Source organism: Hipposideros armiger, unplaced genomic scaffold (genome assembly GCF_001890085.2).
Source record: "Hipposideros armiger isolate ML-2016 unplaced genomic scaffold, ASM189008v1 scaffold_26, whole genome shotgun sequence".
In the NCBI taxonomy this organism is placed as follows: Eukaryota; Metazoa; Chordata; class Mammalia; order Chiroptera; family Hipposideridae; genus Hipposideros; species Hipposideros armiger.
This window is the reverse complement of record NW_017731376.1, coordinates 5,164,206-5,235,625: the sequence shown is the minus strand read 5'-3', so window position 1 is coordinate 5,235,625 and position 71,420 is coordinate 5,164,206. Positions and strand designations below refer to the sequence as shown.

General features: G+C 38.2%; 2 protein-coding genes across 4 annotated transcripts in view; one reads left to right on the top strand and one right to left on the bottom strand.

Annotated features, from left to right (window-relative positions):
* Positions 1–10,907: 10,907 nt before the first annotated feature.
* TMEM156 (transmembrane protein 156) lies at positions 10,908–42,014 on the bottom strand. The gene is made up of 7 exons (XM_019635989.1): positions 41,880–42,014; positions 32,355–32,624; positions 30,511–30,771; positions 27,461–27,580; positions 25,437–25,520; positions 16,280–16,382; positions 10,908–14,235 (listed from the first exon to the last, which is right to left on the bottom strand). Exons 1-7 carry the CDS (start codon positions 41,965–41,967, stop codon positions 14,223–14,225), a joined length of 939 nt encoding a protein of 312 aa, XP_019491534.1. The 5' UTR covers positions 41,968–42,014; the 3' UTR covers positions 10,908–14,222.
* A 14,515-nt stretch (positions 42,015–56,529) lies between these two features.
* Positions 56,530–71,420, top strand: part of KLHL5 (kelch like family member 5) — a 71,318-nt gene continuing 56,427 nt past the window's right edge. Inside the window, exon 1 of one of the 3 annotated variants that reach the window (XM_019636009.1) lies at positions 56,530–56,814. The gene's annotated coding sequence lies outside the window, so the exon portion shown is untranslated. The remainder of the gene's footprint in view (positions 56,815–71,420) is intronic. The other 2 variants (XM_019636008.1, XM_019636010.1) reach the window with 2 other exon arrangements.

The following is a 71,420-nucleotide window of genomic DNA, read 5'->3' as shown; positions in this document are numbered from 1 at the left end:
GTTCTAAACCACCAGCAGCAACGCTAGGTGGAAAAGGCAACATGTCCATGATCCTGGAGTTGATGGGCTTTTTTAGTACATCAAGTAGGGGGAAGAAAGAATATAAGTTGTTTTGACAGATTTTACATTGACTATAGATAAAGGGTGGCAGGATAAAGGATAAAGCAAGAACAGCTCTGGGATAGATGCAGCGTCCATAAGGAAGAAGTGGTTGCTCCTTCGGATTGGCTGTGGTCAAGTCTGGAAAGTTCATATCTAAGCAAGAAGCAGAGGCTCCTGGGGTACAGTGGCGCCTGGCTATTCTCTTAGAAAATCGTGGATGGCCACCCAGAGTTTAATTCAAAGTTCCAACATACGTTCAGGAATATGAGCAGTCTTTTGTCAGACCGCGTTGCAGTTAAATGATTAACCTTTTTTTGGCTCTTCCTCTGATCCTCTTGCCTGCTGTAATTTAATTTAGGACATCTCAGAATTTTCTCCCTGTTGTTATTATGTTCCACATACTTCACCTCCATGATCTCATTTAATCCCCATGTCAGCCTTATGAGAAAACTATTATCATAACCGTTTTACAGATGAAAAATAGAGCTCAGAGAGATTAAATAATCTGTCTAAGGTTATCTAATTAATAATTGGAAGAACTAGGATTTACAAGCAGGCAGTATGTAAAATGCTAGACAGAGCCCACTGACAAGCAGCTACCTGATCATAAAAAGGAAAAGTGGCTCATTTTCCCTTGAGTTGAGTTCCTTTCTTCCAGCTAAATACCTGGGCTCTCCTCTCTCTATCCTGTGGTCTCAGGCAGAGACAAATTGCTCCACAAATCTCCCTGTCAGAGGGTTAACCACATTTTTCCTGCTCCCAAGAGAAAGTGGATAACCTGTATGTCCCATTCTCCCTTATGTTATAAACCTCATGTCAAGTGATCTATTTCTCAGTAAAAACTGTGATTGCCTTTTGACACTTCTGCAACAAAGCTCTGGTCCGCTGTCTTTAGACAAATTTCCATGGCTAGGAAATATGATAAAGGCTAAGAAACCAAATGATGGACTGCAGGGCAGAAAGACTGTGGCTGTTTGTCAGAAAGAGTTATTTGGTCCTAGAAGGCATCTTAGTCAGGGATACGTGGGATACTTTTCTTCCAGACAGACTCACAGCTCCCTCCACCCCTCGTTTCTTTCACATCTTATTCAAAAGCCACTTTCTCAATGAGATCTCAAATTGCAACCTACCCAATATTTTATATTCCTTTCACCTGCTTTGTTTTTTTCTCCCTAGGATGTATTACTATCTAACATTCTTTGTATCTTATTTATTTGTTTATTATCTGACTTACACTAGGATGTAAGTGCAGGGATAAAACATAAGACAGGGATTTTTTTTTGTCTGTTACCATATTCCCAGCACTGAAACTGCTTGGCACATAGTAGGTGCTCAGTAATTATTCATTGAATTAGCAAATGCAACTGGACAAGCTGTAAATACTGAATGAGAGAATGTAAATAGCTGTTTTATAAGGTAATTAATTATGGAAAATGTCTGGTTGAGTTATATTATGAAACGTTAACTGTAGAAGTAATTCATCCTTTTTAAAGGTATTTGGTGTTATAGCATAAATAGATATGATTTGGGGGCTTAGAAATCCATAAGCTTTTTTCCATTAAAGTAAATGGAATTTACATTTTTTTTTACTTAGAAAAATTCACTCTATGAGGGATTTTTCAAGACTTCCATCAGGCCAGGGTAGATTATAGAGAAAAAGTAGAACCTCAGTAAGTAATGGTGATATGCCAATACTGTGGAATAGTATGCAACAGTTAAAAAGAATAAAAAATATATCTTGTCAGTTTGGGTTACTATAACAAATATACTATAAACTAGGTGGCTTAAATAGTTAATATTTATTTCTCCAGTTCCCAAGGCAGGGAAGTCCATGATCAAGGTGCCAGCAGATCCAGTGTCAGGTGAGAGCTCATTTCCTGATGTGCAGATGGCTGTCTTCTTACTGCATCCTCACATGGCAGAGACCAGAGAGAGACGGAGCAAGCTCTCTGGTGTCTCTTCCTATCAGGGCACTAATGCCATTCATGAGGGCTCCACCCTCATGGCCTAATCACCTCCCAAAGGTACTTCTTCTGAATATCCGCAATGGGGGTTAGTCTTCAACATTTGAATTTTGGGGGGACATAAACTTTCAGTCCATAGCAAGATGGAATAGATCTCTGTACTATCAGAGCCCAAAATGTATCACTGATTGTAAATAAAAAGCTACAGTATGGTACATGTATAGTTATCTAAAATAACTCATGCACACACACACAAATGGACTACACACATGTGTGCACACACAGACATACACACCCATTGAAGCAGATCTGGAAAGATATATACAAAACCATTAACATTGCTTGTGAACAGGGGTAGAAAGGGTTGTTATTGGTTGGGGGAGAATGTGAGGATTTGACAGAGTAACCAAAGGGGACTCAAGTGTAATTTATAACTTTAGAATATTTTTATAATGAAAATGTATTAATGGATTTATGTAATGACATTTGAAAAAATCAAAACAAGAAGCAAAAGAAAAGTGCTTCTGATCAGGGAGATAAGAGGATAGGACCCTGCCAGAGACTTGAAGGGTAAAATACACAGGTTATTTTTCAATAGAAGAGCAAGAGAGTGAGTGAGAACAGCTAAATTATTTGGATTTCCTTGTTATCAATGTTCCTATAAGGTTCTAAGACAATTTTGATGACTACAAATCTCTCCTTGCTTTCCTCAGAAAAGCCCCAAACAAGTATTTCAAATGCATAGTTTGTGAAGACGGGTGTAATGATGTACACAGTAAAATTTGTCATTTCCTTCTCACTGGAAGAGGACTCCAACTTCCATAGCCAGATAGTCTCTAATCTTCCTACTGAACCTGAACAGCTCTGGAATACATGATAACTACAGAAGCAATTTCAGAAACTTCTGGAGGGAAACACCATGCAAATGACTAAGCCTGTGGTTCAGTTATTAACTTGATGCATATCATATTTGCAAGAGGCAGTTTACAATCTGCTCATCTTGACAAATGTAGCACAGGGGGATTTTAGTCCCTGCATTTGCAATTTCTGTCTCTCCCTCTCCAAATTTATGGTGAAATTGTAGACACGAATAAGTGTCAGTTGAATGAACTGAGGTCTCTGCTCTGCTCCTACAGCTCCATTTCACTCAAAGGAGAGTAATAAATGGAAAGTAAAAAAAAAAAAGTCTCAGCAGATAATGAATTTGAGTCCTAATGACCTTCCTGAACTACAAAATGGATTTGTAATTTACTTGGCATTGTCTAAATCATTTGGTGCTTGTAGTGAAGTGTGAAAAAAATTTTGGCTATTTCGGGCCACAACTGTGCATTTTAAGCATTTCCTCAATGATTCGTGAAGGGTCAGAACTACCTTTCCCTGGAAAGGTAAATATCATCCATCAATGGTAATGGAAAAGTTGTTTGCAATCTGCCTTGTATATTGCTTTGATGGTGGTATGATTGATTATTAAAGAGGTTTGGTATATTCTGCAGCCCCTGGGACCATAGTATCGCCATCTATGTCAGATAGGGGTTTTACAAGCCAGTGCCTGGTAAGTCTCCCACACCTCTCTATATTTTAAAACTGTGGAATGTAGAGCGAAGACTTACATTTACTCAAGAAAAATCATGTGCAAAATAACATGTTTGCTTGCTGAACAGTACCCACTCTGTCACTTGGCTGGTCATCTCCAGCTAGATTTGCTACAAAGGCAGAAGTTGTTCAGTCACTGCTAGGGCATCATTACCTAATGAGAATAATATACATCAAATGGTCTGAAATTAGTTGGCTTAAAAAAATGAATGACTCATTGATTTTTAAAGCCAGGAATAAAGTCCTCCATGTATTGCCTCCAGATGTCATATATTTTTTTTCTTTCCAGAGCGAAAACAGAAATAAATCATAAGATACAGTAAAAGAGGAGAACATCTATTGACCTCCTTGAACCTATACTTTTCATTCCTTCAATCATCCATCCATCCAGTCGGTCCACAAACATTTATTGCAACTCTTGTGCACTCTTATCAAATAAAGTAGAGTTCCATTTGAAAATTCACTTTGTGTGTCTCTCATCCAAAATTGTATAAACCAGTTGGACCAAAGAAATCCACTGAGTGTATCCATGGTTTCTCAACTACCCACTTATATGCTGATGACACCCAAATTTCTACCTGGAGCCCTGACATCACTGTTGAATTCCAGCCATAGAATCAACTTACTACCAGACACCTACCTGTCCATCAGTATTTGGGTGCCCCACTAAACTTAATCTGAACATACTCAAATCAAATTTATCATCTTGCCCCCTCTTCCTACATTCTCTGCCTTAGATGGCTACAGTAATACGTCTTCCAGAAGCCTCACTGTCAACCTAGGCTGTAGCTTTTCTTCACCCTCAAAGCCCAGTTTCCAAGTGCTATCAATTACTTCTTTATCTTCCTCCATCCTATTGCCTCATTCTCGTTTCATTTTCTTCTCTTCCTTCCCTACAATTAGTGAAATAGATACTGAAGGGTAGCAGACTATGCTACTCCAATACTATAGGAGTTCAGGACATGCCACCCCAAAATATGCTGCTTTGGTATGTTGATTATATTGAGCTGCAGGCACTAGAAAAACCGCAGATACAGAGAGAGGCTTTCTCTGAACTCCCCTTCTCGGCCTAAAGACAGATCCCCTAATAGGAACTCAATTGTTCTAAATCCCCTCCCCTGAAGTTTCATCAACCAGGAGAGATTGACTCTCATCACAGGAGAGGAGACTAAAATTGACGCCACACCCAGACAGACTTTGTCACAAACTATCCTACCTTCCATCTGGTCTCCTAAGGTCCCATTTATCTTTCCTACAAATCATTTACTCTCCCCTAAGGCCTACACCCCCACTCCCCTCTCCCTGTTAAAATAGTATTTAAGCCTGAATTCTGAGCCACCTCTTTCAGTTACTTGTTTTCCCCTGGGTGTCTCCATGAGGCTACATATTAATAAACTATTTTATTTTCTCTTGCTAATCTTTTATTACAGGGTTCTCAGCTAAGAACTCAGAAGGGAAGATTATTAATGATTTTTCCTCCCCTACAATACCAACATGGCATCAGCACAGCTCTCAGGCCCCTTCTAATGACCCATGACGGCAGTGTCAACACAAACCCTCTAAGAGTACAAATCTAGTTATTCCTCTGATTAAAACCTTCATTGGCTAACCCCGGCACTCAATCAAGCAAGATCTTTTACAGTCTGATCCCAGCCTCCCTTTTCAGGCACCTTCATCCATTTCTCCCATCAATTCAGGCACCTTCATCAATTCCTCATCAACTCAAGGGTAAAACCCACAGAGATCCCTGTGGGTTGTCCCCTGCACTGTGCTCCCAGTCACCTCTACAGAGTGGCAATTTAACTTATGTAGCTGCTACCATGCACTGATTGGCACCCATGCAGGACCAGTATAGTCGAAGGATACAACAGTATTGATGTCATAGACCAGTGCATTCCTAAATTCAGTAGAGCAGGTCCTCGAATAACATTTCGTTCAATGTCATTTCATTATAATGTTGCTGAGATGCCGCAAAATTTAAGTCTTGTTATTATCAATTAGCCTATGTTAATACTGGTTTCATTATGCCTCGTTTTGGCTTAAAGTCGCAGAACCTATCGACCATGTTAACTGAGGACTTGCTGTATAGCATCATTAGCAGAAGCGAAATTGTGCTTCAATGGAATTTTTATTTGACTGTTTTGTTTTTAAAAATCTGGCTATAGTATAATTCCAAAAGAGGGATAAAATTCCATAAACCCCCCAGTGTCTCAATTTTCTGATGCAATTATTTAAAAACTGGTATTTAGGGGATAACTGGGAAGGGGGCGGGGAGGATTTTCCTGGTAAGTCTGTTTAACCATTAATAAACTTATTTTTGTTTTTTGTTTGTTTGTTTGCTTTAACTAAAGGAACTTCTTAAACTTTTTAGTTTGTAACTGTGCATTGGAACTCTCCAAAAGGGAGATTTAAGGTGCTGCTTCTCTCCAGGTTGAACAGGGAAGCCGGGCTCTGAAGCACCAATGAACAGTTACAGTGGTAGTCCTCTGAAAGCAATCTGGCTTTCCTCTATTCCAATAACCTTTTGTGTAATAAATCATTCTTTCATTTGTGCAGTACCCTTTAAAGCCTGTCTGCTTAATCTTTAATTGGTTAATCAGTTACAAACTCAAATTATATACTATGAAAAATATCACAGTAGATCACAGTGTTGTCACCTTTCCCCTGTAGACCTCTGACATTCTCAAGCTTTACAAAGATCATCTCTCACATTAATTACTGCAGTGTCCTTGAAATAGAGAATAGCATAGTTATTACTATTTGCAAAGAGAGCATACTTCTGTCTCCTGCATGTCAGGAGCCCACCTGTGTGTGTGTGTGTGTGTGTGTGTGTGTGTGTGTGTGTGTGTGTGTGTGTGTGTGTTGGAGGATCTTGAATTAGGATCCCCTTTTCTGTATATGTGTTCCTTCCGCTCTTGACTACTTATCCTTTAAGATTAAAATTGTGTCCCCACCTCCAGGAAGTCTTCCCTCACTTCTGTCTTCCTCCTTCATTCAGGTGCCGCTTGTCTAGGCTCTTCTGTCTTCCTCCTTCATTCAGGTGCCGCTTGTCTAGGCTCCCAGAGCACCACATTTACTAAGTCTACAAACGCTTGTTGGGTAATTTCTATATAAAGCACCTGGCTTGATACTGGGAATTCAAAGATGGGTGAAACCAGTTTCTCAGGAGTTAAGACCCAGCCCAGCCCCTCCCAGACTGCATTGTAATTGTTTGTGTAACCTGTCCCTGCTATAGGACAGTGCCTGGCATAAGGTAGGTGTTCCATTAACAACCGGATGAATAAATAAAAGACCTCCACTTCAGCAATATGTTAATCATCAAAAGGAAGCTCATTCAAGGCTTTGATATGTCGTGAACTTCAATTAAATTTCACTGAAAAAAGCTGCTAATAAACTAAATCTAGGTGCTGAGATGGTGGGGGAGGTTCTTTGCTGCTCAACTACTGTGGTGGTGTTAATTAAACAGGAAAGAAAGATGGAGTCTCAGACACTGGCTTGTTTGGGGCACAGGTGGGCCCATCCAGCTGGTTCCCAAAAGAGACAGAATAACCTCTCCCACCCTCTGTTCCTGCACCACTGTCTATCCCATCCAAACCAGCAGCTTCCTTAGAATACAGCCTGTGGGATCTCTATCTCTGATGAAATTTCTGGCAGTAAACGTGGCATTGAAAGAGATCCTTCTTGCTCACATTGATCTAATTAGTCTTCGAGAAAAGCAATGATTACTGAATAATGAAGAATTTTTCTTCTAGTTGTTAGTCGGTCATTTTGATAGCTGGAATAAAGTAGACAATTTTTTAGATACCTTTTTTTCTACTAAATTTCCATCCTGAATAAAGACTAATATAAGAAAAAGTCTCACTCTCATATAATCGTTAAACATGGTTAGTTTGTTTAGACATAGTGGAACTTTGTTATGATAAATTGCTTAAAAATAGAACCAAAATAGGAAGAAAATAGAGATGCTTTCTTGTCTCTCTGTAGCAGATTTCAAGGGGAAAATGTGTTTTGAACCCAGTATGGGAAAAGGGACTGTTCAGGTACTTAGTTCACAGCCTTTCCTCATCAATATGTGGGTGTTTTAGCATTGTAATTCATGTCTTTCACCACAGAGTATCTTGAGATGAGTATAAAGAATTTAATTCTTTTAGATAATCAATGGAACAATTACTTATTGATCCTATTTTATGAGCACCCAGGGCAAAAAGCTTCCTTCTGTGCAATCCTCACAAATCTCAAATAACTGAGTTCTTTGAAGGTACTTTGTTACCTGGGTAGAGACAAGAGAAGCATTTGTTGTGTGGGAGTACCTGTGGTAGAGTACTGTTTGTAAGCACACCTTCCAAGTATTGTGTGGACATGAATTCAAGATGCAGAACCCCATTAGAAGTGTTTATGAGAAATCATTTGCCTGCATTGGACAATCTTTTTTTTCCCCCCTTTAAAAAAAATCTACTTTTGCTTCAATAGAGGGAGATTCTATGATTAAGATACAATAGGGCAGAGGGTTAAGAGCATGGGTTTTGAAACCAGACCACCTGGGTTCAAATTGTAACTCTGCCATTTAAAAGCTGTGTGACTTTTAGCAAGTTACTTAACCTCTCTCTGCCTTGATTTCTTCACCTATAAGTTGGGGTGATGATAATAGTACTTACCTACCAGTATTGTAAGATAAAATTAATCGAGTAATTAACATGTTAAGTGCTTAAATTAGCGTCTGGCACATAATTAGTACTATTATTATTAATCCCCTCTACTCCCACCCTGGGCTATTTGAACAGAAGTTGTATGAGCTATGGCTACCCTAAAGCTACTGAAAATATAGAGCAGAGATGTATCTTTTAGTGTGAATCCAAGAAGGGTCTCCCCAAATGCATACAGCTAGAAGCCAGACTTAGAAATGGTAAATAATCACTGTCGGATCCCTAGCCTGTATGTTTCCCTAGAGCACGCCACTTCCTTTCCAAACATGAATTTCATGTAAGGGGAATGTAAACATTTAAAGACAGCTGGGAAGAATCAGCGCTCCATATGAGGATATAAACGGATACCTGCCTTTACTCGATGCCGAATCTCTGAAAGGACTATCTCTGAAACAAATATTTATTTTAAACTACACAAAGCAAGTTGTCAGTTTGGAAGAAAACTGAAGATTTTAGTCACTCTTCTCTGTTAAGCATTGCAGAGAGAGAGAAAGAATGCGTGTATGTGAGCGCGCGCATGCATGTGTGTGTGTGTGTGTGTGTGTGTGTGTGTGTGTGTGTTGGGGGGTACAGGGGAAAGATGCTGTGGTTTATACTAAAAAGGGGTTAAAATTCAAAGCAGACTGCACCACCACGGGCAAAGAAGGCCAGACCTTGTCTTATTCCAAGTTCTGCCACTGACGAGCTCTGATGCCACCTTGGGTGAAACCCTCAACCTCTGGGGCTTCAGTTTCCTCAGCTATAAAATGAAGGAGTTGAACCAGATGATTTATAAGGTTTCTTACAGCTCAGACATCCTATGACTTTATGAAGTAAATTCGATTTAGATGTATCCGGCAGGCAATAGAAACCAATGCTGGAAACTTAAGCAGGAAAAGGATATTTTTGCAAAGAGATTACCAGTAGCTCACAGAATCAAAGGGAGGGCTGGAGAACCAGGCTTTGAACCAAGGCATATTGGTGGGGGTGGGGTGTAGTAGGGTGTCTAAACGCAGGAACTACTCAACTCAGCTGCTAGAATGAACAAGCCCCAATAATATTTTCCTCCTTTGTGGCACTGCACTAATGACATGAGGAGATATCTGCTGGGTGAAGTGGGGTGGGGTGGTGGGGGAACTTCTTGTAAAGGTTTCTTTACTCTTAAAAAGGACATTGTGGTATAAGGATGTGATGACTGTTGGTGCTATGGCACCATCATTTAATACAATTGCATCTTGAAACCATGACAGGGGAAGGCGGAAGACACAAGCCAACAAGCTGAAGACGACAGAGAGGAAAGACAGGGAAGAACCTGGATGATTGATGATGTGAGTTCTTGAATTAACCAACCCTGCAAGCACCACTCAGAATTCCTGTTAGGTAAAACAATAAACCTTCTTATCATTTAGGTTATTTTGACTGAGGCTTGCTGTTGTTCGCAGATGAAACTATCTTAACTAATAACCCACTGTGGGGAGCCATGGTTACAGGTAATTCAGAGCCTTACAGACTGGCTCAGTTAATGCTTAACCTGTTTCTGCTCCTAAGGCATTGTCTCTGCCTGCACCTGGAGGGTGCTTACAAGTTGCTGAGGTATGTGGTGAGAATGGCCAGTTCCTTAGGAGTCACTATAGATAGATGGCTATCTGGGTTAATGGAAGAAAGTGTCCTGGGAAGCTAATCCCCTAAGGTCCCTCTGATCTTTAAGTCTCCAGTAGATAGTTAATGATCTGCTTCTGAATGAGGTAATGCATAGTTGTCCCTGCAGTGTTGCACGTACTCAAACTGCATATATTGGTGATGAGAAATAAACTCGGGGCTTCAGCATCACTGAAGACCGGCCGCATCAGCATTTGTGTGAGTGTCTCTTTATTCATTCCCACTCCCCCCTTCGGGTACTGATCGACTTGTGGCGGCTGGCCCGCCATAACCCACAAAGCAATATTCCTCTAGTAAGCAGCAATAGTATCTCCATATTTTCTTCTGGTAAAAAACTTAAACCCTCAGGGGAAAAAAAACCACAACTCTTCCAGAAGATTTTATGAAGTATTATTTTTTGCCAAAATATTCTGTTTTCTCCCTGCCTGTGAGTTCACAGTTCATCAAGTCTGTCAAATCACAGAAGCTTCCAAACTGCTTTGTCTTTACTAAAGTACAGGACTCCCAATTATCAGAGATGTTTATAGATGTATTTTTGGTTGTCATACCTCTAGGGTAATCTTTTAACATACCTTATTTAGATTTTAAAAATGTCAGAACTTTCTTTCACTCGTCCTAGGATCACCACCCATCAGAATAGCACTAATAGTTGAAGATGGTTAAGAAAGATGTAGACAGAAAAGAGAAGTAAGGTTAAAAAGAAGAGACAGGGAAGTAAACAAAGTCAAATTATGAGAACAAGCTGTCAGAAAATGAGTACAAGTCTCTATTCTACCATGTTTTACATGAAAGGAAAGAAATATAGTTGGGAGAGGGGGAGAGAGACAGACAGAAATCATCTACTGACAAAGGGAAAAAGGAAGATGCAATTCATACAATATTTGTTTTTTGCAAAACTTGGCTTTATTAAATATCGAGTAAGTACAAAAGTATATTTTAAGATATATGTAAGTTATATGAATCATAACAAAACAAGCTGTCATATACCCAGCACCAAGTTTATAAAAGAACGTTACCATTGTGTTAGAAATCACTGGTATATCGATATTTAATCCCATCCCCTGAGAGGTAACCACTATGCTGAATTTGCAACCAACATCTGTGAAAATCCATTAACCAAGATGAGTAGGTATGGAGAAGTGAGTCCTGGTCACTGGGGACTCAGAAGCTACAGAGATGCGGTTCCCAGTCTCACAAACTGGTGGGGAAACAGACATGAATACAAGTAGTTGATGTATGAGGTTGGATGTGAAAAGTACTGTGGTAAGAGGACTAAATCTTAGGGAAACACAGAAAAGAGACATTATTCTAACTGGGGTGAGCAGGGGAGGCTCCTTGGACAAGGTAGCTAGCTGCTCTGCCTCTGCAGGGTGGAGAGGATTTCTACAGATGGAAGGAAGGGGCAAATGACACAGTCAGAAAAGAGGTAAGGAGGAGCAAGGCAGTCTGAAGAATCACTGCTCGCCCAGGATGACAAGTATTGGAAGGGAGAGAGTAGAACTTAAGGCTTGGGCGAAAGTCGAGTTTGAAGGGAATCTTGTAGAAAATGAAAGTTCTTCTGGAAACCCAAATTAGCAGCTATAAGTATGGGCAATATTGTTTCCCCCACACATAAATCCAGAAGGTTGCCATCTGTGTCTCTTCTCTTCCCTTTTTCCTGCTCCGTCCTCACTCCCACCCTTGCATCAAATCATTTGCCTTGTACCACCAATTCTCCCTTCAGATCCTCTTCTCTATCTGTCGCTTTAATTCCACTGTGTCCACTTAATGACTGGACAATTCTGGCAGCCTTCTGACATGGTGCCATGTTTCTTCTCTGGCCTCTCCAATCTACACCTGAATTCACTTGCATGGAGAGCTAGGATCCTGCTCCTCAGCAGGACACAGAGGTCGAGGAGGTGAGTGTGGGTCACAGCTGGGGAGAAAGCCTGCGGTGAAAGCCACAGATGCACACTAGGCTACAAGTCATAGGGAAGGGGCACAGGGTCAGTCAAGGTCAGATTTGGTACCAATTGAAAAGCAGGGAGTGCTAAAAGCCAGAGTCAGTGGTGAGATTGGAAGCCATGAATCACACCGGGCACCAAGGACGACAGATTCCTTTTTATTGGATCCAGTTGGGTAGGGAGGAGAGCAGAGCTACCAGGCTAAGGGAGACACGCAGGACCAGCAACCATGCAGCAGTTTCAGTCAGATGTCTTCTTCAAGGCCATGGTTAACCGAGCATCTTTGCAGGCCTGGAAGAGTGCATTGCTGGTCCTCTCAGTTGGAGCCCCTTTTCTCAGGCACCTCCTCCAAATGTTGTGTTCCCTTTGCCCATCTCTACCCCACAGTATGTGGTGCTTATACAGGGAGTAGCACAGGCTTTGCAGCCCAATAGACCTAGGACTGAATTCACATATTAGCCCTGAGACCAAAGGCAAATTGGTGAGCTCCTCTGGCCTCAGCTTCCTCAGGGATAATGACACCTGCTTCAAGGAGTCCTTGTGAGGAAGAAATGAAAGTATACAAGGCATGTGCCTGATGTATAAGGGGTTCAGTAAAGAGTTTTTATCCAATATATATTTATTAAGAACCTACTGTGAGCCAAGCATCATGCCAGCTGCCAGAGATACGGTGGTAAGTAGAACCCGTCTATAGAAGGAGACAGAAATTAATGAATAACCACAAAAATAATTGTAGATAACAGACATGAAAAGGGCTATGAGACATGAGAAAGTATATACTTGGGGGATTTTACCTATTCTGAGATCAGGAAAAGCCAGCTTCTACACTGCTCAAAAGCCACTTTCTTGAGAAGCCACCCTGATTCCCTCCAACTGGAAGTGATCCTACAGGCCCGTGAATTCTCAGTAGGAAGCGTGGAGTCTGTTAATGACACACTCATCTTGCTCTATTGTGTCTAGTATTACAATAGTGGTATGAACGTCCTGCCTCTTCTACCAGATTGTAAACCTTTGTGGGCAGACAGCAGGCCATTTACATCTTTGACTGCTTCACGGTATCTAAGTCTTTTATTTTAATAAATAAGTTAGCTTCCAGAAATCTGACACAATTTAACAGAAGTTGAAGTTTAATTTATGTCTTTTGTAAGCCAAGTTCTCATTGATTTCCATGTCATTAGTCTGAACATAATAGAGATGAGAAAGAAAGTGATAATTTGGCTTCTCAGAAATTGTATAATAACCGTACCTCATGGGGTGTGATACCCTTAAACTTCTGTTGAATATCCCAGACCTGAGCCTGACTCACCCATTCATCAGGGACATGGGTAAGAAAAAGTGAGACTAGTAGACTTCCAGTTGCCAAATCTTCAAACCTAAATTTTACAATTAGAATCTCAGTTTGTGATCTGGCAAAAAAAAAAAAATGAAGTAACAGAAAAACTTCTGTGTGCTGAAACATTCATTTCTATTAAGTTGCTAAATAGTAAACTTGACCTTCCAGTTAAACTCTGGAAATCTGCTCAGCTAAGCAATTTTAAACAAACGATGCCAGGAGATTAAATTCCACCTTAACTCTGGTAAGGTGTGTTTATATTTTTCAATGTTAGGAGCTGCCCTCTTATCTATATGTGCTTTTATTGTAATTAATAACTATAAATATTGTTGACATCAACATAGCTACAAAAATATGAAAGCTACAAGAATCAGAGGAAACATTTTGCTATTAGATTTAAATATTCAAGTTTCATTTAATATTTCACTTAAATTCATTTCATTTTAGTACCTTTGAATTTTTTTTAAAACATCCTAAGTGCCAAAAAGAGGCAAGATTTATAAATCCAAATAAATGTATAAACAAACAACCCAGGCCCTCTAAAGTAACTTGCTGAAAAGAAACAATCAATTTGTACAGGAAAACCTATCAAGTCAGAATCTGCCTTGATCCTGTTATTGATTCCTCAAAAATCAAAATATTGGGACTATTGTAAGCTGTATAATGATGGATAACAAAGAAGAATAAACATTCTCTTGTTATTTCCATGGGTTTCATCAGCTTATTTCCATGACTCATTTGGCTCTCTGACAAAACTCTCATTTCCTTGATCTCTTGGGTCCAATGAGTACTCTCCAGCTAGTTTTCACCAAACAGCCAGTATTCCTGCTATTTCCTTTTGTGCATTCTCAGCTGGTCTCATATATGTATTCACCAGTTAACTCATTCCCAAAATAAAATAATGAGTATTCTTAAAAAAGGTTTGGTCCAAATTGTCCAGAAGAATTCAGAAGGATGTTCTGAAGATTAAAAAAAAAAAAAGGCAAATATTAATCACACAAAAGTTTTGTTAAGTATTACCTGAAAAAAAATAGTGGGAGACAATTTCAAAACCATTTATCAAAATGGTATCTTATAAAATCACCCCAAAACTTCCTAAAGTCACTGAATAAGGGCTCTTCCCAATCCTGTGTTATGCAATGGAGCCTCCGTTATATCCAAGAAGGCAGTGTGGTTAGCGGTAATAAAAAGCTCAGCCTAGGACCCAAGAAACCTAGGGTCTCCTCTAGCCCCTGCCAATTCAGTATGTCTGGGTTACTCTCCACTTCTCTAAAATGAAAGTGTAAGTATTCAGCCAGGTTTCTTTTGGTTATAACATTCTATGATTCTAGTAGAGAGACATAGGAGTTGGGGCAGTCCTTGACTCAAAAAAATACTTATTGAACATCTATTAAGCACTAGTCAATACATCCTCTGAATGAGGGGGTCTTTCCATTATGCTCCCAAGTCCCCTGTGAATACCTCTATCATGCTACTTGACACTATATTGGAATTAGGGGGTTCCCTAATCTGATTCCTCCACTGACTGTATGGTATTTTTGCTAATGAGCAGCAGAATTCTTGGCATACAGTAGGCACTCAAAAAGCATTTGGTGAGTAAACAGATGGGAGCTCTTCATATGCAAGGCTGAGCATCCTATGATGAAGACCAGAATGAGAAGTATCAAGCAGAATATCCAGTACTATTCCATTAAAACAATGGTATGATTACATTATAGTCTCCTCAGGAATTTCTGAGCCAACAGCAGACCCTGGTTGCACTAAGAGCCAAATACTAAGGCCAGCCTCTCTCTAGCCCTAAACACAAACATATTGTTGGCACTTAGCTTTCAGTTTGATGTATTGAGCCGCCTATGCTGTTGCCTCCCCAGATCTGCTCTCCACTTTTCCCCACCCTGCTTGGTACCCTGGGAGACCAATCAATCTGTGTGAACTGCTTCAACCTGGTTTCAGTGTCCTGTAGCCCTGGTTGTGTTTGGCCAATGGGAAGTACTAGCACATTGGGTAAAGGGAGAGCAGCCAAGCTGGGATGTTCATTCCCTCTCTTTAGGGCAACCACGAGCTGTTGTGTCCTGTGACCAAAGGACACAGCTCCTGTCAGCAGCCCTCTACGCATATTCTGTCTGTGTGTGTCTGTGTGTGCAAATGTCTGCCTCTGTCTGTCTGGGTTCCCTGCCCCTTTAGCCTTAGGAACGGTATCAGTGCCCCACTGTTACTAGTCCTAGGGTGCTACACTCTCCTTTTTAGTTTTGTCATGTCCTGGCTTAATAGACCCTTTATTAAATTCAATGGGAGTACACCATCGGTTTCCTACTAGGACATTGACTGATAATTACCCAAACATTATGAAGAGTAAATGATCTAGTCTATTACCACCAAGTACAAAAGGATACTATTAAATGCTAGTGTCCTTTCTCTTCCCTGTTACAATTTTTATACTCCCTACAATGGTTTATCAATAGTGCCTTTAACACAATAGCTATTTAGTAAATATGTGTTTAATGAGTGAAAAAATTTTTCTAAGACACTTATGACTACAGTTTTGGATTCAAATACATGGAAATCAGTGTGCATTAATAATCTAGATAATCAGATGTTAAATTTAGAGAAATTTTTAATTTCAGTAGCTGGGGATCTGTGGGTAGTTCTGCTGTATAAATTGAATTTCTCTTTTTTCTTATGCTCCTACTGAAACAATGATTAGCCTGCTGGAATTATGACAGCTCCCGAAAACAGTGCCAAGGGATGAGCTGACATCTTAGGGGCACATGTTGTTGAACAAACTAAATAAATAGTTTACTTCCTGCACCTTGGAAAGTGTAGGAAGGACCAGTAAACTATTCATTTCATGTCATTTAATTCATATGAGCTTATTTTGCAAATTCATCACTTTCTATCTCCTACACATAGATAGAAATGTAGTCTGAGGTCCACTTTACCTCCTCAGATCTCTTTTTATAATGAATAAAGTCAAATCATCAATAAAGCCGAAGCATCACTCACCGTGTATACTGATGGTACTGATGCACCGTGGAAAGAACTTCTAGTTCTGGTATTGGAGCCAGCGTTTCCTTGATCTCCGTCAACGGCAGCCTCTGCATGGTCTCTAGTATTTAAGAAGGAGAGCTGTTTTAGTTTATATTTAGTGAACAGCAATGCAAACACACACACAATATTTTCTAATGTAGTAAGATAACCATACCCTCCATGTAGAAAGAATTTTGGCATTTCCACCACTCACTAAATTTCCTGCCTACACTTCTGATACCTTTAACCCATTTCTCTCAACTCTATTCCTTTCCTTTCATCCCTACTTCCTGGGCACACAACCTGAAGTATGGTTAAGAAGGAGCAAAGCAGAGAAAACAAAATTGTAAGTACAATGTGAAGTAGCAAGAAAAGAATTTTAGTTTGGAAACTAACTGCAAACATTTCTTTCTATTGCATATTGTTGCAATATGTCCCTAAGAAGAATATTAATGACATCCTTAGTTGCAGAGACAATTTCATCAAAAAGCAAAGTTACAAATTAGATGAATTCTATCTAATGTGTCTTTCTTTACTAAGACTATGTAACTTTATCAAATCCTTCTAATATTATCTTCAGCTGACTTCAGGTGGAGATGAAACTTCATGTGATGGCATAATGGTATCTCTTTTATTCCACTGGGGTCTTGCTTTTCTAGTTTTTATATTGATACTTGTAGGTTTTGCTTCACAGATGTCTCTACTTTTTATACAAATCCCTGAACATGGATGGAAATGAAGTGACGTATAATTTAAAGAGAAGTTTGGATAGTTGCTTCTTAAGTCATTCTTTACACAATTGGTAGCATACCACACACATATATACTTAAGGATATATCTTAGCGATCTTTCCTCATAAGCATTTTCTCATTCCTTTTTACAACTTCCTGGTATTTCATAGTATGTGTATCATCAGGTCTTTAAACAGTCTCCTATTTAGATTTTTGTTTAATGTTTTCACATTAGAAACACATTAGCAATAAACATTTTACATATATCATTTCTTTTCCATGTAAGTAAATCTATAGGACCAATTGTTAGAAATAGAATTGCTGGCTTAAAAAGTTTGTATGTGTTTGTAACTTCAATAGTCTGTTTACAGACATCCAGGTTGATTCTGATGTCCATTAAAGCTTCAGAGAATGAACCTACGGTGCAAAAAACTGCTTAAACAATTAGGTTAAAATATCAAAAGAGCCTATTTATGAAACTAAATAATTATCAAAGAAAATTAACAGAGCTCTTTGGGTTGGAAAGCCAAACTGCTCACCATTTGCTTATTCACTTGGTTTGCTGGATATTTTATAGTATGGTATAACCATATCATCATAATTTACTGTATAAAGCTATTATCTGTCAAAATGATGGCGATCCCAAAGTAACTCTCTAGTGGGGCATCATCTTCTGCTTCTCTTAGTATCAAAAGTCATGTAACTTGTATGCTAATAGCAAAACTTCTGCAAAATTGAAAAAAGGCAAAAAGGTAAGATATGTCATTTTAACACCTTTTTCAGAACAGTTAAAACGAGTGAATTTTTTTTTAAACAAGTGGAATTTGTCGTTGCTGTTGTTCTATACTGGAAAATAGAGGTTTTTTTCCAAATTATATTAATTCACCAACACTAGTTAAGGCAGCAGAAGCAGCCAGAAATATTTTACAACTTCACAAAAGTCTTTTCATGAATTCATCAAATCTCTGAACCAAACATTTCTTTGACATTTTTCAGGAACCTCAGAAGAGCCTAAAAAATTAAAAAGAACCTCAGCTGGAGTTTTGACCTGGCTGAATCTAGTGAACAAAATGGATTTCCAGCGGCAGAAACTTTGATTAAAAATAAAACTTCATGCCTTATGTTCTCGAATAATGCCCCTATCACACTGCCCATGACAATGTCCAGGTTGCCCTCTGATAATTTTTTTTTAAAGATTTCTATCACTTTTCAAAAGTGCTTTGTATCTGTAACATGGGGTACCTAACCTCAATTCATCCTTCCACTGTAATTTTTGATTCCCACAGAGTAACAGAAACTTGCAAGGTGTTTTCTTCATTTTTGTTACTGACGGTTTTCATGTCAAAGACAAGGCACATCTCCTACAGTGAGGGTACATCTAAAACTTCCTCATCCTGCCAGGCTCTCTTGGCTGCTAAGGGAATTTGCACCACCAATTTTTTATACTCATCTCCAAAACTACTTGTTCAACTAAATTTTACTTTGTTATTACAATGGAAAGCCAAAACAGCTAAAAACAAATCAGAGTAGTAAGCAGGGTTAGATGTCCATGCTATATATGACCCTCTGTGACCTCTGCGTCCCCACTAGTGACTGTATCCAATTTTGTTGTAATTGCTTGTTTGTCTACCTCCTTGTGTACAATGATTGTTTTTTGTTTTTTGTTTTGTTTTGTTTTGTTTTCTTTTTGAGGGCACAGCTCAAAGTGGCCCATGCGGGGATTGAACTGGCAAGCTTGTTGTTCAGAGCATGTGCTCTAACCAACTGAGCCACCCGGTTGCCCCCAAAGGTTGTATTTTATGCACAGTTATATTCCCCAGAACCCACCCTAGAGCATAACACGTAATAGGTACTCAGTAAATACATGTTGAATGACTGAAAGAATGTAATTTAATTTCCTGGTGTCTCGTTTTTCTTAAAAAAAGGGTGTGGCTAGAAGCACTGTAGGAAGTTAACTGGGGAGCCACCTTGCAATTTGTGGATAAGAAAAATAAGATTGACCTCTGAGAACTAATCTATAAAAACCCATAATGAGAGCAGAAACATGCAAACTTATCTTCGGAAAAGATCCCCAGGCCAAAGTTTGTTAAATGTTAAAAGAGCTGTGTTCAATGAGCCTATCAGGCCACCCCTAAAATGGGGAAGACCTTTCAAGCTATGTTGGCAAAGAAATCCACTTTTAGACCAACCAAACAAGCCTTAGCTGTGTTTTGACTTCCTACGTGGTTTTATCTAAGGAGAAAGAACACATGTGTTTGCTGTTAGAAGTGTTTGGGTCCATATTTCTCTGAATTTTATTACTCTTTGTGAATCAATAGATTGGTCTTCTAGTTTTATAAACCTGTTGGTGTGAGCTGAATAATACAATGGATCATTTTTGGTGTGCTGCCACTGTAGGAAGCGGAGCCCACAGGCCTGAAGGAAGACACCAACTAGGTAAATTCACCTACATGAGAGGCACCTGTGTGGCTTTGTGGGCGGCGGCAGCCAGGCAGCCTCTGCTGCCCAGGGTCCTGACCCATCCCCACGTGTGCTGTATAAAAGTTTGGCAGTGGGCAGCGACACCTGAACTACCGAGATTATTTCCTGGTGCCTTCGGCAAAACTAGTGGCTGCCTTCAGGCTAAGAGGAGGAAAATAAAGGTAAGGGTAAAATGAGGTAATAAAGGTGTGTTTTGAAAAATAGAAAGCACTACCAAGTGCAAAATAGAGTATTTTTACCAGCGTATCTTTAAGCCCACTCTAGGGGTCTGCTAAGAATTTAGCAGGACCCACATATGTGCTCAGCGGGGGAGGACTATGGGTAGCTAACCTTGTTCCCTCAGCGCGACCTTCCTCTCCTTCATACTTTGGGAGATTGAGCCATGAGTCTTTGTGGAGACAGTGGCAATAAATGTCTAAACTGTTACCCACAAAGTACTTGGTTTCCTCATAAGAGCTTCTCCAAAAATGAAGGCATTCAAGTTAACCTTCACAGATTACTGTGGTCAAGACAGGTGTGGACATTTTCTGATGGTTTGGTGATTCTTATTCAGTTCTGTAATCTGGCTTCAAAAATCATTCCAGTCTTAATGAATTCTTCTTATTGTAATGCAGAACTTCAATATTGCTATACATCATTCTAACCTTTTCATCACAAAAAAACCACGTTGGCACTTTTGTAGAAGCCCAAGATAGCTAATAGAACCAATTAGCTATGGTAGCTTTAAAGGCTGATAGAACCAATTATGGCAACTTAAAATAGATTTCCCTTATTTAGGTGCCAACTTCCTACTATGTTCAAAGCTCCATCTGTTATTATTCACAGAGATCCTAAAACTACTCATCTGCTTCAAATATGACCAATGTGAAAATCCAATGAGGACGGGAAAATAAATTACTGCAAAATTATCTAGAAATAACAGTTAAAGAGGAAAAAAAGCTCCTTCAACAGTTGCCAATATTCTGAGCTATTGACTCAGTTTCCAGTTCATTCACACTGCAAATATCTTTAATATTCCTAAGAATGAAACTTAAGTGTTTCATTCAAGTGTTTAACCATTTTCTTTTCATTATTTTGGATAGGCATTACCAAGAGTTATGATTTTGGGGAAAAGTATTTAAAAGGTCTTTGTAAAGTACAGCATTCGTTCATTCAGCCTAGTAGATGTAGAGTTGTATTTAGTTGATAAATATGTATTGAGCACCTAGTAAATGCCCTTATATGCACTATGCTATGATCTGGAGATGTAGTGATGAGTATTATCAGATAATATCCCTAATTTCAATGAGCTACCTTGCTCATAGACGAGACATCAATCTAAAACACAAAAATATCAAATAGCAACAGTAATAAATGCCCAAAAGAGAGACTTGTGGTGTTATGACAGCATGTAAGAAGGGGAAATGACCTAATCTGGGAGGTCCAATATGACTTCCCTGAGGAGGTGTTAAGTCAAGACCAGAAGGCGGGGTTGGAGTTTACTAGACAAGGCATGGTGGGTGGGAGGAGGGGAGATTTGCAGGAGGAGGTGACCTGGGGGGGGGGAGGAACATTCAAGCAGGAAGAGCCTGTGCAAAGATAGAGAACAAGTTTATCTGCATATGTTTTATCATCAATTCTTCCAGACCCGGCATAAATAGCTGCTGTGTAAAGGCATTCGATGAATGAATAGAATAAATCATCCTATTCTGCCTATAGATTCTTCACACTTAACGAATTTCTTCCTGCATATAGTCACCCTCTGCCTTTTGATCTATTCTGTAACCAAGCAGATGGCTATAATCTTTACTGTTTTGTGAACCAAATCTGTATTTTAAGAGTCATATACATTATAGTTAAGCGAGTAAAAATTAAATTTTCATGTTATCTTGCTTGGTTGCTAGATACCTGGCACTAGTAATTTATCTTCTCTTCTGTAGGAAATGGAAACCTGCTTAGTCTTTATTATACTGGCCATAAACATGTTGCAAATTATAATTGTTTATTGACATTAGTTTTATCTTGGGGTAATACGAATTACTGAGTCATCCACTTTTGTCATGTAGCAATTCTCTTTCACAATAAAATTCCATTTCCTTTGCTTCATGGTCCCTATGATCTCACCCACATTAACTGCAAAAAAGCATTTCAGCCAATGTTTTGTGGATGATGCACAATTGTCTTACACAAGCTTCTACAACCTTATAGGGGAAATGTCTCATCTCAGTTTCCAATGTTCGGTGTTAAACAGCATGAAGAGTTTTGATCTGTAGCTTGAACCAGCAGAGTTAAGCTCCCCAATTCACCATTGCCATTGATGTACTAGAAAGTACATTCGTTGGACAGAACTAAGTTTCAGCCCTGACTCTTCTAGGACCTGGCTGTGGATCAGTTACTTAAACTCTCATGGTTTCAGTTTTCTCATCAGGAAAAATATGAGGTTCTTATGAAACGAAACCAAATGATATATGTGAAAGTACTGTGCATATGGAAAGTACTTAATGAGTTTTTATAGTTTAATTAGTTTCCCTCTCCGAAGGCAACCTGGGGTAGAATCCCCTTAACTGTGATGTCAGCTCTGTGAAGGCAGGGACTATGCTAGAGTTTGTGCCACTGTATTGCCAATGCTTATTAAACACAATGCCTGTGCGTAGTTGGCGTTCTATAGATTTTGGTTGAATATTTGAAGGTGAAAAATTCCAAGTTTTAAAAATTTCAGCATTTTTGCTGAACATAGAGGGGAGAGACAAAATGACCCCTAATTGACCCAGGCAGCAGAAATAAGTGGAAGCTCTAATCCCAGAAAACTGGTGTTGTAGATATTTATTTATTGGCTGTTCAGCATGTGGACATCTCAGGGGAACTCTCAAGTAGTACTCAGGACAGAAGGGCAGATAATTCCTGCTTCCTGCTTCCCGGCACCTAGAGTATCAATCTGTGGCCTACACTCCATCAGTCAGATACTGCCCCTTGGGGCCTACAATCTTGGGCAGTGACGCAAAACTGCAAGGTGGTCTAAGGGTAGCTTTGGCAGCTTAGAGGGAGCGTCCTGTGATGGTGACACCAGCAAAGGCATTCTCACCAAACCAATCCTGTGGTGTGACTTTGACTGTATTTTTGGCTGGCTGGCCTCCATTAACTCCTCTTTATTTTCCAGGCTCAAGTACCCTAATCTTCCTGCTGCTTTTATGGGTTCCCTATTTTTTTTCCCCAATAAATTTCCTTTCTTCCAAGTCAGCCACATTGGTTTCTATTGTTTGCATCCAATGATTGGAGTCCTAGTCCACTGCTTCTGACCCTGGCCTTGGTCCCCTTATGTGGTCAACTCATTAAGCACTGTTTCTAGGGATGCATTTAGAAGTTACTTTTGCATAATTCTCAAAATCTCTTCTTCAACATGGTCAGTATTTTTCATTATTCTTTGATAGCCTTAGCAATCCTGTAAAGTGTGTTATATGTTCTTTGATGGAGTGGGATTATGTTCCTTCTGACCCTCTTTGTCTCTTCATTTTTTTCCCCCTTTCCCAACCCCCAAGATTTATGTCTTGCTCACCTTCTCTTTTTTACTCTATACTCATTTCCCTTTAGGGTTTGTGTGATTTAATCAGCTTTTACTGTACATGAACTACATGTTATATATTATGCCAGGGACAAGGATACAGACACAGGTGAATAAGACAGGTTCATCATCTGTGTGAAAATAATAGTTGAATGAATAAAATATAAGGTAGATTAAAACCAAGACAGGCAATGTGAGCAACCACGCTTCTCAAAGCAAAAACAAAAATATTGGAGACATGTAAAAGACTGACATTTGATCCTGTCTGGCATCTTTTTCTACAACGATGAGAATCATTGATTCCATCAGTGTTTGCGGTGCCCCCAGGCACTGTGCTGTACCAGGGTCTGAGCAGTCTCTCCTTATTTCTCTCTTGTCTTTTTGAGGGTGTGAGCCTATCTGTATCTCTGTGAGTACATGCGTAACAATACTTACTTTGTAATACATGAGCAACTGGAGAGACATTCTAGAATGTACAGTCAGAGTCGGCAGCAAGCTGCTCTGCTGAATGTTACGATAGTCGTTGCTGTCTTTGAACTACATTTTCTTTGACTCGTGTTACTGCTTCTCCAGAGACCCATGCTGGCACATTTTTTCCTTACATCCTCACTGCTGCCTATAATCCATCATCACAAAGAGAGGCCTTAAAAACGGCACTCAAGAGAGACATTATTTCCTTTCCATTTCTCTCTTAGAAAGAGCAACTTATAATGGAAGGGGGAACAATTGAATTTAGGTTAAAGGAATATAAATAACAAGAAGGAATCTGCTTCTTTCCCCATTTAAGATGCTAAGTCTCAAAAGGACTCTTGGTTTTCAAAAAAGCCACCGCCCCTTGGCCTGCTCTAAACATTAATATTATATACCTGGTAATAAAGCCAAGGGGATTTTAGTGAGTGCTATTAAAGGGAAAAGATGGCTGTGGCAGGTTTCTCTGGTGAATGAAAATCACAGGCTCATAAATACAATGTGTGAGGTTAGTCTTGTGGTCAGCTAGAACTTTAAATTTGTGATTCCCACGATTATGTGGGTTAACAGGGGAACGATTGACATTTTGTCAGACAAGGCCGCAGTGCTCAAAATTTTGACTTGAAAAGAGAAAGCACTGGGATTCCTAAGGCAACCAAAAAGCCCCGCAGAGCCAGGTTAAAACTTATTCCTGGTGTATGTATGAATGTCAGCCATGTGTACTGGATAAGAGGGGGGACTAGGGGAAGCGCCATTTTCTCCCTTTAAAAATTAATTTTGCCATTTGAAAAAACCCGTGATTTTCATGTCGTTATGCAAAATTGTCATTTACCGCCCCACATTTTCATCAGCTTTCCCCACATTTAGCTGGTGTCCAATGACTATTTAGCTAATGCTTATTATTAGCCATAGGTTAATAATTTTACTGCTAATGCTAAGAGTAGAAACTCTCTTAAAAAAAAAAGTGAGTTCTGTAGGTGCACCCAATCCAGTTTTTCCTCAAGCTAGGGAGTTGAGTACCTGCTAATTTAAATAGCTAAGAAAAGCCTGGGGAGCACAGTCCCCAATGAAATTCTGTGCAAATCCCCACGTGGCTACAGATGCAGCTGCGGTGGGGGGCTCAGGGTCTGCTCAGTTACTTTTCATTTTTGAAAATGGTTTACACACCAGACATGAAGCTTCCTTATCTAACTTCCAACAAAAGACAAGGAGCCTGCTCACTGGCTGTGCATGAGGAGCTGCAGTAATATCACTCATCGTTCTGTGCTGTCCAAAGACTCAGGATATTATTTCTCCCTGATGAGGAAGAGGCCTCTGCCCATGTCGTAGTCTCCCTCTCTTTCTTTTTCATGTGATTTTGACAGCTTGAATTCAGAAGGAGTCTTCACAATTAGAAGACAGAGACAGAACCACAACATCTGTGCTAATAGCCCCCTTGCTGCTCTAATTAGAATTCCCTTATTCCATTTCTATTTCTTGGGAGAGGACAGGGGATTTTTTAATTGGGGCTATTAGAAGCTCTCTTTACACAATGACACCCTCTGCTAAGTGAAGGCTCCAGCAAAAGTCATGCCCACTCTACAATTATTTCTTGCAATTCTGAGAATAATGGTATCTTGTCTCATTTAAAAATAAACCTGAGGCTTATTCCTTATTGCTTTCTCTCCTCTGCCTATTCACATGAATTTCTTCTGGCCAATTAAGCAAACCTTCCATTATTTAAGGAGGTAGTTTTGATCGTAACTGCCCCCGGATAATAAGACATTAAACTAGATATCATTTGCTCATAGTGCCTTTCTTCCAGAGACAAGGCTAATTTAAATGAGCTCAGATATTGCAATCTTGAGTTTATACCAAAATGGTGAAGCTTTGGGATTTCCTAAGCAGTGTTCTGTTGGCATGTCGCAGAGCTTACCTGAAATCACTCTCATGTTCAATGTTTGAACTTTCTCAGAACCACTTCCTCTGAAGAGAACAGATGAAGGTTTGTATTTATAACCTATTCCAAAAAGAGAAATTAAATATTTAGATGATAAACAAGCATGTTCTTAATATATATTCCCCATGTTGGTTTAAAGGATTACCAAAAGGTCCTGAAGTAGCAAGACACTGAGAGCTTTTCCGTATTTTCTATTAACAAATGCAGGTTCTTTTTAGAACCAGTGGCTTCTCCACTGCCACAAATGCTGTTACACCATCACCTCTAATGAAAAGCCCAGCTATTATGCACAGAATGTTATATTATTTATATTATGTTATATACTATGTTATAAAATTATATAATAATTTTATATAACATATGTTATATAATTAATAGATATGAGATACAGAATATTTAATGTATATTTAGTATTTAATACTATTTAATGTCCTAAATGATGTGACATTTTTCATTACATGCTTGGATTTTGAGGCAAGCCTTTCAAAACCTCTAGACCTTTCATCTGGGTAGATGTTCATAAGAACTTAATGTAACTTCCCACTATTCATCTCTTTCTAACTTCCCACTATTCATCTCTTTCTAGACACTTTTTCTATCTGGTTCCTATCTCTCTTTCCTAATGTGTAATTATATGGAAAAATGGATCAAGAAGCTCAAAATTATGCACTGTTTGCAACTAACATTTATTTAAAATAATATAATTTTCAAAACTAGAAAGAACCTCGGTCTCAATGCTGATGTTTTATTAGCTGCATAAGTTTGGACAAAACACTTCACCTCTCCGAGGCTCAGGGTTTTTTTCACCTATAAAATAAATGCACATACCCTGTTTACATACTTTGAGAATCTAATGAAAAATCTTGTGAATATGGCTATTCTACAAATATACAATATTATGATTATTAACCCATGTATTAGGGGTCTTCTATACTAAGGTATCAATGATAATACTTGATGTGAAACTGCTCTCAGAAGTATCTTCAACATATACTTAGTCAAAAGAATTAATGGCACTTTCACTCAAACCTAGAGGCAACCATTTGTTTTGCCTACTGAAATGACTAACAGGCCTCACCTGGTAAAGAACATAAGAGCCTTGGGAAATAATACAAGCAGCACAATACTACTCTCCTGGTTGAGGATATGCATTAGACACTGTGTTAAATTTCTTATGTAATCTCTTTAGTTCAATCCTTCCTCAACCCTCTGCAGTAATGGTGATTAGCCTTGTTTTAGCAGAGGAAAAAAGGGACACTCAGATACAGTGAGCAACATGTTCCAAGTCACATAACTAGGAAGTGGTAGTACTAGGATTCTAACATAACTCCACCTATCTCCAAAGCCTATTCTCATAATGATACATCCTCTTGTCTTCGAGAGACCAGCTACTTTCCATCGGGCCTGATATTCAGCCATTATATGCATGGGAACACACCAGTAGGACCATGCCAACAGTTAACAGTCAGTGACCATCCTGACAAGCGGGAGTTATATTAGTTATTAAATATTTTTAATATCGTTCCCACTGTCCTGATTTCCAATGACACATTTTAGCTCAACCTAGCCAAAAATCTACTGATACACTCACACTTATTGCAGGTTGGCTCACACTCACACTCATCACCTAGAGGCAGTCTGCCCAAGATCTCCAACTCTAAAATTCTTTATCACTACTCCTATTCTTCTCCTCCCTTCTGCCCTCACTCCCACTAATGCCTCTGCTCAACCTCCAGTCCATCAGCTCCTTCCGATTCACCCACCCATTTCTTCCCTACTGTTCACTCGTCTGGGTGGGAGGAAGACACATGAAGCTCCTTGAATGCTGGCACTGTGTCTTACTTATGCTTATGTGCCTAGAATTGCCACTTGCACACAGTAGGTGCTCAGTGAATGGTAAATTGAACTAAAAAAAATGAATTGAATCTATAGGTAAGACTAAGAGTTCTTTGAAACTAAATGGATTATCCCAAATGATGCATTTATTTCTCAATACTCACTCTGCCACCTCCGCACTCGTCTATGGTCTTCAAATATTTTGTGAATAACAAGGACGAGCAAAAATATGAAAACTAACATTATTAAAATATACCAAGTGATCTTCATGGAACAAGAGAAATCTGCAAAGAAAAAAAATACTATAAAAGTACAATAAAATGATCCAACTGATAAAAGGCTATGTGGTGGAGTAGCTGGGTTCTACTACATACCCTGCCCTTAACTAAAAAGCTGACTATATAACATCACTGTGGCAGGGTCACTTGCTCTCCTGGTGTATTAAATGAGGGTATTAAATAAGGTAACTTGACCAGGTGGTTTCCAGAGATCCATTTAGTTCCCAAATTCTAAGGTTAATTTCATTTAGGTTATGTTAATGTTAGTTTCACGATCATTCCTATTACTAGGTTAAAACCACAACATAGTAGAGTACCAAAATCAGAGCTACTCGTAATTAATAATTTTGGCTCTGGGCCAAGCAGCCAAAATTATAACCTCAAATCAACAATGATGCAGGGAGTATGAGGAGGATGGGGAAAAAAGGGAAAGACAGACAAAGAGAAAAGGCTGGACTGAGGCATTAAGAGTCCAGGGCAGGGGAACAATCACACCCCATTTCTTCAGAGGCTCTCATGGCAATGGTCAGATCAAGTGTGTACATTAATTAAACATGCAGTTACCCTAACCTAAATTTAATAAGGATACAGATAAAAACTGGTTCATTCAGGCAACAGTGAACCAACATGGGAAGTGTAGTCACCATCCAGCAAGAGCTTAGCATGGTCTCCTTTGGTCCCATAAAGACATACTGGACAGCTGACCCAGGAATCAGTGACTTAAACGAGGGCAACCTCGTCATGTCCAAGACACAACTGCCTGCTGACTTTTTCAGCCATCTTCTGTACCCTTTCCTTGCACCCAAACCACAGCTAGTACTTATGCAACTTAGCAAGATTTATAACTTGTTCATATCCTTGTGTGACTGCCCCTGTGGGCTCATGATCTGGGCATTTCTTTCACAGGACACCCCGCCATGGGCAGTTGTACATTAAATAGGCAGTCAACATTTATTTAGAGAATAGGCTAACTGGAGAAAAGGTAAAAGTTGAGTGGGATGTAAGCATTCAGCCTCCCCAATATCATTCCATGCTATACAGCTGCCAGATTTGCATTTCTCACTCAGCAGAATAAAAGCATGCAGTTAACTGAAATATTTACTGAGTCAGCAAGAGCCAAGGCAGGCCCAATGACCAAGGTGTCATGGGGCACTGATTGGTCAAGCTGTAAAAAAAGAACCATGCATTCAGCAAATTTGTATTGTAATATCTGAATGTGCACTAGTGGGGCTAGGCCAGCCAGTATAATCACCAAAGCACCAGAGTGAATACAGAAGAGTGTGTCTCCCCACATCCCATGCTGCCCACCTACATCCCTGCAGCCATCTTGGAGAGGAACAAGAGGAAACAGACATGAATCTGAAACAATCTAAAAATACAGTTTAAATTATTGTTTCAGAGTAAATTTACCAGATTAGAGTACATTTAGTTTTACCCCCTGGCAGATAGGGCTTTCAAAGAAGATTAAATTAGTCTTTGCACGGCAGACTAAAATATGAATAATTTTTAAATTTTCTACGCATGGCAAAATGGATATAGTTTTTCTAGAATAGAAGGCTACATATTTGTGGACCACTGTTATCTTTCTGAATTATAGACCCAAAAAATTAACTGTCATTTCACTCTGATTAGAATTTATGGATTTTTCCATTAACACCAAAATTGATCCTCTTAAAATCATAATAATGGAAATGCTTGTTTTTCCTTTATGTTTTAGAAAATATAAAAAGTAGTTAAATGGATATATAAATATACATCAAAATAAATATATTTTTGTATCTATAATCCATACCTCTTTATCTTTCAGATTTCATCATAGTCACCTTCCCTATGCAGCCTTCCAACCTCACTCCTGAACCAGAGGGACTTGAACTGTCTCTTCTGACTTTCTCATATCCTCTCCCATGACCCACACACATACACACACCTTGAAACACCCCCTAACTGCAGAGGCTGTAGGGCCCTGGGCAAACTAACTCACAGAAGAAATTTATTTGAAGTCATATAACTTTAAAATACATACATATTACATATTTGTGTTTGCTTAAAGATAAATATAATAGTTTTAAATAGTTGCCTCCAAAATAATTAAAGTTTTTAGAAAAGCATTCTAAAGCCATTTGAAAGGCCTTATCTGGAATATCAAAGAGCATAGCAAATTACTATAGCACCTGAAAACACTTACTTGATTGTTTTACATTTGTCTATTTCTGTGTTCCCAATGCCTGGCACACTGTTCAGCATATAGCAGGCACTCATTAAATGGTTACCTCATACAATGGTCTTCAAGAATAGGTGTATGGTTGAAGTGAGGGCACATTGCTTAGTAGATAGGATCAACTGTGGTAAATTCAAAAGAGGGTGACTAGGAAGTTAATCAGCCTCAAACAGAACTAAGATATATGTAAGTTTTGTCTTTCTGGCTCCTTCCTTTCCCCAGAATCATCCAATGACCCAAAGGACCTAATCTATATCCTGCCTATCTTCATGGCTTTACATAAAAATCCCATTTTATCCAGGCCTGGTTCTCATCTCTAAAAGGGGACATGTTAAATCAGTTCAAAACAAGATTTTGATAACACACCACTCTTTACATGAGTATTTACCATTTAAAAATAAATCTCTTCCTTTTATACCCAAGTGTATAAGAGTATTACTTCAAGCACAGCTAACAGGTATGTCCAAAAGTTATTCTGGGGCAGGAGGTCTTTCAAATGCTCCTCAACTCACAACCCATAGATGCCCCTTCTGCTTCTAGGTACAGCTGGGCCCCATGAACAGCACATTTTGAATGAAAAACAAACAGATAAAAGGGCTAACATTTCCAGTCATTATTATTCCATCAATAAAATCCTTCAACTTTTTGACTTTCAGTGAAGTTAACGTGGTAGCCCTATTTGATTTCTCTCTTCCCTCTAGTTTCCTTAAAAACTTACTTTTTGCATCCATTTCTAGGTGCAAAGAGATGTGTATACAATTATCCGGGTAGTTCATAATTCTACAAGTGTGGTTTATAGCCTTTTCCTTGGTTGGATCCTCCTTCATGTTTGCTGACCTTCTAGTGTGGTTTTTTAGATCGCAGGTAACGTTATATTCTTCCAAGTGGTCAACTGTAGGAGCTACAGTGAAGTTAAAATGTTGACAAGGTGAATGAAAATCACTTGTCTTCGCTTCCATTGATCCTCTCATGATAAGAACTAGAAAGAGATTATAAAGCTGTTATTTGCAAAACAGTAATACCTAGTAAGTAAACACGTACAATTCAATACTCAATCTCTTCTTTCTTACACAAAAAAAGTAGAAACAAGAAGTTACCTGCACTAAAAATAATGATTGAAGGGCTTACATTTTTTCAGATTATGAAAACCAGGTGACAGTAGGGTTGCAATAGCATCAGAGCATCTTAAAGAAAACCCAGACATTTCCCTGATGACTTGTGGAGCCGATCTTATTTTGCAAAATTGTCACAATAATATTTCTCATTCCACATTACACTAGTTTGCTAAGGCTGCCATCGCAAAGTACCATCAACTGGGTCAATTAAGCAGCAGAAATTTATTGTCTTACAGTTCTAGAGGCTAGCCTTTTGAGATTAAGGTGTTGGTGCGATTGCTTCTTTCTGAGGGCTCTACGGGTAAGATCTGTTCCAGGCCTCTCCCCTAGGGTCTGGGGGGTTAGCTGGCAATCTCTGTCTGACCTTCCTTGGCTTGTAGAAGCATCACCCTGACCTCTGCCTCCATCTTCACATGGCGTTCTCCCTGTGTGCATGTCTGTGTCCAAGTTTCCCCTTTTCATGGAGACACCAGTCATATGGGAATACAGCCAACCCTAGTGACCTCATCTTAACTAATTACATCTGCAACAACCATATTTCCAAATAATGTGACATCTGAGATACTGGGTGTTAGGACTTCAATATAATTTAATGCATAACACACATATGTTAACCTAAAACGTTGCCACTACACCATAAATAGGTGGAGCCTACTATCTTTCCCTTTAAATCAGGGTGGGAGTGTTTGTGACTTGCTTGTAACAAATCAGATGCAGAGGAAGTGACACTGCATGGTGAGGCCAGAAAAGGTGAAGCAATTTCCACCTTGTTTTTTGGAACATAATATTGGAGCCTTGATCCATTATGGAATAGTCCAACAACTTAAGGCCATCATGCTCTGGAAGCCCAAACTAGCCCAAGTGGAAAGGCCACATAGAAAAGCTCTGAGAAAAACTGAGGAGAGAGAAATGCCCACCTGCCTTTAGATGCATCAGCCCCTCTCTACTTGTGTCCCAGTCACTGTCTAACTCCAATATAAAACACTCCAAGTTAGAAATGCCCAGTTAGGTCCATTCTAAATCCCTGACCCACCAAAAAAATAAAATAAAATAAAAAAATAAATAAAAATAAAATAAAATAAAATAATTGCTGTTTTTTTAAGCCATTGAGTTTTGAAGTGATTTGCTACACAGCCATAACAACTGGGATAACTTGTCAATGTACTGTTTTCACTTTTGTGTGTTAAATAATCCTTTAACCATCAAATGTATGTGAATTACAGTGGCATTTGATGGATTTTTAGAATAGATATTTTGCTTTTGATAACTCAAAGTAATCCATGAAGAGTAATATACCAAAGCCCTGTATGTCACTCATCAAAACCCACCCCACAGTGTGCTCCAGTGCCACTGAACTTAACATTGGAATATATTTTTAATGACTTCTTAACAGAATTAGGTAATTTATCCTTAATAAGTTTTATTCTCACTTTCCCTTTGTATTTACCATTTGAGGTTTGTTCCTGAGAAATCAAATCCATGTTTCCTTCGGACTCACAAACCAAACATAAGGAACACATTTTAAAGTCACTTGTGATGTCTTGGCAAATCCTGGTGAAGTTTTGAAAGTTGGAGTGATTTAGAAAGATTCTCATCATAGTCTGAGTTTCCCTTATGGGTTGCAGAAAAGTCATGAAAGAAAAATTTAAGGAGGAGAGGGAATAGGTGAGATTAGGTTGTAAACACACTTCCAGACATGATAGCTCCAACATGTTTCCTATGAAGAAAAAAACAAACAAAAAAAATAATTTCATTATGAAATTTTGAGTTTTGGACATTCAAATAGATATGCAGTAAGCTTCCAGCTTTTCTTAGGCAGATTCAGTACATTTCAGCTAATCAAGTGACAAGACTTTGTTTTCCATGAATTAACAATATCTACTCCACTTAAATATTTCTTTTTAAAATTTGGCAACATTCCCTATAAATTTTCAGGGAACGGAAGTCCTTATAGAGAAGTGCTTGGAAACTCTAGCATTTTAACTGTTCTTTCTTCTGGGAAAGTTTTAATGGACAAACCTTGGGTTCCTCTGTTCTACTTCATCTGTTCTAAAATAGAAGTTCAAGTCAATTTCATGGAGTTGAATAAAAAATAGAAAACTTAAACAGCATCTGTATGAATTTCCAAAGGCTACTGTAACAAGTTTATTCTCTTAAAGTTCTGGAGGCCAGAAGTTCAACACCAGTTTTACTGGTCTGAAATCTCGGTGTCCACAGGACCACGCTCCCTCTGAGGGCCATAGGGAAGAATCCATTCCTTGCCCCTCTTCCGACTTTTCATGGCTGCTGGCATTCCTTGGTTTATGGCTATATCACTCTGAGCTCAGCTTCCGTGGTCACACTGTCTTATCCTTTGTGTCTCTGTCTTGTCCTCCTCTGTCTGTGTCAGATCTCCCTCTGCCTTCCTTTTAGAAGGACATCTGTGATTGGATGTAGGGCCCACTAAATAATGCAAGATAATCTCCCCATCTCAAGATTCTTAATTTAAACACATTTGTAGAGAACTTTTTTCCTTATAAGGTCATATTTACAGGTTCTAGGGATTAGCACTTAATATTCTTGGGTGGCCATTAGTCAACCTACCTGAACCTCCAAAGATGAAATTTAATAGAGTCACATAATTTTTATTTTTGTCTGAAGACAACCATCAAATATGGAAATGATGGTATAATAGAACACGAAGTTCAAAAGACAAAGACTAGTGCTATATCTGTCATTAGCCAAGATACTTGGACAATTTACTTAATCTCTGTGACTGTCATTTTAGCAAAATAGAGACAATAACTCTAGATCCTACTCACCTCATGGGATTATAGTAGTGTCAAGTGGTATAGTGCATACAAAAACACTTTTGAAATTTGTACAAATGTATATTATTTAAAATGAAAACCCATATTCCAAAGTAAAAACTAAAAATTCATCCTTCACTTAGGTTAGAATTATTTGTGATTTAATTCACACGAGTAATTAAAGCTCACAATATAAAAATCGGAAATTCCTATTTATCAGTAGTGATCAGCTAAGGAACAGGTAACCTCTCTTTCAGATATTTCCAGTCTGACAGTCATTTGCTAGTATAAGAAAATAACCGACACGCTCAATTCCACCTTTATGTATCATTCTTTGCCATTTCTCATATAATCATACAGGGCAAATATAGTTTTTAAATTTTGTAAATAATGTAAAGCACAGTAGAATTATTCCATTTTTTAGAATTACCACTTCTAGTTATACATGTTGGTTGAAACTTCAAAGAAAATCAAGCTATTAAGCTATTAAGTTATATTAAAGCATTTTTTTACTTGTGGAATTTATACTTTAATAGTAATTCCATACATGTTTCATTAGTGATTTTATTTTTACTGTTTAATAAATTAAAAGCTCATTACCCTCTACACTTTGTGATATTGCTTCTGTGATAATTCACATGTGAATTCCGCTATAATCACATTTCATACTTGAGTTACTAGAAAGGTTTTTGGTGGGGAGATGGTATTTTTCTTAAATACACAGTTTTATAATGTCTTAAAATATCTATAAACACAGTTGTAATAAAATAATAACTAATCTTAGAAAAAGATTGTCATCAATAATGATGTCCCTAGAGGGAGACAGAAATGCACCATCTGATGGAATTCTATGATTTATAAGCTTTTTTATATCACCAAAGCACATGAAAAACTTATTTCTTGCCATCTTTCCATTTTCCTCACTGGAATTTTTCATCTTATGGAATTTTCAACTTTTTGAACTTATATTGCTATGATATGACCTAGAAGGGAGATAGAGATTTTTTACTGTTAACATTGCAGTCTTATCCTATAAGTGACCAACTGGGCTCTCTAGAATTGATAATATATCTTTTATATTTGGCTATAAGGCCATTTTATGATGGTTGTTAAGCCTTAGTTTAAAACAATTCAATTGGAAAAGAAATAGAGGCCATATCCTTTCCTGGTGTAATTTTAAGAAATAATTGAATTCTATTCAATCATTTTTGTTACCAGGTAGGTTACATTTTCATCTCCATAAACAAGTATTTATGAATTTAACTACTGCCATTAATAAACTGCTCCTAGAGACAGAAATGCATTTCAGAATTACTCCAGTCCTAAGGCAGCAATCTCTCAGGGTACAGTATTCTATATATAGAATACTAAATTGGAATTAGAAAAATACATTACAGTGTAGGACAAATGTCCAAGTCAATTTTTTTTAAGAAAAGCAATGAGTATGACTAAAGAAACATGAACTATCTTTATTTTCTTCTTAACTTTTATTATAAACATATATCATATATAAGCATATATAAAATGTATTGTGCCAGTTAAAGAATAATCAAAATAAACACCATGTATCTATCATGCAGATTAAGAAACAGGATATTAGCAACATCTTTGAAGCACTCTATCCCTTCCCATTCCTACACACTCCTTCTTTCCCAGAGGTTAACTATCATGAATTTTGTGTTTATCACCCCTTTGCTTTATCTTAGAGTGCTTCCAAAATGTATATATTCCTAAATAACATTGTTTCATTTAGCATATTTTAGAAATATATACATATATACAGAATATACTGTATGTATTCATAATGCCTTGCTTTTTTAGCTTAATATGTTTCAGTCATGTAGATGCATATAGTTGTAGCTAATGATTTGTGGTATTTATTTGAATAAATATACCACAATTTATTTATTCTTCTGACAGAGAGCGTTTGGGTTGTTTCTATTTTTTTGCTGTTTTGAATAATGCTGCTATGAACCATAATTCTCATTCATTGCTTGTGGGAATGTAAAATAGTACAACCACTTTGGAAAATAAATTTTTATTTTTTTTTAATTAAACATATACTTTGCCATATGACCCAACAATTCTACTCCTAGGAATTTACACAAGAGAAATAAAAACATGTTCACACAAATACCTGTACAGGAATTTTCATGGCAGCTTTTTTATTTATAATAGCCAAGAACTGGAAATAATCCTTTTAGTCACCTTTTACTGTCCACATTTATGCTTTGGCTTCTGTCTCCCACATATGGCCCTTTCAAACTGAGACTCCAGGCCACCAGGAATTGGTCGATGCTCCGGAAGTGACCAATTTGTTCATGGTTGCTTACCCATCCAGATTTGTAATTTCTAGCCATTTTCCCCTTTTGAGAAATTTTCTTATAAGTTCAACTATGTGTTTTTTTAAGTTTTTAGTGTTTTATCTCTCACATTTTATATTTTTGTGCTAGCAGTGTTTTTCAAGGTATGACTATAAAAACAGAAGTCTCAACTCTCTGTTGAGACTTCTCAAAAATACGTGAGAATTTATAATAAACCTTCACTGTTTGACAAACAATAAGAACTCCAGAAACTAATATTGTCAAGTCATATTTTCCCAATACCTAGGCTATTCCTTGGTCCACTAGTTGTGAGGAACTTTGGAAAAACATGGATTACTTCAGACAATACATTTTAGAAGTTGTTGCTTTAGGATATTAAATGTAAGCTAGGAAATATAAGAAAATTTGGCCCTAGAAATACAGCTAGTACAATCATTTTGGAGAAGTATTTGGTAGATTCTTATAAAATTAAATATACTCAGCTATTTCACTTCTAGTTACCTGATAGAAATGAAAACATATGTTCATACAAAGACTTGTACAAGAATGCTTATAGCAGCATATGTATAATAACCAAAAACTAGAAACAGCCCAATCGCTAAATGGACAAATGTGATTCAGTGAACTACTTAGCAATAAAAAGAAAGGAACTATTGTGCACTCAATGGATGAATCTCAGAAACATTACACTAAGCTAAAGAAGCCAGACCAAAAATAGATACTGTGTGATGATTCCATTTATATGAAGCATAAGAAGGCACAAAACTAACTCTGGTGGCACTGGTCAGAAAGTTGCCTCAGGGGTGGGAGGAGATTTGACAGGAAAGGGCAGGAGGAATCTTTCTGGGAGTGATGAAAATCTGTATCTCGTATAGGGTGGTAGTTACATAGGTGCATACCGTTCTCAAAATTCATGAAACTGAACACTTAAGATCTTTCCATTTTATTGTAAATTATGCCTTAAAACAAACATAGCCAAAAAATAAAACATAGCCATTATTTCCAAAGATTTTTCATCGTTATTGAATATTCTGTTGCATAACGCAGAAATTTAAAAATATTAGCTATCAGGATAGGAGAGAGTTCATTGTTCATGGCTTCGCTGCCTAATCTGCAAAGACATTGGTTAACATATGTTGTTTTCATTTAGTCACAGGCCTGCCTCTGTTAAAAACTGGCATAGACTCAACAGGGTATCGATTTCAGCAGCAAAAACTCAAACAATTGTATTTCCATTTTGGGTCCAGTAGTCAGTGCTTCTCTAGTGACATTAAGTGGGAAAGAGTAAAAAAATATATTGTGTATGGATGATACATCCACAGCATTAACCAGATCAGGAACAGGAGAGCCTAGAAAGGATATGGATTTGCTCATAGAACATTTGGGGAAGACAATTTAAAACATTTTCTGGGGGCAAGGAGCAAAGCTTTGGGTTACTTAGGTTTGGAACAGAAGAAAGAGTCTACTGGTTTTACTTGCAAAACAAGAGAATGAATGTAATGCACATTATGACATTCTCCAAGGGGAAAAGAAAAAAAGTGGTAGGAAAATGACTCAAGGTAAAGAGATGCGTATCTGTTAAGTAAAAGATTCTGTGAAATAAATTTCACAGGCTGCACAACCTAAAAGTTCTAGGTTGGTGATGACATTTTATGTTTCAAAAATGTAAAGGGAGGATAATAATGCCTGGCCTGCCTAAATCAAAAGATGGTTGCGAGGATCACATGAGAAATGCTTCCTTCAAGAATGTTTCTTTTTTACATGTATCATTGACAAATATCTTCTCCCATTCAGTAGGCTGCCTTGAAATACAAACAAAACAGACAAAGCCTCACTTTTATCTAGCTTACAAATTCTATTTGGAGAAATCAGACAACAAAAACATATACACAATCAGTAAGTAAATTCTATAGGTGATAAGTGCTATGGGGAAAAGAAACAGAACAATGTAAAGGGGAGATATCTTACCATATTAATGTTTTAGAGAAAGTCATTTTTTTCTGTAAAAAGAAAATATACAGAGAGAGCACTTATCCACCAATGCAATGAGACAAATAAAAAGCAGTCCAAGGAAGGATTGTTGGTATCGTAACCTAATGGATGGGGGAATAAGGCCAGTTCTGCCAAAACAGCGAAAAGCATTATGCTAAGCAGTATTTTTTTTTTTGCCAACACATATAGTCTAAAATATATATGTAAAAATATTGTGCCCCTTAGTAACCATTCTAAAACTAAAGATTCAGAATATTCAGTAAGAAAGAAAATCTTACAGCAAAGTAAATTTATCCATTTAGTTTTATTTCTTCTTTCAGAACGTTTTCAGAATACAGTCTCTTGAGAATGATGCCTAACCATGAATAAGTTGAAATATTTAATGAGCTTAAATGAATTATATGTAAAAGTACTTGGTGTATTACCTAGTACATGTATAAATATTTGTTAAATTAAAAAATTTTTTTTACTATATCTCAAAGCTTATCACTGATTAAGTTTTTAATGAGCCAGTCAATATGAGGAAAATAAAGTGCCCATTTTTGAGAACTAGGATAACACTTTCAGGTAAATTAATTGCAGTTACCCTTAATAACACTGTTTTTTGTACTATAGACATTAAATAATGTGTACAAATGCTCATATACTTTAGGGTTTATACTATAGTTCATAAGTAATTAAAGTTTCTTATCCTTTGTTTTCTTCAATTTCACTGCTTATTATACTACGATTTCCATCAGAAAGTGTAAAATGGAAGGGGAAATGAAAGCTGGTAATGTCAGTTAGGCTCTTAAAAGTAAGCAAGGAAGTCAAAACAGCTCAATAAAATTAGATTGGTGGTGTTTTCATCTGTGCTATTCCTGTCCCATGTTGCCACAAGCCATCAGGAATACACTCACACAACTCACTATAGTTCCTGCTTTCAAGAATTTCTGAGATATTTATATGAGTACGTTTTATTTGAAAATCAATAGTAATTGTTTTCTTAGAAAGCGCTTCTGCAAGCAGGTAAGAAGAAATATTAGGTGATCAGTAGAACTCTGACAGTTATTCCTCTTTGACTCAAAAATGGAAGGACTCTCTTCCCCCAGTCAGGCTGAGGAACATTCCCATCGCACCTTTTCACATTGCTATTTTAGTAATTACAGTATCGTATTTAATTATTTACCTGTCAGTCTTCCCCCTGACTGAAAAACTCCTTGAAGGAAGAACTGCCTTTCATTTTTATAACCCCAGGTTCCTAGTACAGGCAGGCACTTTTCAAGTGAAAGAATAAATAAATAAAAGATCACTGATATTTATGTGAGTTAACTAGGTCTCCTCTCTTACACATTTTTAGTCCAACAAAAGTAGTTTGATAAAGTCTCTTGTTTGGGGCAAATCAGGTCTCTTAATTGCATGAAGCTCTCCCTTTTATGTCTTCATTATCTCCATGCAATATAAATATATAGAATCATTATATTAACTACTGTATCTTAGGATAAGCTGCCTTTCAAATAAACTGAAAGTATTAGAATAAGTTCTCTTGCCAGTGCATACCCAAAGCAAACTCATTAAAAATCCCAAACACCATTGAAGAAGTTTCTCTTCTTTAGTAATTTTAGACTAAATAGCTTATGCTGTGTAATTATGATAATTGAATATTCCAAGTAATGATTATTCAGAGACTCAGGTACATTCTTGATGAAAAATGATCAAATACAGTGCTCTATTTTTAACACAGGCCTTCAGAGGGTTTATTATTTTGAAATCAAATCTATTAGACTTCTTGAATGCATTATTCCTTATTAAGATTCCTTTTGAATTCATTTGACGTGTCAAAGACAGGGTTTCAGTGAATAATTTATAAGTAAAAATCATTTATAATATTTATCCTAGAAATTAAAGTGACTAGAATGTAAGAAAGAATGGGGAAAAAAAGACACAAGTAACTGATAGGGAGGGCAAGACTATACAGGAGAATCTCAAGGTTAATTTTAACACTTCTAGAGCACTCTTAGCTTATCATCTAAATAATTTTGACAGATACTTTATTTTATAAAATATAGTGGTTAACAAATCAATTCATACAGCAACTATTATTGTGATTTAAAAATTACTTTGAAAAAAGCAAAATAATGATGTGCTGTTAGTTTAATCAATACAAAATTGTATAAAAGGAGGTGATATGAACTTATTCTTGATGAGCCATAAATCATTATAAGAAGAAATAAATAAAAGCATTATTATTACATGTGTAAAACATTTTGTGTAATAATCAACTTTTTGTTTACGGTGGCTCTGTGCAAAATGTCTTCTACCACAAAGTGACATCAAGATAAGAAGGTGATTTTCAAACATTTTTTCTTGTTGGCTCCAAGGAGGGTTCCTTTGAAATGAAATTCCCAAATAAGCTTATCACCCCAAAGAGTCCAAGGATATATATATATATATATATATATATATATATATATATATATATATATATATCTTGAAACAGGAAAAGAGAAATGGCTATTTTAAGTTTGAGAAGGCAGAAAAGGTAGTATTGAGAGCGGAGATAATCAGTTATGAAACTAAGAGAACAAAAATTATTATCAATCATGGTAGTCCAGTTCTCATAAACACTAACCAATAGTTAGCAAATAGTTTCTTAAATCTTTTTTAGGTTGATTACCTGGTTTTCAATAGATCCAACTTGATTTTTAGAGATGCTAGGTATATCAATATGACCTGCCTAACTATTAAATGAGCTTAATATCAGCTCACAATAGTTTAAAATTTGAAATAGGTTATCTCTAGTCCAATTTTAACTATTCACTTTATGTTTTTACTCAGTGAAATCAAGCATTGAAAATATATGCAATAATTATTTAAGCAACATAATGCCAGAAAAACCAAGAGACATTTGAAAAACTCAAGCGTTCACAAAATTGTACACTCATGGTATTTATTTACCAAAAATATTTTCATCTGGCTACTTAGCATTATGTATATGCAACATTAAATATTCATTGCAATATGTCATCAAATATAATTAGCAAAGACATTTTACCTGTCCACTCAGTATTATGTATATGCAACAATAATTATTGTAGCAAATCATCAAATTTGATTTTAATCAAATTCATATAACTTTTCAATGATAGAATACAGCATTTTCTTTTTACTTTTTCTTCTTATAAATGCTGGGGAGCACAGTTGTAATCCAAACAATCACATTAATATATTTTCAAATCTTCTACTGACATATAAAAATAGTTTAAATTTACATCTATTTATTTTTCTACCCTAGGTTTCCAACAATCATATCACAATGCTCTGAAATATCCAGAGTTCATTTTGTTCCATTTTTGTCTAGTTACAAATATTCACACACATAAGCCTGTTTAAATTTGGATCCACCTTACTCTAATTGTAGTTTGAAAATATCTAAATACTCTTGTTTTACAAAAACAATAGTAAGTTATTTTGTGAAATAGTTGATGGAGGGAATTCAAGCATTTTTAGCATAATAAATGTTATTTTCTTTATAAAATAATTCCAGAATATAAAAACATACTTAAAACTGTTTTTGAAGGAAACTGTTTCAAAGAGCAAAATCATGCAATGAGACTATTGTAAACATGATGTTTGAAATTTAGACTACAAATTTGAAATACTTTTTTACATTTCATTATTGTAGACCACAACAATTAAGTGCTATTAATAAGATTATTATGATATGTAACAGTCCACTGAAATAGCAATCTTATTTTATTAGCTTTTCAGACATACAGCTTCAGCCCATGCTGTGTGTATCCAAATGAAGACACTTCCTGTAACCATTAGCTGTCCTCATTTTTAAAAATTAGAAAAAGAAAAGATAAATTATAATTATATACTCACCTTTTGGTGTCTTGAAATAATCTGGCAAAATTAAAATGAATGTGATCACTATTGCCAAAAGTAATTTAACGAGGGCTGTTTTTGTCATGTCTATTCACATGACACATGGGTTTCCATCCAGTACATTGATGGCATGTTTCTTCCTGCTTCAAGTTTCATTTTTGTGGTACTGTAAGTTTACGCAATTTACCTCATACTTCCTTTTGGGTAATACTTAAAAAAAAAAAAAGAGGTCTTGAACTGAGACTTCTTCATTCTGAGTCACTTGACATTAAGAAAACTAACTGCGAATAAGCACTTTCAAACTATCTTCTAAACAAGATAAAGAAACATCTCAAGAAGCAAAGGGGTCTTGTCTTCATCTAAATTTGAAGCTATTTTCCCTTGTTTACTAATCTGTGTGAGTAAATATAAACCCACACTATACTCACCAAAAATAAAATGATGAACGTTAGTAGTGTTCAGGTTGTACGAAAATCATTCATTCATTTACTTATTAAATGATTGTGGATCACTTTTTTTTTTTAAGATTTTTATTGGGGAATTGGGGGATGGGAACAGTGCTGGGGAATTGGGGGAAGGGGAACAGACACGTTGCTGCCCTTTTGTTCTTCAGTCTAGTTGTGGAGGACGTTGCTTCACTGGCCCAAGTTGGCACCATCATTGCACTCTTCCCAGGCGAGGCAGATCAGTAGCCGGCTTCTGTATGGCCGCTCACTGCGGCTGCTAGCCGCTCACACTGGCTGCTGGCTACACACGGTAGCCCATGGCCACCCACTGCAGCAGGGGCTACAGCACACACCGTCGCTGGGGACTCACGGCAGCCCAGCTCCAGGTTGAGCTGTTTTTCAGCATCTTGGCTGTAGAGGGCAGTGTCACTGGCCCTCATATGTGGGATCTGAACTGGGGCCCTCTGGCGTTCCAAGCCAGCTCTTAACCAAAGCGCCACTCAGCCGGCCCTGTTGACCACTTTTAAGAGCCAGGAAGGCACTGTGATAGATTCCAGTGTTCATAACACAGCATGTCTAAAAGACAGTAAACAGTACAAAAATGTAAAGATAAAGACACATGCAAAATTTTAGTTCTACTTCATTACCCCGTATAAAAGCAGCAGGATAGGACTCATTATCATTATGTCTATAAACATTGTTATTGTTACACAATCCACGTTTTCAGTTCCCATTTCAAAAAAAAGATCTTTCATTATGAAAATCCCAGTGAAATATAATAAATAAAATGAAATGTAATATCATTTAGAATATAAATGAAGAGTAGCGCAAACTCATGGTGAATAAAAAATAATGTGCAAGCAAATATTTTTATTCCCTTGTTCTTGTTAATCTGTTTTAAAAAAAATGGTGTCTGATATCTCCATTTTCTCCCTGTTCATTCTCTTTAATACACCCACTACCCATCCGTTTTCATTTATCCTATGTCTTGTTCTTACCCACCCCATCCCGGGCTTTATGGAACAATGGGTGAGTGGGGAGTGAGGAGGCAGGGATATAGTGAATATATTGTGTGCATGTATTGTGGGTATAAATTTACCATCTTTTCTTCTGATTGGATGTGGTGATTTGATAGACAGATGAGAATCATGGGTTAAGAGACTTTAGGACCTGAGTCTAAGAATGGTTAAAATGGGAGTAGGGCTTCAAACATTAGACTTATTTTATAAACAACATCAAAAATAATTCAAAGAAAGAGAAAAATTGATGAGATTCATTGCCTGCACCACTTACTGGATTGAGACATATTAGAATAAGGTCCCAATGCATCTACAGTAGAGATGCTGGTGGGGAAGAGTGTCGGAAAAGTCATGATGCATGTTTGCGACACATGGCACTAGTTCATTTTAGAAAGTACTAGAGTCATTCGCATCTATGTTATTGCTATGTCATTTGACACTTGACAGTTCTAGCTTTAGTCTGCAAAAAAATTGAGCAATTTGGTTGAGTTTTGGAGATTTTACAACAAGTTGAAGATGGAAGACCAAACTGTGCATTTTTGCCATATTTTACTGTTTTATTTCCATAAAGGGAAGGACGTGTGTCAAGCTTGTGAAAAGTTGCATAAAGTTTATGGTGACAATGCCCTACAAGAATGTCAGTGCCAACAATTCCGTGCTGATGGTTTTGATCTCAATGACACTCCTCGGTCAGGGAGGCCCACCGAGGTTGATGACAAAATAAAGGCAATGATCGAGTCAATCCCACATTACACAACACAAGAGATTGCAGAAACATTGAAATCCATCATTCAAGCATTCACAACCACCTGAAGAAGCTGGGATACATAAGCAAGCTCGATATTTGGGTTCCACATGAGCTCAAAGAAGTTCATTTGACGGCGTGTATAAACATCTACAATATGCTCATTAAACATGAGGAAGCCAATCCTTTTTTGAAGCAACTGATAACTGGTGATGAGAAGTGGATTGTTTACAACAATGTGGTGCGCAAACAGTCTTGGTCCTAATGTGATGATTCGCCTCAAACAACATCGAAAGCAGATATTCATCAGAGGAAGGTTATGCTCTCAGTGCAGTGGGATTTTAAAGGTGTCGTGTTTTTCAAGCTCCTACCGAGAAACCAAGCAATCAATTCAAATGTGTGCTATTGGCAATTGGACAGTGTGGACGAATTCATCATCCAGAAACATCCAGAGCTTGTTAATTGTAGAGGAGTTGTGTTCCATCACAACAACGTGAGACCACACACAAGTTTGATCACCTGTCAAAAATTACTGGAGCTTGGATGGGATGTGTTGCCACACCCACCATACTCACCTGATCTTGCACCATCAGACTTCCACTTGTTTCGCTCTCTTCAAAACTCCTTGCATGGTATAACGTTCAATTCAGATGAGGCTGTAAATCAGCATCCTGTTCAGTTTTTCACAAATAAAGACAGCTCCTTCTATGAACGAGGAATTATGAAGCTCACTGAAAGGTGGCAAAAGGTTATCGAAGAAAATGGGCATCTTGAACACCTAGAAGACAAACTTCTCTAGCAGTTCCATGGGTCCTTTGTCAGTCATGGGCTGACCCATGTGCTCTGCACCTGGCTTCCCTGGTGCTGTACAGATAGATGGTAGGTGTCAGGAGACCCGTCTAGGGTCCCTAACTCCCAGGCTACTGCCTAGCTACCCAGAGGATATAGAGGATCAGTGTCTCACAGCTGGCCTGAAATCCACTTACTGAACACCATTGTGCCATCTTTGATTTAGCAAATCATGAGAAAATTATGATATACTTATCATATTTAAATCGAATTTTCATAAATACTTTTTATCATTCTGACTATAGCTACTAACTGCTTAAAGTGTTAGCAGAACAATAGCTGATGACAAGTTCCAAATATCCCCTGGGTCAAATCCTCCAAGATTCAATGACAAGGATTAAAATCAAAAGGTCAAAATATCTTTTTCTGACTGTTATAATTCACTCACTAAAATATTTTATAACTGAAATTGCTACAGAAGGTACATCATTAAATATTTGCATTTTGAACACCAGCAATCACTAAGATTTAAGAATTAAGCTGTAGTATTTGTAGGTAATTCAACTTAAAATGACAGTGCCTTACAAACAAACATAGGTTGGGCTAATTCTTGATTTTATTTAACTTCTAGTTTTCTTTTGACGATAGAACTGAAGCAACAGAACAATTGGAAACAAACCTGGAGTAGACAAGCATCTAGTGGTGCGTAAGAAATTTTCCTTAACAATGTTATTTGTGGCTTTGATTTATATATTGAGAAGGACAGAGATGTAGCGAGCTCCAAACCTTTAAGTGTGTGACTCTGTTAGAACTTAATGTGGATATTTCCCCTGAGGAACTGTGGAAAGCGAAGGCAGCTGCAAAGCTTGAGAAGTGGGTAAGGGTTCTCCTTGCTGCCTACTGCTCTTGCTTTGAGGTCCCTCCTTGCATCTGTGCTCTCCTTTCTTTCATACTTCTGTACCATCACCTGTCCATCAACCAAACATGGAAACTCTGCAGAATGTTATTTCTAAATGTTTCATTTGATTTTTAATAGTCTACATATACATCATAATTCATTTAACCATACTCCAATTATATCATTTAAAATTTTTTTACATAGCAACACAATGTGAATATTTATGTACATAAACCTTTGTGTTAAGTCTGATTATTGAGTAGAATTACTGGGACAAACAGTATAAAGAATTTTGAAGTAGTTAATTCATATAGACAACTGTCTTCCAAAAAGTTGTGTCATGTACACTCTACCTACAATGTATAAGAGTGCCCATAGATCACTTCAACACTGGTCATTTTATTCTTTCAAGTTTTCTCAATTTGAAAGGGAAAATAAAGTAACTTTTAAAAAAAATTTGCATTTCTTTGATTGCTCGTAAGTCTGAACATTTTTCATATTTGCTGGCAATTTGAATTTCTTCTCTTATGAACTGCCTGTTTATGTCTTTTATTGGAGCATTCATATCCTTATTGTTGCTTTATAGGCCTTTTTCTCTATAGTGAATATGCATCCTTTTCTATGTATGTTACAAATATTTTTCCCAGGTTGTCATGTTCCTTTTCATTTTGTACATGGTGGGTTTTTTCCTCCCCAACTATTTTATGACGGAATGTGAAATATGTACTGTAAGCAGATTGTATACTTAAAAGTTTATGCTGAGAGACACAGTTCTTTCTCATTGTAGTTATAATATTATACCAAATTATTCATAGTTTACCAAGTAGTTTATTCTTCAATGCATATTTTACTTGCAGCCTGATTTTGGCTGTCTGGAATGCACACTAACAAACTAGAAAGCCTGGCTATTTCCCTAACAATGGAAACACCTGGCCCTCTAATAACTTGTTAGAGAGAGTTGATAATAATGGTAATGGTTCACAAATGCATAGTTCTGTTCAGCAACTTGCATAGCACCTTCACAAATATTAGATTATAAAAGGAGAATGGCTCCAAATCTGCAATTACTCACCCACTATGGGTTTCTTCTTTCTACCTCAATAAAGGAATAAGAAATTACTAAATCTAAAACACAAAGGATTGTTGCTACTGCCTTAGTGTTTAACTTTCCTAAGTCATATATTTCATATTGGAGACTCAGGTTCTCAAAATACTTTAATGTAGCTATACTTCTAACGAAGACTGCAAGTCTCAATTAAATAATTCTATGTATATTGTGTGCTAGATACAAATTCTTAAAATTAGAGAATCCTTTATTTCAAGGAGCTGCTCTATCAGGAAAGCAAGAACAATGTATTTAAAAAAAATAAATAACAGCCTTAAAATTATGGTTGTATCTAATTTCTATGTAGTTAATTCTTATTATATGAAATATATACTGGTATATACTTTATATGAGCAATATATTTCATTCTTTTTTTCTTGTTGAAACTATCCCCAATTCCTTCACTATATTCTGTACAAAGATCTTTCAGGGGTCAACAGCAGCAGGGGTGACATTTATTGAGCATTTAATGTGTGCTATTGCATAATGTTGACTGGGTTATTTTTTTCAATCTCCCATTAACTCTGTGATGGAGTTACTATTATTCCAATTTTATAGGCAAAGAATGTGAGGCATAGAGAAGGCAAGTAATGTGCTCAAAATCACATAGTTAATAAAAGTTAAAACTAGGCTTCAAACCCAGAGTCTGACTGAGACCTACTCCATCCTCAAACAATGTGATAACATTTGTTAAGAAGGGTCACTTATAAAACAATAATAACAAACACAAATATAGCCCTTACTATATGTCAGATACTGCTCTAACTCAGGGTATCTCATAGGTGGTTCTATTGACATTTTGGTCTAGTTAATTCTTTGCTTGTAGGGGGCTATCCTATGATTACAGGATGTTTACCAGTAGATGTCAATAGCAACTCTCCCCCAGTTTTGACAACAATGTCTCTGGAGATTACCAGGTATCCCTGTGGAGGTAAAATAGCTCCCAGTTGAGAACCACTGTACTGAACACTTCATTTACATTAAGTCATTTAAGCCTCACAACAACCCTAGGAGATAGTTATTATCATTGTTTCCATTTTACTCACTTCAGACCAGTTCTATTCTAGGTAATCCAATCATTCAGAAAGTGATTTTAAAAGACAGTTCATAACCAGAATCAGCCTAATTACTTCTGATTGTGTTGCTTGCAGATAAACTGCCTACTTTGGCAACATGGGCGATGCTCAGATTAACATGTTTTGTGGGGGGAAATAATCTCTTATTAATGAGGTCTGTGTAAGTATGGAGATGGTTTGGGGGAAGTTCCAATGTCCTCATTCATTTTGTGGCTTGTTCAATAAATATTTACTGCACACCTGCACAATGACAGGCAGCGTTCTGAACCCCAGAGATGAAGCAGTGAATCAGGCAAAGTCCCTGCACTCACATACTGGTGGGAGTGTACATTCCAGCGACAGACAGGCGTCAGATAATGACAATAGCTTATTTTCAGATAATGTTAAGTGTTCTAAAAAAAAAATAAGGCAAAGAATGATGTGCTAACAGAGAGTCGGGCAGGGCACACATTGGTTTAAATAAGGATGGGAAAGAAGGCCTTGTTTTATTCCATTTACAAGACACGATGGAAAAGGCAAAACTACAGGGATGGAAAATACATAAGTGATTGCTAGAGGCTGAAGGTAGAGGGAGGGCCTGACTACAGAGGAGCACGAGGGAATTTTTAGAGTGATGGAACTGTTCTGTATCTTGATTATATCTTGATGATGGTAGTGTTTACCCAACTGTAAGTATTAGTTAAAACTCTAAGACTCTACACTCCAAAGAATGGGTTTTATAGTAGGTAGATTATAACTCAATAAACGTAATCCTCTCTCTCTCCACGTAGGCTCCTTGCTGTTTTAGAAATGGAGATTATTGAGAAAGGTGCTGGGATGTTGTTTTTGAGGCTGGGAGTGTGGACCAGAGCTTGAACTTCATTGAAGAGACTTCCAGAGAGAGCCTCAGGCCCATCAGCAGGAGACCACAGCAGTGCCCCCTGATTGCCATCGTCAGTGGCTGTGGCGAGGTTGTTGTAAAAAAACCCAGGGCATGAGGGCATGCAGGAGGTCACCCAGTTAGCAGCCAGGTCAACCAGGCCCACCTGGGAAGTACAGCCAGCCCCTCAGTGAACCAGAAAAGGCGCTCAGCGTTGCTCAGACCGCAGGCTGCTGCGGTTCATTGAGTTGCTTTCTCTTTGTTTACCTCCCATCTGCGAACATCTGGTTTGATCTGCCTCCACTGTGTTCAGAATACTCACTGGGCAGAGTTCACCTGAGGCCTTTGCACACAGGCTTCCTCAGAGGTGTCTGGCTTTCTCCTAAGCAGCCCATCCGTGGCTGCTCTGCCTACACTGTCCCCACCCTAATCACCTGCAGCTAGAAGGGTAGTCTTGTTTTCACTAACAGCAATTAATGGCTGCATTGAGATAGCAGCCTATGCTGGAAAGAACCCATTGGGGCCACTTTCCTTAAAAGGAATATGAGGCAGGCTTGCCTGCCCAGCCAGTATACTCAGAGACAGGGAGGTTGGGGGAGGTAGTTGTGGTGCAGGGACCGGGAGGGAAACAACCCTGGAATGGATTCCTGGACCATTGTAGTATTTCAGCCTCTGGGAACAAAGTTTCTGACAACTAATTTGACACTGAAATGCATTATCATGTTAATCCATGTATAGACAGAAACGCAGAATCAGAACCTTCTTCAAGATACTAGAATATAACAACCTGACTCTAAGAAAGTGACTAAAGTCAATTGCTCAGAGTCTGAAAGTACTCCGCGCAATAGGTCCAGTCAAGATTAAAACAACTGACTGCAACAAGAGGGCATTTCAATATCAAATTATGAATGCATTCCATTCCCCTCCCCTCCATCCCTAAGAAAATCAAGAAATAGTGTTATTTAGATTCAGAAGAGCCCTCTTATCTGAGACTGGACCTATTGGACCTAATGCTTTCAGACTCTGAGCAATTGATTTCACTTGATTTCCTAAAGAGTCAGAGGTTCATGGATGGACCTTGGGGGTGTTATGCCAAGTGAAGTAAGTCAGACTGAGAAAGACAAATACCATATGATTTCACTTATATGTGGAATCTAAAGAACAAAATAAACAAACAAAATGGAAAAAGGCCCATAGATACAGAGAACAAGTTGATGGTTACTAGATGGAAGGGGTTTGGGGGGCTAAGTGACAAAGGGAGAAGGGATTAAGAGGAAAAAAATGGTAGTTACAAAAGAGTTATGGGGATATAAAGTACAGTATAGGGAATATAGTCAATAATATTGTAAAAACTATGTGTAGTGTCAGATGAGTACTAAACTTATCAGGGGATCATTTGATAAATTATATAAATGTCTAACCACTGCTCTATATACCTGAAACTGATATAGAATAACATTGAATGTCAACTACAATTTTTAAAAAAATAGTCACGGGTACATATAGTATAGCATAGGGGATATAGTTAATAATATTGTAATAACTATGTACCATGTCAGATGGGTAATATGTGTAGACTTATTGGTGTTATCATTTTGTGAGGTATATAAATGCCTAATCACTATGTTGTTTTCTACACCTGAAACTACTAAAAAAGAGTCAGAGGTTGTTATATGCTAGAATCAGGAAGAATGCTTCAATTGCATTTTGTGTCTCTGTATATGTGTAATCTATAAATAACACTGTTTCTTGACTTTCTTGGGGATGGAGGGGAGGAGAATGGAATGGTTGTTTTCTTTCCTCTTTGTACTGCTTAGACCACTGATTCTGAATGTTTTCGAATGTGTATAGTGTGTGCCATCTTCTATTCACCCACTGTTTTTCAGTCTCAGGTCAGCTGCTTGTTACTCAGCCAGAATCTTTCCTGAACAATTCTGTGCTAAGTATAGTCGCTGAATATAGAATGCAAGTGTGAACACAGAGGGATGTGTGCTTTGCAAAAGAACAAACTGGAGGAGGAATAGGAAGTATAATGATTGATAAGAACTTTTCAGTTTACATATCTGCCTGGTTCATCTTTGTTCAGTTTCTCCCCCACAACAGCTAGCACCTTTCTTCTATGCTGTAGGCTTCTTCATAATACTTGGTAAATGTTAATAGATGAATATTCTATGAAGCAAACCACCAGCACAGTGACAAACCTGAGTGCTTAACCTTGTAGAATGGAGATAAACATTCTCTGAGAACATTAAAATGAAAGCCAGATTGAGTGGTTTCTGTCTGTTAGACAGTGAATCAGGAAGTAATATATCAACTATGAAGATATGTTTTGGAGCATTTTTTAATTCACAAGAAATCAACATCAATAAGTAGTCTTGTAATTTTTATTTTTAAAAAGCAAAACAAGTACAATTGGGATGCTGAAAAAATTATTTTTTTAATGCATGGAAATAAACACAAGTACTTTGTATTCATCCCTTGCCTTGTAAGTTTATGGAATCCTAAATTTAAGAACTTATAAAGTTTCATGAAACTGGTAGTATAATACTACAAATTAGAGGAAGGGTTCTGTCTGTAAATACAATAATGTTCAGGGGGGAAAGATGACTGTACTCTAACTGTTGTTAATTCTCAAGGATTCATATGTGAGGGGGTACTCATTCATTCATTCATTCATTCATTCAACAAGTATTTATGAGTGCCTGCCATTACAGACCTCTCAGCTAGTCAGGGAGACAGACGCATTAGCAATGTTTGCGGCCCATCAAGTACCTGCCGCAATAGAAGGGCTCACAGGGTACTACAGAAATCCAGAGGAACCTCAGCCTAGAAAATTCAGGATAAGGATTGCCAGAGGAAGTGACCCTTGAATTGAGTCTTGAGGGATATACACAAGCAGAGATTGGAAAGGCAGGGCATTCCAAAAGACATATTTAAAGGTATCATTATGAGAGAAATTATACATTTTGGACACTGAAACTCATCCAGAATGGGCACAGGCCTGGAGAGGTAGAGAAGAGTTATAAAGTGTCTTACAACCATGCTAAAATGTTTGAATTTTACCTTGCAGGCGACAGAGAGGCACTGAAGTACATTAAGCAGGGTCCTGGGGGATGAACAGAATTAGGTTTGTATTTAAGAAAGGTTAGGGAGACTGGCAGGAAGTGTTTCAATTCATTTTACAAAATACCTTTTTTTGCCAGTCAGAGAGTGTGGTCTGATTATAGGAGGCCTACTCATGAATGGGTGGATGGAAATAGGTGTGTGAGAAAATGCACATTCCTTCCGCTTGCCCCCAGCACTGTGTAGGGCAAGTTTTTTATTTTTTATTTTCTTCATTTTTCTTTTTTAAGTTGGCTTAATCAGTTTATCTCAGTTATGCCATTTTGTGACCGTCCCCTGGAAGCTGGTGTCAGCCCCCTTCCACCCACCATGATCATTAACCATAGAACATGAGCCTAACCCTCACAGGGCTGCAGTGGATGGTTAGACGCTGCAGGCAGGGCTGTGGGGTAACTCTCACGAGGCCCAGCATCCTCCAATTCATAGCCCATAAGTTAGGGGACTGCTGCCCTGCCTGGCAGAGGTCACAGCTTTCCCTTTATATAAGCCAAGCAGACTTTTATGGGGAGGTATGAGGTCTCTGATTAGGACTGGATCTGACAAGGCCACGTGTGATATGGTGGTATACCTTGGCCTGTGGGTGGACAGGCCTGCAGGGCCCATCCTGGCTCTGCTGCTGACTTTCTGGGTAGCTTTAAGCAAGTCACTTCTTGTCCTTCAGTCTGTTTCCTAATTAGCATTGCTAGTGAGGTCTCCTATGAGTCCCTCCTGACTCAGACAAGTGCCAAGTTTGCCACCTCTCCTAAATCATGACTATGGCTCTGCGCTTCAAAGGCCGTGGTGTGCTTGCTGCTGGTGGGGCATCTCTCCCCACAGGGCTGCACCTGCCCCTAGTGCTCCCTTCTTAGAAATGGGGCATCCTCCAGGAAGAACCCCTCAGGTTATCAGGGCCTGACTCTGCTCTCCCTGTAACCAAGCACTGCCAGGTACCTGTCCCCTGAGAGGGGCCTCCCTGAAGGCCTTAGAGAAGGTTCCAATTCCTAAGATCTAAGTCATGTGTTATTGTGAACGGAATTTATTTTAGATATAACTGTGAGTCTTTTTATGTGATAGGGAGGTTCTTATATGAATGCTCTGGGGACTGAAAAGAGTGACCTGACAGTGGGCTTGTAAGGACCTTTCCTCCATGTGTAAAGGGAGTTCCACTTGAAGAAGGAGCGTTGTGTCAGTCCCCAAAGTCATGTGATTGGACTGGGACTATGCCATCTCTCTCTGACCGGAAGTAAGAATTGAACGAGAGTATAAATGAGGCTCGTGCCTTGATTATGATTGGAATAAGACAGATGGCTCCCATACGAATGACCCCACCATGTGGAGCAAGAAAGGGAGCAAACAGGGAAGGGAACGAGACAGACTGCCTGCAAATTTAGACCTACCTTTGGGGATGGAAATTTGGTCCTGAAATAGTGAAAATGGTAGAAGAGTAGCTGAATAGATGAATGGAGTTACAGATGTTGCTTATATTTTCCATAATAATTTCATTTTTAATCTCCTTTAAATTTTAGTAAAGTTCATTTTGAAAATTCTAGATTGGCTGTGGTAAAGGAAGCCAAGGAAACTTTTCTTTTTCTTTTGAACCAAGTTAAAAGGGGGAACAAGTTACCGTGGGAACCAAAATAAACCAGAATGAGAATCTGAGGTGAACTTCAAGGGGACAAATTTTGAGTTTACGTTGCCACCTGTCTCTACCAACCTGGAGATTCTCCTTTCAGGGGTATGATCTGCTTATACGTTTTAAAACTCTGTATTTAATAGGCGGGTATTTTGTGTCAAAACATGGATAGCATAAATACTGTTAAAAGTAAACTTACATCCTTTAAAAATGATCCCATTCTTGCAATCCAGTTTTGATCATAGATACTATACATAATGATATTTAAGCCTTTAACCCGCCACACCCACAGAAGTGGTAATAGCAGAAAATGAAAAGTCAAGTAAAGAAAAGAAATTTCTTTATTAAGGGCATCTACACATTAGGATTAAGTTCTGCTTGCTACCTATTGGTACTACACTTCAGCCAGATGAAAACATTGTTAACCTCACCATCATAATTATTGTCAACTAAAAACATTTGAGCACTCACAAAGGACATTGCATTAGCACCACCTATCAAGTTATCAGTAGAGTAATCAAAATTTAGGTTCTCGTATTCGACTTCTGATTAATCCTGCATTGTTTCATCTCAGGGGAAAATATTAAGACTTTGACAGTATTTATTGATCCATCATTACTCTCTGATTCTATTAATTCATTTATGGGCCAAGTTGTAAGATCTCAGCATAAATTCTTAGCTGTGAATGCTTATTCAAATTCTGTTCCTTACCACATTGCCAGGATGAGAGATTAAAAACAGCCATTTTGAATTCTAATTTTAAAAATGGGCTGTAGTTTAAATCTTACGAATATTCTAAGTCCTATGACTCAGTTATAAGATAAATTGTATGAAAGCACTTTGGCCATTTGGAAGGAGACTACAAGTTACCTTTCCTATGTGAAGTCATTCATTCATTCAAAAAATATTTGTTGAGTACATACTGTGTAGCAGATACAGTAAGTAATAGACATTGCAGAGGTAACGGCAAACTAAACAGACAAGGTTCTGCTTTCATGGAACTTAATTCCAGTAGTAGTAGAGAGATAATAGATATACGTCTGGTGGAGCTAAGTGCTGAGAAATAAGATGGTGGTGGTGGTGGTGTGTGTGTGTGTGTGGGGGGGGGTTGCAAGTTTACATTGGATAGTTAGGAAAGGTGACATGAACGAAAAGGGAGACTGTCCTGTGAAGAGCTAAGAGCCTTCCAGACGGAGGGACATGCAAATGCTTCACTGGCAAGTGCTTGGTGTGTTGGCAGAAGAGGAAGGAGTCCAGTATGGGGAACAGCCTGAGAACAAGCAAGAAAGGAGCTGAGGCCAGCGGCAGGGTGCCAGATCAAAAGGGATGTTTTATTTGATTTGCTTTTATTGGGGATGATGGAGCAAATAAACTGAAAAATACGAATTAGTAAATCAAAGCGAACAGACTTCAGGACAGTACAAACAATATATTTAATGTGAAAAGGAAAAGGAAAGGGTGTATGGAAAACCCTATTTCTTAAATTAGGATTCATGTTTTATTGCAGTTATAATGTGATTTTATTGCAATGCTTTTCTAGTCTTTCTCACCAAAAACCCAAAAGAAAAAAAACTGAATTAAAATTCTAAAACTGAATAAAAAAAAGAGGGGAGAAACTATAAGGAGAATGTCATTTGCTGTTAATGTGTACAGATGTTGACACTGAAAAATAGTGTCAAAGAGGGCTGAAAAATAGTACCAAATTCCAAAAATTCAGGATAAGGTTTTACAGTTTTGTACATAAACACGATGCTACTGAAGTAATTTTGACCTATACGTGTAGATATGATTGCAAAGGTGGGATGGGGCGTCTCTTCCAGGTGGCTCTGATAAAAAATGTATCCTGTGCTTTGTTGTTGGAGTCCTCAGTGGTAGATTCTGTGATGTATTTCCTTCCTGATTCTGACAGTTTTAAATCAGCCCTTCCGCTTCCCTTTGAACTAGCAGTCCACGTCAATACTTTATTGTTTTATATTATGTTGTTTTTTCTAGCCACTTCCCCCAGTGGGAGTGTACAAAATAGACCCCTAAATAGATCTCCCAACCACCCCAACTGCCCCAACTTGGCTGTTATTCTGCTGGTGACTTGATCCATCAGTCTCCTGGATCACTTGCTTGTATTGGATTTTCATTATGGAGTTGTACTGAAAATACCCTGAGCAAAGGTCATTTTTGGGGGGGGATGACCACATTTAATGTTGGTGGACAGCACGCTGCTAGCTCAGAGTAACAAACACTGAATCTTCAAATAACGAACATATGCATTACTTGGAGACCCAAAAGCAGGTGCACTTTTCATATGAGCTCCACGGGGGCGGGGACCTTGGCTATTTTGCTCTAGTCTGATTATGAGTTCACATGTCAAGTGCTTTAGATTTGTGTTTAGCTTATAGGTGCTGAGTAAATTGGTTCTTGTTATTCTCAGCACCTAGTAGAAGTTTAATATATGTTGGCTATTAGAATGAATAAGGAATCTACTTTTATCAAATTCCTATTATCGCACCATTCGAAAACGATGATTTATGGCCACGGTGTTGAGGATCATAATTGCTACAGCGCAAACCCATACCTGGAGCACAATAATTATCAGACTGCTGCAAGGCGAAGGGTTGCAAGGGCTGAAGAGAGGCAACTCTTGGTGAGTTTCCTCAAAGCTCTAGAACAACACAGTCACGTTCACCAAGGAATCAACACCCTCAGGCCCGATCTGTGATCGCTTTCCAGCCCCGCAGAGAGACTTCTTACCAAACTTCCACCCCCAGGAATTCCCCAAATCCCAGTTTCAAGGGGCGGGGAACAGCTGGAACCTTTGTCAGGTTCGCCACGCCCCGCCCCTTCCCCCCAGAGCCCCGCCCAGACTGACGTCCCCCTTCCCCCACGAGCTCCCCAAACCGCAACCGGCGCCCCCTCCTCTTCTTCCCCAGGCCCCGGCAACGGCCGGCGCCGCGCTGCGGGGCGGGCAGCCGCTGGCGCGGCGCCGGGACTGACAGGCGAGCAGGACCCCGACGCCCGCCCTCCCCCTCAGAGGTTGCGGGAAGAGCTTGTCACCCCTGGGACTGGGGCGGCCCGACGGAGGGGGAGTGGCCCACCGCGGGCCGGCCTGCACCGGGGGTGAGGCTGCCAGGAAGGGGTTGGGGGCGCCAGAGGGGCCGAGCATCGCTCTCCTCAGCCCGCCGGCCCCCGACCTCCGTCGGCCCCCCTCCTCGCGCCCGGCCGCCCCGCCCCGCCGCGACCCCCGGCTGTCTCTGGAGCCCGACGCGGTAAGTGCGACTTCCTCCTTCGCGTCGGAGTGGGGGTTGCGGCGGACTGGCCGCGCCGCGCGGCCCGCTCCCCGCCCCCGCGCGACCCTCTCGCCCGGCCTCGGCGGCCCGAGTCCCGCTGGGCCCTCCGGGAGGCGGCTCCACGACAGCTGTGTCCCAAGGGGTGGGCTAGGCGGGGACTTTCCCACGCCGCGACCGGGGCTCGAACCCGGGGCCGGCGTGGCCGCGCAGCCGAGCGCCCGGGGGAGGCATCGATCGGACAGCCCTCGAGTTGTGCAAAGTTGCGGCCGGCCTGCTGAGGCGCGGACTGCTGTCCAGGATTGCTGCTCGTCCCCGCACTGTTCTAGGAAAACACACTGGAAACCATTTCAGATTAGTTTTTCATTGTTACCGCAGACTATCATAATCTTAAATTTTAATTTTCAGTAATAGCCTCTTCCGGAGTGTGGAGAATCAGAAAGGGACTTTATTTCCGTTTAAACCACCGTCTCTGTTTGAAACTTGTTTTAAGCGATTCAGTGCATACTTTGGGATCAAAAGTTAAGGAAGGAAGCTCGCTGTATCGAAGAGTAAAACGTCACTGCCATCTTTATTATGGTTCCGTTTGATTTTTAAAAATGCATTTGAATAGTTGATAGGTTCACAAAATTCAAAAGGGACAAAAGGGATAATATATACAAAGTCTCTCCCCGCCCACTCCTGCACCCAGAGCCAACCAATATTACCAGTTCCTTGTGCATCCTTACAGAGTATGTATGCATGTGCGAATGCTCTTTAAATAAATGAAACTTTTGTATATTAGTAAAGTGCCTCGCAGTTACTGGTGCCCAGTAAATGTTCATTTTCCTTCCGTTTAGAAAACAGTTTAATAAAAGTCTTTTTGGTTATTAGACCACTGAAAAAACAATGACTTTTTTTTGGTTTTAAGCATTTGCGGATTTGACTATATTGTGAATGTCTGTGTTCTATTGGCTTGCCATAACTATGTGATAACCTTTACACAAAGGTGAATACACTGATATTTTTGGGTAATGGGGCAGGAATGAAGAAATCGATATTAAATTGTTAGATAGTTATTAATATAGTTCCAAAATGATTTGAAGCAACTTAGTGTTCATATAGTACCATAGTAGGAAAGAAAGAATACAAAGTTTCCGGAAAAGGTAATTCTAAATGCCTCCTAGAGGTGAGTCAGTGGGGGGTTGGGGAGGGGTGGGGGGCGGGGAGGAGGAAGGAAGTTTCTGTGTGTTTCTCAGTCCAAGATAAAAACAAACCAGCTCTTGTGCCTAAGCAAGGCATTTTCTAGGAATGAGGGCGGAGAGGAACATTTTCTCACAAGCCCTAATAAAAAGGGGATTGAGTGATGCAGTTAACATCTTTAAAGTATTCCTACAGAAAATAATGAATTTTAGACAACAATATTTTTCAGTATAGGGCAATAATAAAACTCAAGATAAGTTCTCTGAAGGCTTAATTTGATCTATTTATCAATTTAAAATTACCTAGAACAGCATTTCCCAAACTGTGTCCTAAGAAACTAGAAATCAATAGTTTATTTCTTGAAGTAAAATTCTGAGCTCAAATGTATTTGATGTAGCCGGCAAATTTCAGTATTTTTTTTACTCAATTTCTTGGCTAATGTTCAAGTTTACTCTTTTAGATGGGGATGCATTTTGTGACCTTTTCCAAATTTATTGGACTATAGAACACAAATGTTAAAAGGCCATCTTAACACAAAACTGAACCTGTAGAAATGATGGATTGCCTAGCCTTCAGGTCGTTCTTCATGAGTATTTCTTACAAATGAAGTTTAATAAAAATTGGAAAGCAAAGAGTTTGCAGTTAGCCAATTTGGTAAGAACCAAAGTGAAGATAATCTAAAAGTCAGATTTTTAATATACTACATATCAAAGGTAAAGGCCACTTTACCCCTGAACTCTTTCATAGTTCTTCATTGTTCTGCAAGTAGCCTGCTGGACCAGATGATCTCTAGAACTTCTTCCTATTCTGTGCTCCAGGACACTCAGGGTATTGAATTAGACTAGGTTTCAGCAAATAGAATTCCTTAAAGAATGACTTCAGTTATTCTAGGATGTAAACATGTGATTCACATGTTCTTTTCATCACAAACACTATTGATACTATTTGCTATGAAATCCTAGAATTCTGTAGTGGTAAGAGACCTCAGAAAGCATGTTACATAGTGGAAAGGAATTTGGAGCCATAAAATCTGAGATTCTGCCACTAATGTGCAGAGTTGTTCCTAGCAAGTTTATGAACCTCTCTGAATCTGTTTCCTTATTTGTAAGATTAGAATGATGACAGCATCCAGTTTATTCAATAGATGTAGAGAGTCTAATAGGTACCAGCTAGTAGAAAAAGTTTTAAGATGCAAAGGAAATAATGTATCAAGAATATTTTACTGTCTAAATTGTTTCCATTTTTGAGTGGAATGCAAGAGTTTGGAGGGCAAGGAATATCACCTTATCCAAACGTACTTCGTTCCTGACTTTCAGCTAGCAAGTAGAGAATGTTGGGAGAATGAGGGATTAGTCCAAAAGTTTCTCTGAATCCATTCAGTTCCTGTGTTTGGATTTTGAGAGTTTGGGAATGAGGGACACTTCTATAAGAAAGTATTTTATAAATTCTGCAGTGCTATACAAAATGTTACCATTCTGAAGATAAATGAGGGCCAGTACTATTCAGTATCTTCACTTCAGAGAAAGGGGTTTGCTGAGTATATCATGTAGGGTAAATTATGCTGTGGTAACGAAGAACCCTCACATCTCAGTGCTTTAAAAAAGCAAAGGTTTATTTCTCAGTCACTGTTAATGTCCCATCAGGGTCAGCAGGAGAGCTCTGTTCCAGGTAATCATTTGGAACCCCAGGTAGTAGAGGTTTCATCTCAGCTCATGCTTCCACAATTGTAGAGCCGAGGAAAAGAGAACTGCACACTGGCTCTTAAAGGCTTCTACCTAGAAGTGACACATTTAACTTCCACTGCCATTTCATTGGCCAAACAAGTCAAAATACTACACTTGACTTCAAAGAGGTGGGGGCATGCAATTCTATCATGTTCCCAGCAGGAGAACTAGAATAGTCTGTGGACAGTTGATGGCTACTCTACTAAGCAGGCATTATAGTCTCATGAGTTAATGCAAAATCTGAATTAATCAAATCCAAAGGATGTTTTTCAGTATTTAAAAATAGAAAACAGGATTTCTTTGTGTGCGTATATGTGTGTTTAATCATAGAATTATGCTAATTAGAATTATAAAGAACATCTTTTATTAATTAGAAATGAAAGCTTTTGGAAACTCCACAATTAGACGTACTATTTTGACCTAGTTGATTTCATTCTTTTTTAATTATATGACCATTCGATAAGCATTTGTTAAATGTGATGTGTGTAAGGCACTATGTTAGAGCCTATAGGGATAAAAAGATGAATGGGAAATTTACAACTCCAGTAGAAAATAGCTATAATTAAGTTCTCTCTCTTTTACTTTCTCTTTAAAACAGATCAACAAAATCTTGCAATCTGATAAAACCTGATTATGTATATATACTGTGACACTTTGCCCCTTACCACCACCTTTTTTGGTTTTAGGGATTGTTTGGTGACAAGTTACAGAATATTAATTAAACTAGCTTAAGCAAAAAGAGTGTTTTGTTAGAAGAGGGATATAGCTTTATGTCACAGAGCCCAAGGACAGGAAGTACAGCTGAGTCTCAGAGGCAACTGGCATCAATAATAGGAAGTTAGGAGCTGGGACTGCTTTCCCTCCCAGATCTGTTTAATTTCTTGCCAGCGCCTCCCTCTGTGCATATACTTCATTCCTGTTTTTTTGTGTTGACTGATTTTCTCTGCTGTTCAATGGGTGTTTAAACCCAAGAGTTCACACACTTAAAGGAAGCTAACTAGAGCCTCTAGCAATTATAGAAGAACTATATTTTTTCTAAGTGCCACATCTTAGTTCTTAAGTTAACCACTATTAGAGTTTGGAAATAATGGAGTTGGTCCTAACGTTTAACAAGTTAGGGAAATTGGCAACTTTGTAATAGAGAAAGAGGCAGTTCTAATAGTTTAGGATTAAAAGAAACCTGTGATAACAGTTGACAGTTTGACACAATTATTACCAGTTTGCATATTCTAGTGGGACAGGCTAATTAGGATAATCAGGATGAGAAGTAGAACTGAGACTGACTTGTAACAACAGTGTCCCCTCCCTGAATCCTGACATGTGCCATCTCCATTGTGATCCTTTCATCTGTCCCTTCTCCTCCTCCCTAGGTACATACAAATTACTTAAATGTTGAACTCTTATAAGTTATCTGCTTTTAATGCTGATACAGGGCTCTCTGACTTCTCTCCATGGCTAATAATGCAGGAAGAAGGGAACACCTAATATATACTGCTTTGCTCGGCTCTTTTCTACCATCCATATTGGACTATATGCTCTTATCTGGACATTTTACACTTTAACATTCTATTGCCACTTCTCCCATCAATTTAACCTATTTTTATCAATAAATTTCCATTCTTTTTCTGTAAACTGTACTTAGCTTTTCTAGCAAATATCCCTTGCATTCTTTACCTATTCTATAAAAATATCCATAGCTTCATCTCAACAGATGGCTGATGGGATGCAGTATGGGAGGTAGTACATGTTACCTGGAAGAGAGGATCCCCAGATAAAAGAATAACAACAGAGAAAGGTGAGTGAAAGCTGTGTGTGAGGGTAGGTGGATTTGTCAGGGATATATGTTAGACTAAAAGAGCAGAGAAAAAAGGGGAGGAGCTTGGGTTCAAATTGTAGAATATTTGGACTGTCATTTAAGACATTCTTATACTCTTGTTGCTCTGCACGTAAACTGGTCTTCTTAGGTTCAACTAAACATTCATATTTACAAAACTACCATAGGCTTGTTTACTCAGAAGCATACCACACAGGAAGCACAGCTGGCCAGTGGGGCAGCATCAGGTGTTCCTCAAAAGGGTTGTGATCCTCACGACAGTAATAGTACAGTCTGTGGAAGCAGTTCATTAGCCACCTGGGAGATAGCCTTTCAAGTGAAAGGAGACAAACTTCGGATCAGGTAGATGCAGGAGCCTCCTTAGTTTTTATTTATTTATTTATTTATTTATTTATTTATTTATTTATTTATTTATTTATTGTTAGTTTCAGGTGTACAGAACAATACAATAGTTACCCTTTTTCACCCTCACCAGGTAACAACCCCCCTCCCCCCATCTATTGCCCTCCCACCCCCGATATCATGCTTATCTATTACAATTCCATTGAATCCGTTCCCGCTCTCTACTCCATGTCCCGAGACTCTCCTTAGTTTTAAAAATCTCATCCCATAGGAGACAGTATCTCTTATACAACTCTATAGATTTCGCTTCCAGTGTCCCTGAAAGGGATACGCCACTTACTAGAGCCATCACATTCAGGGAAGTCAGACCTGTGGCTTCCTATCAGGTATTTTATAGTTTATTTGTAGCACCTCTGAGTCCAGATACAAATTTATTTATCATTTTTACTATAAGAACAATGTTGCCTAGTAACATAGTTGGCATACCTACCTATCAGAGCTAAGAGAGTTAGCTAAAGGTTAAGTGCAGAAACGGAAGAGATCTTCTCTACTCGTATTATCTAGTGTCTTCCGTAGTCCGCTCATTTGGGAAGGATTCAATACCATTCGTTTTGCTTCCTTAGATGGGTAGTGTTTAACTCTTTATGATGGAAAAAGTAAAATAGGAAGAGGGATAGTGGGGAAGGTATGGCTGGAAAGGTAGTCAAGGACTACTAGATTGTTTAAAAACACTGAATTTCATGCTACAGATCTTGGATTTTTATTTATCTTTTAGGTGATTGAGAGAGAAAAATAAAAGTTTTAAGAATGATGTGGTCAAGAATTGCTGTTGGGAGGCTACTTTGGCTGTGGTATGGAGAGTGGATGAGAAGGGTTTTAGACTTGAGGCTGGTGGGTTCATTTCTACTTACTATTTGCCTCTATTTGGGGAGATATTTCTCCAGTACTCAATCCTGTGCTTCACAGGACAGGATTCAGCGGGTCCTTTGGAGGGACCTGAACCAGCCTATCTTTCTAAATTTGTCACCTGCCCACCCGCCCCTGGAGGTTGGGAGTTTGGGAGGACCATTCTGAACCATCCTAAGAAATTACTAAGATTAACACTAAGAAATTCTGGCCTCCACTCATCTTTATTTGACTCACTGGCATGCCTCATTTTGCTTTTTGCTGGAGTTAAAGAATAGAAGGTGGGGTTTTTTGTGTGACTTGTTTTCAGGTCTAGTTTTAGGGCAAGCCAGGGAGTTTCTTTAATGGCTAGCTGGGTTAATTAACATTTGTAGTGATTAACTATTTCTAATTACGAGTAGCTGAGAAACAGAGCTTCACATTTTTCTCCTATTGCTTACTTTGCCCTTTGCTACCCTTTCCTTACCTGACTTACACTGTCCTGTATATAATATACAATCAAGTTGATCTGTGATTGGCTCATTATGTGTGCAGAGAACCCAGGCAATTTTGCTTGATTTTATTTGTGTCTAGAGAGTACTGATTAATTGCTCCCCCCCCCCCCACCACTCCATCACCATAAAGCTGCATAGAAGACAAATACTTACTGGATTTGGTTTAGGTCAGTAAAAGACAAAACTAAGGTTGTCCAGACTACTACCTTTTATGGCACATAAGACAGATGGGTGTCTCAGCACATGTCAAGCAGGAAATTTAGCAGTGGTTTGCCATCATTTTCTGGTGTAACAGTTCTCATCCTCGTGCCACAGCATATGTGTGCCTAAATTCACAAAATCTAAGGAGTGTCAAGGAAATCTTTCTTTTTTTAACCTGTCAAGTCAAAGAACTATTTTAAAAAGTAAATATTTTGTTATAATCATGCTGTGGTTTTCATAGTATCAACTGTGATATCTTTTATAAATGAGTTTGGGGATAAAAAGGCATATGTCATTAATTTAGCTGATTTTAAAATGTTGCTTGCTCTGCTGCCAGATATTAGTACCGATAGGCATTTGGGGGATAAATAGGTTCTTCTGATGTTAATATGAGTCAATACTTCGCCCTCTAAGACATAGTGACAGAAACTGGGAGGAAGCCAAGTGGGGAGAAATCTGTGAGGCTCTTGTACTTGGTGAATAATGCCATTTTGACATTTAATTGCAATTATGATGAGCTTAACCATATTTGCTATATTAGGAGTGGTGTTCCTTGAGTACTCTGCTTTTTTTCTTTTTTAGTGCCTTATTTTGCTTTAAGTTTGGTCAGCCTTATTGGTAAAGAATTTAAGTCTGCTCTAATACTCTCTTCTATTGGGTTGTCATAAAAGTCATGACGTATTTTTCTATGTTTTTTGTTGCAAAAATGCGTCATGACTTTTCCAACAACCCAATAGATATCTAACCTTGTACAAATCAGTTATCCTCTGAATATGCTTCCTGATTCAGGCAAGGAGGGTGAATTACCTCCTTAGGAGGTAGTTGTGAGTTGCAAATGAGGATATTTTGAAAGCAAGAAGCAGTGTGGTGTACTTGAAAGTATATGGTCTTTAGAGCCAGCAAAGATTCAAATTGAACCCTGCCACTCACGAGATATATGTAACCTCATTTCACTTCAGCGCCCTTATCTGAAAGCAGGGAGGGAAATGACCTGTTTGTCAGAGTTTTTGTGACAACTGAATGCCTCAATGTAAAAGGATTTCACATATTATCCTCCACATTTAGGCACTTAGGAAATAATAGTTGCTGTTAAAAATCCAGATCTTTACACAGTAGTTGCACATGCTATTTCCTTAATCCCACTGAAGAGTAAACTAAAGATCAAGAAACTGAACTGATTTGCCCAAATTACAGAGTGAGCTGGTGAGTGATTAGCTGTTGATTCAGGCACTTTCTGCTATGTCACTTAGGCTACCATTAATAAGTGATAGTGTGGGAAAATAATAGCAGAAGCCCTCTCTGCCAACGACCTGACTCATGGCTTTAACTGAATGCGCCCTTCCCTCCATAAGATGCACTTACCCATCCCAAGGGTCACTGAAAGCTGATGGCTAAGTAGGCTGCTCTGTCGTAGACCAGCCAGCCCTTCTCTGCTTACCTGTGGAGTTTGGTACTTACTAGAAGTTAGTGGTTTATTCAGAAACCTGTTTGTAACAGTTATGCTTGTTACAGTAATTATAAAATGTTAGTAAACGTAAATTAATGAGAATGAGAAACGAGAATTCTTTCTTTGAAAATTAAGTTGAATACTTTGGGACAGCACAATATAAATGAGTTATTAACAAATTTGCTATCAATTTGGATAAAGGATGGATAACTGTAAAAGATGAGGGTTGGTAGGGGGAAATCATTAAAGTCTAAAGTGGTGCCTGTCGAAGTGTCAAAATCCATGGGCCAGCTAACTGGTCTTTAGACTACTAGCGGTTTTCAAGGAAATAAGGAGCTCACACCAGAATGTAAATTAGCTACATCACTAAGCACACTGTTTAGTGACATTTTTTTTCATGGTAAGACTTTCTCCTTGAAAGAAGCAGTGCATTAATTTACATCTGGCACAAGCTTTTTATCTCACGGTGGACAGACCACTGGTCTAATGGATTCTGTATTTCAGAAGTGCTTTTAAGTTCTTCCTCCCATTTATAGAAACCATAAGTGGAAATCATAGATGATGGACCATTGCAGGAGTAGCGTATATACAAGAAAGAGGACCGCAACTCAGTAGGAGGTCCATATCAAATATATGGCATTAACTATATGAAAAGATTTGTGAATAAAGATGCATTTATAAGTTTAAGTTAAAACCTTTAATGATGTGTAAATATAATTTTTACGATTACAGGTTCCCCCCACTATCTGAGAGCAGAGCTTTCCTATGGAGACTTTTATAAGCTAAAATGGAGTAAAGTGAAGAAGCAATTACCATTCATTTGTATGGAAGAAATTTTTAGTGTTTCCCAGACCTAAAAAATAACAAAATCATACCAAAAACCCCCTAAAATAACGCTAACATATAGTAAAAGCAGGAATGCACAAAATAAACAGATATAGAGCACAGATGCTCGCAGACACAGTTCAAAGCTCTGGCGGCCTGATGCTGAGATGCTGAGTTTGTTTCCAGGGAAGGAGCCTGGCGGGGCCACTCGCTGCTCAGGGTGCCGCTGCCTCTGTATTGACTCGCTGCCAAACAAGCACTGAACACGGTTTTCATTTTTCGTCTTTTTTTGTGAAGGTGAAAATCCTGTTCACATTTCTTCGGTTAGAGAAAATGGGTTCTAACATAGGTTTTTTGTAAAAGTGAAGTAGCATACCGTGAACTTTTGAAAAGTGGGGAATACCTGTACTGATGTTTTCATTTAATGGACCAACTATTGGTTTCATCTGACAAGGGGGCTTTTACTATACTCAGAGTTCCAATTTGACTGGAAAAAAATCTTTGACCTCTGCAGCTATTTTATAGTATCCTGTTCATGCCCCTGTATACTTTTACTGTGCTATATTGTAATTTTTAAATTGAATGTCAGTTCCTCTATGGTAAGTGCCTTGAAAGCCACAGTCCTTTCTGTAACCTTCATAGAGTTTCTAGTCTAGGGGAGAAGGCAGATATTAAATAAGTAACTTCAATAAGATTATTGAGTTATTTGAGCAAGTAGTTTGGGGTGCTCTGTGATCATATAGCAAGGAGACATAATTTAGTTTAAAGGTTAAAATTTACCCCACTTACTTTTTTTTTTTACCATGATCTTATGTAAGTATATATCACATTGCTTTTAGGGTACACAAAGAAATAAAGTCCCTATATTAGTGGGTTTTACTATGAAAATGTACTTCTATTTTCATTGTATATCGGAGTTCTTGACTGCTGAGTTTTCAATCTACCATGTAGCTTACAAAGCTAAATCTCTTAGCTTGTTTCAGCTGAATTTAAATTCAATCATTTTTAATTTTCATTTACTGATTAAATAAGAAATAGTTCCCAATTATTTTTAACAAAGTGATTTAACATTGTGCTAATTTGGATTTCAGAATGTATTCTAAGTTTTTTTCATTACAAAGAAATTCTGATACAATGTGTTTATGGTAACTAGTTGAAAAATGCAAAGATAAACGATAACCAATGCTAAGAGCCCAGGATTCATCTATCCACACTTCAAATTTCTGATTTCTTAAATAGTTGGATTTTTAACTATAGGCTAGATATGGCCCTAGACCCTTATTTCTAGCTATTTGGTTGCGAGATACATAATTAAAACCAAATTTGTCTAAAGCTGCACTCAATCCTCCTGTAACTGTATCCTTCTTACTTTCTTATTATGTTAATGTTATTCTTCCAGTCATCCAAGTATGAAAATGCTGTCATCTCTGACTTCTTCCTGTCCATTTGCCAAGACTTAAAGTCTGTCCCTGTAACATCTTTTAACCTCCTTTCAGATCTCATTGCTTCCAGCCAAGATTAAACTGTACATACCTCTCACTTTGAAGAATTTCCTGACTGGTTTCCCTACCGATAGAATCTTCCCTCACAAATTCATTCTTCACTGTTGTCAAATGAATTTTTTTTACACCATATCTCTAAATCCTCAACTCAATAACCTCATCCTCTCCCAAATAAAAGACATACTTACTCCTGATAATTTAGTAAAGGTTTCATTCAAGACCCTCTTCTGTTAGATTGTAAGATCTTGCAAATCAAGGTTTGTGCCATTAATTTATTCATTTATTCTTTGATGTAAGTTCAGAAAATATTTGAATGCTGTGCACTGTACAAGTTGTTAGGGATATAGTTGTCCCTGCCCGGATGGATTTTACTGTCTGTTTACTCATGTTTGAGTTCTTTCTGCATACAGCACAAATATTTATCGAATTTACATGAATACAAGTTTTTTTGCGTTTAAAAGTATTTGCTTTTTATGAGATTGGAGAAGAGGTACAAACTATCTGATATATTTCTGGAATTAAAGTTAAAATTAAATCTCAATTTTTTTCTATCCTGAGTAAACTGATATTCTCTGCTATCATACACTTTTATTTATTTATTTTTTAAAGATTTTATTGGGGAGTTGGGGGAGGGGAACAGCGTTGGGGAATTGGGGAAGGGGAACAGACAAGTTGCTGTCTTTTTGTTCTTCAGTCTAGTTGTGGAAGATGTCGCTTCACTGGCCCATGTTGGTACTATCATTGCACTCTTCCTGGGAGAGGCAGTTGCTTGCTGGCCATTGGATGTCGCTCATGGCGGCTCACAGGAGCTCATGAAATCTCACGCCCGCTGCCAGCTAGTACCACTGCAGCCTACGCTGTCGCCAGCGACTCGGAGCAGCCCAGCTCCAGATCGAGCTGTTGTTCACCATCTTAGCTGTAGAGGGCACAGCGTTGCTGGCCTGCATGTGGGATCCGAACTGGGGCCCTACTGCTCAGAGCTGGTGTCCCAAGCCAACTCCTAACCAACTCACCACTTGGCTGGCCCTCATACACTTTTAAATGTTAGCAGAATTTAAATTTTAGTGGAATTATATTAGTTTTCAAATTTTTAAAATAAGATATTTTGATATAAGACTTAATTTGACAGAGTTTTAAAAGTATCCTGGAATATATGAAAGTCAAAGATTTCTGTTGTAACTGTAAACAAACTTATCCTAAATGTATTAAAGTGTATTCTTGGTATAAAGATATTCTGATATAAAGATATTCTGTATATCTTTCATTCCCTAAAAATCAGAAGGCTAAACCAAAACTGTCATATTTTAGAATACTCACGATGAAAATAACTACTTTAAATAAACACTTTTAGATTTCATGAAGATTTTGATGAGGAATAATAGTGTGTACTATAAAAACATTGGAAAAACTTGAAAGTTCCTTTCTATAAAATTAAAATATTCAGTATTTTAATCCAAGTCGGGCATGGGACATCAGTATTTGAGATGGGGTGTTTTGTGTTTTATATTTATATTATACAGTTCAAAATGCAAATATAACATTTTAGTATTTGTGAACTTTTACAACAGTAAATCCTAAATTACTAAGCTTTAAAAAAACAGTATCCTGGGATTATCAAACTTTAAAGGTTTCTTCTAAATCATGTGTTGTAACTCATTCTTTTTATAGTTGAGGGAAAACTTGGGGAAGTGAAGTGCTGCTGGGTTAGTACAGTAAAATTAATTATTGATGTGTTTATGTAATATGTATTACACACTTAAAACTATAGGAATAGATTCATTAAAATGGATTACTCATGAAACAAATACTGTTGTCTTTAAAACTATATGAAGAAAGGTTTGTATAATAATGATTACCCATGTAAATCAGTTACTGAATAGCTGTGATTTAAACTGTTGAGTGAAGCTGTTGAAGTGAGCTCATCTGTATGTAGCTTAATGACATTTTAGTGTTGCTATTTTAGTGCTGAATAGTGTCATCTTTTAAATTTACAGACTAACATTTGAGCAGATTTGAAATAGAAATTGCATGTGGATTCCTTAACTGCATTTTGAAAAATGTATCCTTAATTGACACTTATGTATTTAAAGTGTGTGAGCTTTTGTATCTCAAGTTTAAGTAAAGCAAAGTTATTATGAGAGACGTACAGAATATAATTTGATAATCAGTTTGAAGAAAGTGTTGTATCAGTCTGAAAACACATCTCTTATTTAGCCATTAGATTTCAAAGTGATAAAAATTTTATGCCTAAAGAATGATATAGAAAAAGGAAATTCTTAGAGTAATATATTGTGATTTTTCTTCTTTAGTTGGAAAAATACTGAAAAGGTTTTGTCACCAGAAGTATATATTTTCTAATATCTTTGTTATCAGATTCTTAATTTTATTTTTTAATTAAAAAATGTGCATTGTAAGTGTATACTGTCTATTATCATTCTTATAATTCTTGGATTCATTTGCTCATTGGAGAAATATTTACTGAGCACCTACTGTCTGTCAGGTAGTGTCCTAAGTGCTGGGGCTGCAGTGATGAACCGAACAAGCGTGTACTGGAGGTTACTTTGTAGTCAGAATAGAGACAGTAAGTAAACATCTAATATGCCAGGTGGTGGTAAGTGCTATGAAAACCATTAAGAGGGCCAGGGAGGTACAGAATGAATGAGGGGTCTAATTTATATAGTTAGTGAAGACCATTTTGATAATTTAACAATACATGCATGATGATTTTTTTTTAAAGATTTTTATTGGGGAATTGGGGGGATGGGAACAGGGCTGGGAAGTTGGGGGAAGGGGAACAGACAACTTGCTGTCCTTTTGTTCTTCAGTCTAGTTGTGGAGGACGTTGCTTCACTGGCCCAAGTTGGCACCATCATTGCGCTCTTCCCGGGTGAGGCACATCAGTCGCCGGCTTCTGGACGGCTGCTCACTGCGGCTGCTGGCCGCTCACACTGGCTGCTGGCTACATATGGTAGCCCATGGCAACCCACTGCAGCAGGGGCTGCAGCCTACGCCGTCGCCTCACAGCAGCCCAGCTCCAGGTTGAGCTGTTGTTCAGCATCTTAGCTGTGGAAGGCAGTGTTACTGGCCCTCATATGTGGGATCTGAACCGGGGTCCTCTGGCGTCCCTAGCCAGTTCTTAACCATCGCGCCACTTGGCTGGCCCATGATGATTTTTAATATGTTTTGATCTTTTCTAAATAATCTAAGTTCTCGTCAGAGTTGGATAAATTTTTGAGCAAAACAGTTTTATATTGGTTTCGCAAAAGTTGATGGCACAAAAAAAAGTGTTATTTAAATAAATGTTGAATTTTACGCCATGAAAAGCATTAATGCTTCAACTTACTACATATTTTTTATAAAGAAAGTCTTTGGCCCAAGAACTCAGTTAAAGCTGGGAGATATTTCTGTAAACCACTTTCTAACGCAGGGCTATAACAAGCTACTGTGTCAACAAAAAGTCAGTCAGCCACATTACTGATCAGAGAAATGTTAAGTAAAACCAAATGGGAAGCTACCACACACTCATCAGCATGACTATAATTAAAGACTGAGGATGCTAGTGTTGGCCGCGTGTGGAGTAGCTGGAATTGTCATATGCTGCTTATAGAAGTGTAAATGGGTAGCATCAATCAAAGGTGAACAAACATACACATACCTTATAATCTAGTTTTGCTTCTAGATAGATATATGCAACAGGAATGCATATACCGGTGTACATGTATACATGTATGCCAGACAACATATATAAGAATGCTCAGAGCATTATTTGCAAAAGTCTAAAACCTTTAGAAACAACTCAAATGTCTGTTCTCAATAGAATGGCATTTGCTTGTCATATACTGGGGATGCCAAAAAATGTAGACAAGTGGACACTTTGGTCAACGTTGCTCAAGCAGTAGTTGGCCGTAATCAGAAGTGTCTGGATGCTGATGGTAACCACTTTGAGCACCTCTTGTAATTGCAGAAGTCAGACGTGACTTGTATTCATCTTTTGTTATTGGTATATATTGAGTATTACAATTTTAATAGTTTTTTCCTTTCTTAAAATGTGTATACTTTTTTTGGCACCCTCTGTATTTACAGAGGAATACTATGTAGCCATAAAAACCACCATCAGTTGCAGCAGACAAC

Bases quoted from the DNA above. Each gene is read 5' to 3' on its own strand.
- TMEM156 (XM_019635989.1), bottom strand. From the start codon at position 41,967: ATGACAAAAACAGCCCTCGTTAAATTACTTTTGGCAATAGTGATCACA. The intron at 32,625-41,879 runs GTGAGTATATAA...TTTTCTTCATAG, and splicing joins TTATTTCAAGACACCAAAAG to GAAACATGTTGGAGCTATCA. The intron at 25,521-27,460 runs GTGAGTATTGAG...TTTTTGGAATAG, and splicing joins ACGAGTGCGGAGGTGGCAGA to GTTATAAATACAAACCTTCA.